Raw genomic sequence first — 58,300 nt, 5'->3', positions numbered from 1 at the left:
GGTTTCTTTGGTTTCCTGTTTAACGAAACACTTGGTATTGTTCCAGCTATATGACGACGATCTGTAAATAATCGAGTCAGAACAAGAACATACTGTGGTTGTCATCATAAGCATTGATATACGTAACTAGGATACGTAAACATCAGTTATGCAAAGTGTAAAGAGGGGAATTAGTCATAAACGTTGGAGCTAACAGCGTTTTTGTCGGTCTCTTTCAGAACAAGAGAGAATATGATCATAAGTACACTAAACGCCAAAAGAAACGTTACCCTCCTACATTTATGAATTACTTAAAAACTGTCAAAGACATGTTGGAAGGTATTAGTTTACAAGAAAGATTAACAACACAGCTTTATGCAAATCACGAAAAGTAATTCTCAAATGCATTCATATTTAGGTGAAGTGCATTTTCTTCAGGAGTTAAATTGTCCTTTTTTGTCCATGCCGAAACAAACCAATAACAGTGACTGAGATGTCCAAAAGAAAGGTTGAAATAAAATTCTGGTTTGAAACAAAGATAAACCAATTAAAGTCACCATTTTTCAACTATCAAAACAAGGGACAACTGTTGAAGAGTGCATAAAATTGTAAAATAATCATTCCTATGATTTCAGTCTTTTAAAACATTTTGTGTTGATTTGCATTAGTGAAAACAAGTAAAACGTGTCTTTGATGTTTTGAAAAAATGTTAAGGAAAATCTAAAATTATCTTTGTTAACATTTTTGCTTGCAAAGTAACATTTTTCCATTTTCTGTTTACACATAGCAATATCAATCGCCAAAACGCAGCAATATTCAAGCAACATTTGCATCCATTTCACATGTAGAATGATTCTATGGGATATAAAGAGAGCCTAGAATACGTGATATGATACACAAGTACGAGAAATATGCCACGATTAACAGCTGAAGAGAGAGAAATAGCCATTGGGATGGTGCAGATGGGGTCGACATACAATGCTGTTGCCAACGCCCTCGGATGCCACCGTATCACGGTTATAAGACTTATTCAGGGCTTCAGACAGACTGGGGTCCCTCTAGACAGACCAAAAAGTGGACGTCCACGCATCACAACGCCAGCTGAAGATAGGTACCTCCGGCATTAAGGAAAGAGGGAAACGTTTCTTTTGGCGTTTAGTGTATAGATATCACACCAGATTAAATCGCCGAAATGCCGTTCTATTCAACATTACTTGAATCATTCAGTAATAGTACGTTTTGGCCATCACCAGACGGGCACGTCATATCTCTTTAGAAACTGTATTTCTATCATGCTTGAGAAAGCCCTTTGAAGCGTGGTTTTGGGAACGTGTAATGAGAACATCCAGTATTATACCGGTAGTGTAGATGTGCACACTGCATGTAACAACGGGCTTTATGCCGACTGGAAGAATCAGAGTTCGTGTAGACCTTCCCAAAATATCATTTCAACACGTGCATCCGTCCTCAGAAGGTAAGTACCTCTGGTTCGTTGGAAAGCCCGTTCAAATGCCTTTCAAAATCTGATGGTCGAGCCATATGAGGCCGTACATATATTCCCGTTTGAAATGCTGTTTTTGCGCTGACGGAGATTAGAAAATCATCTGCTGTACCCGTGGTGTTACGATTTACGTCTGTAGCATGTCTGAAGGTCCGTTCTATGCGGCACGACCAACAACTGATGCCATATCTGATGGCTATACACGTCCGTATAGAGTCTCGTTTGAACTCAGAACTGTTCTGTGACAAAGATTCGAAAATGGGCTCTATCATTGATGTTCAATTTATGTCTGCTGACAGTTTAAAGTCAACATGGTGTGAGAGGACAAAGTTTAAAAGCGCTCGTTTTATACGACTTAGGTAAACAACGAGAGTTGAATTGAAGTTTGAACTATTTCTACTGTACTGTCGGAACGAGTACATTTCCCTGATGCTTACTCGATAGATTAAGGGAGAATTAGTCAAAAATGCACCTGTTAGCATTTGAGGTACAATACTTATTGGTGATATACTGACAAAAGGTATCGTTTAATAATGATAGGGAAGCAAGATTCTTCCAGCTTTGAATTCTTTTATGTTTCCCTTAACTCATAAGCATCAGAATCTCTGCAATCCTACACAGCAGTCGTATATCAGAATTATCAAACTGGACTCTCCAGGCCATCGACCATCGACCATCGACCGCTATCACACGGCAGGGGTATTGTTGTGCAGCATCAGGCTATAAATACCTGTAGTGAGTGTAACAATGCTATTGTCCCCGTTTGAAAGAATTGCATACATTTCAGACGATGTGTCGAGCATCCCTCGACAGCATATCTGAGAACACTCTCACACGCACTGATCAGGCAGCGTGTCTGACACACATTCTGTCACACATTAAGTCATCTGCTGTGACCCCCCGCGATTCCTGTCATGCAATTACATTATAATAATAAAGGAAACATCTTGTATTTTGAGGTTCTTGAGAGGCATATAGAAGTTGGTATTCAAGTATAATACAAAATATTATGGATGTCAACTTCTTCTTTATTCTTGTAGTTTGGATAGCAAACCCTAAACCTGTTTTCTTTTTCAAAATAAATTCAAATACAAACATATTCAGGCGAATGTAATCCCCCAAACCGGCTGATGGATTTTAACTGAGTGAATATTGATTTACACCGCACATGGACATATTAAGACTTCAGATGCCTTTGTGATACTTAATACTACCTTTGATTACACAATGCCATTTAGAAATGTAACATATGTTATATTTGGGATTACACTTTCTTAGTAAAGTACAAATTCTAGTACTTGTTTGAGTTAAGCCCCATCCGGGATTCGAACTCACACCCTACGAGTCAGGCACGTAATCGACAGCACACAAAGTCAGCCGCCTAACCCGCTCAGCTACCGCGACTTCCACAAAAATGGAAGTCGGACAACTGGTAGTCTAGACTGCGGGCTTTGTGTACCCCTCTGATAAGTGTTAATTGGCACGGCTCCCACGACCGAAAGATATGATTACACAATGCCATTTAGAAAGTAGTCAAATGTAACATATGTTAAATTTGGGATTACACTTTCTTAGTAAAGTACAAATTCTAGTACTTTTTTGAGTTGAACCCCATCCGGGATTCGAACCTAAACCCTACTACCTTTATCGTACATTGCATCACCACGATGACTTTCAGTTGAATTGTATCTTCGGCAACACTGTGTGATGAACGTATATTAAGATTAGTTATTTCTGTTTCTTGATTAACACACCGATACGTAGCCATTAGGTTAACCATGGTTAAAATCCTCCACCACAATGGCTCTCGGTTGAATAGCACCTTTAGCAATACTGTCTGATGTATTGATGAACGTATTTTAAGAACAATTCCATCTGTTTATCAATTAACAGACTGATACTTTGGCACGTATGTTAACCATGTCGAACTCCTCTCTATCAGCTGGAGCTGTTACCTCAGAAGACCTCAAGCAGTTAAAGAAAGAAATCTTCGATGGATATGATGTTCAAATCCGCCCTGTGTACAACCAAACAGAGGCAGTAAACGTAGATATGAGGTTTAGCCTTCAATACATCGCCTACCTGGTACGTACTTCTCCTTCAGAACGGAATTTACCATATATCTCGACCTTCTCGCATTTTGTGTAAAAACCGGTTATGAAGTACATGTACACAGATAAAAGATTCTGTTGGTGTCTGCATGTGCCTGTGTAAAGGTAAAAATATTTAATATTTAACTAAATGTTCAAATTCAGGATCTGAAGATTCAGAAACTAAAATGGAACGGCTTGCTGAGCATGGTAAGTTTAACATTTTGCTAAGTACCAACAACAGTTTTCTTGTCTTTTGTTAGCATATACATGTATATTGACGCTTCTTACCTTGAACATAATCAGTTCAAGGCAAATAAACACGTTATATATGTTCAACTTAGTGAGATACAAATTGTAGAATGATAAACATGTATATGATCTTCATTGACATGATGAATCTCTGATACGAAATTGCACAAGAGTGTTCAAGCTCAACAACAATATTTTAGACACAAATCAAATCAAAGCCATCGAGCGATGCTCTAAAGTCACAATATCCTAAACATTTCATTCTTGACCTCTCTTCTCGTATACGACACCGGTGTAACACAAAGATCTTGATTGAGAGAATCTCACAAAACACTCAGAGGTCGTTACAAAGTGCAAATCATGTGGAAATCGTTTTGGGAATCTAACTAACCTTGGATAGCTCAATACCTACTTTTAAGATTCATCAAATGATCATATTTTTCAACAACAAAACTTTAACAGATTCAATCATTTATCGAACTTTCAAATTTTCCGGGTTCAGAACATTGTCAATGTGGCCAATGGAAATAGACAAGAAGAGAAAATATTGACACTCAATGCAAAGATTTATATATAATCATAAAATAATTATTTACTTCAATACACTGTAAAATCAAGTTTCCTACTGAAACTCTCAAACGTCTATTCTGGTGGTTTATTAAAAATTAAATATGTTCAGTTAATATGTTGAATACATTCTTTCCATTATTTCGTGTTTGCTTTGCTTCTTTGTTTGTTTTAGCGTTGGTACGATAGAATCCTATCATGGAACGCCAGTAAGTATGGAGGCCTGGACTTCATCACTGTGCCACAGACGAAAATATGGCGTCCCGACTACGTCGTCGACAATGTGTATGTACAAAACTAATGCTCACTGAAATTCCCGCACTTCAGAGAAGAGTGAATACTGAAAAGCAAAGGCAACCAGTAAATAAATATCCCAATATTATCGTCGATCTGTAGATAATACAGTAATACCAGATAATAGTACCAGATATTGATAATAAGACCAACGCTCCCTGCAATCAGGGATGAAAACACAAGCCTAACCACCAGAAATCATATCATCATCAATACTTGATTCCCATACCTGGATATGATGTTGAATAGAGTGAGTGATGGAACAAAAAATTATTAAAGTATAGGATGATGTATTCAGTTATTTTGAGACAAGAAGAAGCAATACATGACACACAAACTTTCACCAATGGAGAAAGGACATACATGCATATCACAGATCGATTGTTGCCTTATGGAGTAGTCTCCAAACTTGGTGTCACTTTGACGTACAGTACTTGTGCTACATTATTCAAATATATTGCCCAGTTTCACAAGCGTATCCATCCAAATATTAAGTTTACTTTCCTTTTGACATAGTGTTTCTCAAAAACGAGCCTGGGAACACCGGATACTCTCGTTTTCATAGAAAGTAGTGGATTAGTCACTTGGGAACCGGGAATGGTTAGTGAAACAAGCTGCAAAATTGACATCAGGAAGTATCCCTTCGACACCCAGACCTGTTCGTTTGAATTTCTTCCCTGGATGACAACAAGCAGGTTCTTGAACACTACCAGTCGTCTCAATAAGATCGACATGTCACGTTTTGTGCCACATGGAGAGTTCACTACTGGAGAGTCTTCAGTCCATTGCGATCACATCAATGTTGAATTTGCTGAAGATGTATTGGTGACAATAACTTACACTCTTGTCCTCAACAGACGTCCGGCGTTCTATTGGATGGTCATGATATTTCCAGTGGCAATCTTTCCATTGCTCAGTCCAGTCAGCTTCCTTGTACCCGTAGAGAGTGGAGAGAAGATAACTCTGTCAATCACTGTGGTGTTGTCCTACTTGGTCTTCATTTGGGTCAATAAAAGTAAATTTGATGCGATGCCAAAGTTGTCAGATACAGTCTCCTTGATAGGTACGGTATCTGTACCCGGCGACTGTAACCTGGAGGCACCATGGGTCCGTGATTATGACCATGCAATGCATGAGAAAGTAACTAGGTCGTTTGTCTGCTACATCTCACCAGATTGCCTGAGAAGTGTTATCAAAAAGTCCAAATCTAATACAGCTCCAGGGCCTGATGGTATTCGAAACCGGTACTGGAAACTATTCCCCTGTGTCCAAACACCATTACTTCACTGCTTCAATACTCTCGTGGACACAGGTGATGTTCCTCCGTGGTTCTGCAAAGGTCGCACAATACTCCTCTCCAAGAAAGGAGACTTGACTGATCCCAAAAACTTCCACCCTATCACATGTTTAAATACACAATACAAATTATTTACAGGGTGTTTGACAAACCTCGTGTTATCATACTGCTCTGCTAATGATATAATTTATAGAGAGCAGAAAATGATTTTGGAAGAGGCTTAAACATATCACCGCAACCTCTCCATGTGCTGGATTGACTACAAAAAGGCATACGACTCTGTCCCTCACGAATGGATTCTGAAGTCTCTTCGTTGTATTGACCTCCCGGAGCGACTACTTGATTTACTCAAGTCTTTAATGAGTTGCTGGTCGACTCAACTTGAGATGTACTTGCAACGGCCGGTGCAGACTTCGGAATCTATTCCAATAAGAAGGGGAATTTTCAAGGGGGAGTCCTTCAGTCCTTTGCTTTTTTGTTTGTCTCTAAATCCTTTGAGCTTTCTGCTCAACAGAGAGGAGGGTTACCATCCCGGACCTCCTCAGCACAGATCCCCAACACCGCTTACTCATCCTCTTTACATGGATGACATCGAGCTCCTTGCCAAAGGAGATACCAATTTGAAAGAACATATTCTCCTTGTCGAGTCCTTTCCTAATGATATTGGACTCGACAAATGTAATACTCTTCATTTAAAACGTGGCAAGGTAGTTAATGGTGGATCGGTCAAGTTAAAGGGGGGGGGGGGGAGTTATTGAGCATCTTGTGGAAGATCAGGCCTACACCTATCTTGGAATACAAGTTCGAGACAAGCTCCAGAACGCCCAACTTCAAGACAAACTTTGGGCGGAGTATAAATCTCTTTAAAGAAAATCTGGAGCTCAGAGCTAAATGCTCGAAACAAGGTCAAAGCCACCAATACTTTTGCTGTGCCAGTCCTTTCCTATTCCTTTGGAGTAGTTCATTGAAGAAAACAAGACATCAAGAGTCTTGACCGTCTGACCAGAAGGATCATGTCTGATAACAGAGCCTAACACCCTCGTTCCTCTCTTAACCGTTTATACATGCCAATCAGTTCTGGAGGTCGGGGTTTGATTAATGTGGAGGCTCTTCATGATATAATTTTATTTTATACTTTTGCACATATTTATTTATCCGATGATCCTCTAGCGATGCATGTGAAGACTCATGATGAAAGCAAGGAATTCCACAGCTATTTTAAGCGTGCCAAGGTTGTTGGACAGAATCTGAAATTTAAGGTAGATTTTGTTGATGGCGATGTACTGCTGGACGGTACAGTGATGGGAGTAAACCAGGTGAAGTCCTTCACCAAGTCTGCCCAGAGTCGGTCTTTTGTGGAGAAGCTTTCTGAGAAGCCATTGCATCGTGTGTACATGCAGTGTGTTGAACAGAATAGCAATCCCACCGACTCCTTCGCCTGGATGAAGTCGGCTGGTCTTAAATGTGAAACTGAGGGCTTCCTTTTTGCTGCTCAGGACCAGTCACTTCCCACTCGCAATCGCCTAAATGTGATTCTTAAAGAAAATATCAATATGAAATATCGACTATGTAATGAATTTACAGAGACTGTCCAACATCTTGTCAGTGGATGCCCTTCTTTGGCACATCTTAACAGCATATCTTAAACGACATGATGGCATGGCTCGTTGCTTTTACTACCGTCTCCGCCATGCCTGTGGCTTTGACTCCGAGTTCCATCCATGGTACGAACCTGAACATGTCCAGGGCGTCATGGAAAATGATGCTTTCAAACTTCTGTGGAATAGGCCCATATACAGCCTCAGAAGAATTCCAGCCAACAAACCTGATCTTGTCCTTTTTGATAAAGCCAATGAATTTATTTATATCATTGAATTTTCTGTCCCTTTTGACACCAATGTGATTGGCAAGATTCAAGAAAAGCATGATAAATATGCGGACCTCGCCTTTGAAATGTCTCACTTGCATCCCAAGTACACTGTCGTCAAGCTCCCCATTGTTCTCGGTGCCCTTGGTTTGGTTCCTCCTGATCTCTTGGCGCAGATCAGGAGAGTGCCCGGGTTCTCCACCGGGAGCACAGCCCTTCTGACACTCTGGGTAATGCAGAAGGCTGCAGTGTTGGGGAGCCTTCATATTCTGTGGAAAGTTCTTGGTGGTTTCGACTAGGCAGTGTTTCCTGGGAGAAGTCCCATTCGCTGTCTGGGCTGCCTGTAGAGGGGGCGAGGGCCCTGAGCTGATGATGAGCCCTACCAGCCTGACTGTGCCAGGATCACCCGAACCCTCTCTGCTGCATACTATCTTTAATCTGTAAAACATAATAATAATAGATTTGTACATACAATTAAACGAACCATTACTCAGACTAACGTGCGCTGACTATGTCAGATTTCAGCTCTCAATTTAGTGGGCGTTATTTTAAAGAAATATAATTGATTGGAATATGTGTATGTATTATCAAAGTAATTGATGTTACATAATTATTAATTCACTCACACACTCACGGGGACTTCATATACATCATAAATACTTTCAGATCATAAAGTGAAGATGTTATTATGATTGGCATATAGAGACAATATGTTGTTCTCTCTATATTAAAACCACTGATACAAAACTGTCAATTTACGCATCTCTGCTAGCAGTTGTATGAGCATAAACGTTTTGTGAAAATTGGTTGATATCTTCCTTTTCTGAGAATTCATTTCAACTTTTACCAAATTACAGATTGCACTTGCATATTTGATGCCCACACAATTGAAAATATGCTGTTCCGGGTATTACCGCGTGAGATTATCAAACACAACAATGTAATCATGAGGTTCAAATTGTCCTTGGTGTGTTTGGGGATGGACGGATCCTCTCTGATCTCGAGTTAAAGATTGATTGTGCGTATGCAATGTGATTCAATATATAATCTACACATGTACGTTTATTTCAGTTATCTATACCTCCGTGCAGACATTGATAAGCATGCTGACAGTCGTTGCCAATGGAATTATCATATGCATACATAAGCTGCCCCCGGACTTTCAAGTCACAGTTCCAGTGTTCAAAACCTCGAGAAGACTCTACTCATCAAGAAAGACGAAGTACGATCCACAAAATGAGGAGAGTTGCAAAAGTAATTCTCCGAAGTTGGAGTTGTGTTCAATTACTGGCAGAACAAGGGCAGTACAATTAGCAGAAGAGTGCATAAAAGAAAAGTCCGAAAACAATTGGCTTAATAATGACAAATATATCCTGCTTGCTCGTCGACTTGACAAGATCTGCCTCGTGTGCTTTGCAGTTCTTGCAACACTGGTGTCGATCATTTTCGGCTTCCTTTTCGCATGCTAAGGTACAGGATAACGGTGCCTACTAGAACTTTGTTTGAAACATTGTTTTCTATTCCCATATTGAAGCTAACTGTGGTTTCCTTTGCATTAATTTAACAAGCTTGACAGTTATGTTCTGATTATTTATTTCATTTTCGTGAAGTGATGTTTGTTGTAGAATGTTTGACGCCGAAAATTTCATTGATGCTTTTCAACATTGCAAAAAGAAAACATATCTTGTATATATAGTTTTATATAGGCACATTCTGACCCAATTTCCCTTATGGTCTAGAAGGGGCGGTGGGGTAGCCTAGTGGTTAAAGCGTTCGCTCGTCACGCCGAAGACCCGGGTTCGATTCCCCACATGGGCAAAATGTGTGAAGCCCATTTCTGGTGTCCACTGCCGTGATATTGCTGGAATATTGCTAAAAGCGGCGTAAAATCAAACTCACTCACTCACTATGGTCTAGAAACAACATGACAGGAGAGCTGTTAAAAGTCAGGTTAAAGTAATGCAGGTTTTACACACCGTATTACGAAATGAAGCATTTACTAAATTTAGATCGGTTGAAAACTAAATCCCGGAGAACCTTGCAGGCTTTGCACAGCTTGTGAATGCATTTCTTAATAGATGTAATCTTCTCACTTACAAATGAGTTAAAACGTGTTTCTTATTTTATAAAAAATGGAAAACAATTGTATCATGATATCATAACAGGGGACGTCGTGTATGCCCCCAACCCACCCACCCACCCCTCTCTGCTCTGAGAGTTCGCGTTAACAGAGCTCTACGAAAATGATAACATGTTACGATGACTAAAGCATTTTTAATCCGGAATTTCTCAACATCCGTCAATACCGACGTTTCAACATATACAATGTTTTTATTTCACATAACGCAAGAATTATGTACAAACAGAAGACTAAAAACGTCCATACGTAAATACACCTTGTGTGCGGGGTGTGATTGGGTTTATGTTAGTGTTTCCGGTCTTGCGTTCAATACCACGATGAAACAATGAGTGTTTCAGATACATTTAGAGCCTCCTCTCTACACTAAACATTATTCCAGGTAAATCCCCGTCAGCACAACAGAATCATTGCCATGAAATGGGCGACACTTAAACATGACGAAGCAGAGATGTTTGTTTTGTTTGTAAACCCATTAGGCAAATGTCCAAACATATGGATACGAGTTTGTTGGATCATTTCTGTGTTTTCATTGCGTTGGCAGTTTACCTGTTAATCTAAATTGGGAAAATTTCATTTGGAACCTAAAGTTAAACATGTCAGTGTTAGATTTAGGCAGTTATTATAACAGTTGACGAATCAGAAAAAAAAAATTCTTCAAAGGCATTTAGAAGTTGGTGTAGTAATACAAGACAAATCTAATGGATAACATCTTCTTGATTTATTTTTCACGGCGTCTCTGGGCTAGTTCTTGCCCCTTCGTATACCCACCTGACGAAGGGGCAAAAACTAGCCAAGAAACGTTGTGAAAAATAAATCAAGAAGATGTTGTCCATAACATTTGTCTTGTAGAATCAGAAAAAAGACCATGTTCTAAGGGCATGGTAGAACAATGCGACCAATACAGACTTGTTCCCAGCAAAAATTGGTTTGTCTCGCCCAGACAGGGTGACCTCTACAGCATGTGTATGAGCAAGATTCGAAACTTGAAGAGATAGGAGGGATATGCGCGATTTAACTTGAATTTTATCAAAAGTGCATTTTGCCATTACCACATACGAACAATGAAGTCTACCAAGTTCTAATACTCTACCCATCAAAAGTTTAGACTCACTTAAAGCACTCACTATATGTTATGAACATATATATTGTTACATCGAAGATGAATTTCTCCACTAACTTGGGGGAACCAACTGCAAAATATATGCAGATGGATTGCGTGAGGACCATGCATCAAATTGCTGAAACGCATGTGCAAATATGGCACATGTGAACAGCTGCGTTTTGGTATAAAGTTTTGTTAAGAATTCGCCAATTTTCACTGAGTTTCATCATTTATTGAACCCATGACAATAATCTTTTCAACGTTACGAAGTGCTTTTACAATACATCAGTTGATGTGTAAACCGCACCTTCAAATAGTATGACCCGTGAAGATCCGGGGTAGAATAGGTCTTCAGCAACCCATGTGCTTGCCATAAAAGGCGACTATGCTTGTCGTAAGAGGCGACTAACGGGATTGGGTGGTCAGGCTCGCTGACTTGGTTGACACATGTCATCGGTTCCCAATTGCGCAGATCGATGCTCATGATGTTGATCACTGGATTGTCTGGTCCAGACTCGATTATTTACAGACCGCCGCCATATAGCTGGGATATTGCTGAGTGCGGCGTAAAACTAAACTCACTCACTCACTCACTCAAATAGTATGGGATATTTTGCAAAATCTAGTTTAGAACAGTTGACCGAAGTAAGTGGCTACATTTACACAAGTGAGTCTAAACTTTTGATGGGTAGTATATTTTAATCAACTGCAGAACTGGTGATTGTGGCAATCCTGTGGCCGCACCTATGGATTCTTAAGATTGGAAATGCTTTGCAGCTGTTTCTGGAATGGCAAGGCATCAGCGTGAGAATGAGAATGAGGATGAGTGAGTTGGGTTTGAGGCTGCTTTGAGTTTTGTTGTTTAAAATCGCTCTCAGCAATTTAATTTCCACCTGTTTGACGACGTTCTGTAAACAACAAATCGAGTCTGGATCAGCCAATCTAACTTACATCACGAGCATCGATGTATGCATTTGAATACAATGACACGCATCATACAAGTCACCAGACCACCAAGATCACCAGATTGTCGCCTCTTGTGACAAGCATGAAGGTTGCTGGAGATCACATTCTAACCCAAATTTTCACGAGTAAAGGAATTAGGTACATGTGACACATCAAATAATGCAATTTATAAGTTCAGTATGCAAAAACCCGTGAAGATCCGGGTTAGAATATTGATCTTCAGTAACCCATGCTTGTCGTAAGAGGCGACTAATGGGATCGGGTGTTCAGGCTCGCTGACTTGGTTGACACATGTCATCGGTTCCCAATTGCGCAGATCAATGTTCATGCTGTTGATCACTGGATTGTCTGGTCCTGACTCGATTATTTACAGACCGCCGCCATAAAGCTGGAATATTGCTGAGTGCGGCGTAAAACTAAACTCACTCACTTAGTATGCAAAATGAGGATAAAACCTATTAATCTCACTCATCAGTACTGTCAACTTAAGACTTGATTCTGAAACCTGGAAACTTGCAACGTGAAGTGCCACTGCAATAATTAAATGTGAGAGCTAGCTACTCGCTTTGTCATCTCCCTTTCCTCACAATACAAAACATACTTGAGAAAAAAAGAATTTAATACAAAGTGGATTCTCAAAACTCTAAATGTTATTTAAAATGTTGTAATCTCAAATAAGAACTAGTTTAGATTCTGCCAAAACATTTAATATTTCAGCCTTACTCACCACTCACTGTTATATTAACAAACTTTACAAAAATCCCTAATTCCTTGATCCATGGGGTATTGGTGAGATCAAGCGGTGTTTGTTTCTACAAGACCACTCTACCCTGACTTCCACACAGAGTACCAACAAATGGCAACGCACGAAATTTGTCTCCAAAACAAAGACAAAGTCAGGCAAGGCATATGAGGACAGTGGGAGAAATATAAATATAGAGACTAGGGAAGTCCCCTAATCCGTTTCATATTTAATCTTTGAATAAACACTTAGAGTGACAAAAAAAACACAATAGTGTATGTCAAGACAGATCATTTCTACTTTCCAATAGTCGCTTTTAGCAATATTCCGGCAACATCACGGCGGGGAACACCAGAAATGGGCTACACACATTTTGCCCATGTGGGGAATCGAACCCGGGTCTTAGATGTGACGAGCAAACGCCTTACCCACTAGGCTACCCCATCGCCCCTTAAACGATTGGATAACACTGTTCCGCAATATATAACACTATCAAATAGCATATTACGTATATTATGTGAGTGAGTGAATTTAGTTTTACGCCGCTTTTAGCAATATTCCAGCTATATCACGGCGGGGGGACACCAGAAATGGGCTTCACATATTGTACCCATGTGGGGAATCGAACCCGGTGTAACAGGCCAGAGTATACCCCTGTCCCAGACTATACCCGGGGTTAAACTGGGCTAGCCCAGACTATACCCCAGGTATAATCTGGGCTAGCCTAGTTTATACCCCGGGGTATATTCTGAACTAGGCCATAGTATACCCCCCTAGCCCAGATTATACCCCTACAAAAAAACAAGTGATTAAGGATACTACTATAATTTTATTGTACTTCTCACACAATTAAACACTGGTTACAACATTGAAATGGTCCAATACATTTTCCAGATACAAAGCATAATCAGTGTGAGTTTTCAAGCTGAAGATGGCAGGGTACATCAGCCATTGCATTGACTGACCAACTGCACTGTAAATATAAATGTCACATTTTAACAGACTGGCTGTTGACATAACTTCTGCATCTGTTGCCCACACTCCATCTCGTGAAATTCCCGAATTAGTGATGAACTCATTGACATTTTGGTTCATCATTAATGTCATTGTTCATATGCTGAACCACTCGATCTCGGATAGTGCTGTGACTGTCTTCGGATCCTGTCAGGCTGTAACTAATGCAGTGGAAGTAGTAGTTGCCATCGCCTTTGGTTCTGTATGTCCGTCAGGATGCTGTCAAGTCTGTTGATCTTCCGATCACTGAGATCAGTCTCCAGAGTCACTTGTTCATATTAATAAATAAATACCAGCCCCTACTCACACCATCACCAGCCCCTACTCACACCAGCCCCTTCTCACACCGGTTATCTCCCATTTGTTAGACAGCCAGTTGTTAGACAGTGGAGTAGGGTATTAATTAAGACAACATCCACCTCCTTAATGGTACAGCTCTAATTAGATTGATGAGTAGATGTGCCCGTAGTTAATCTGTTCATGTTGTACTACCCCGTTGCCGAAATACCTTAGTTGTGTGTGCGACGCTAAATAAAGCAAATAACTAACTACTAACCTTGATATATCAGCATGGCTGGGTTAAGCAAAGTCGAAAATATCATATTGCAGAGAGGCACTCAACAAATACTTAATAAATTTTGTATTATGCAGTAATGTAAATGGAATGCACCTACAAATTCCTTTAAATGACACCAAGACCATTGCCCGAGTCACACACTCATATTGAGTGAATTGTCAACATAATTTTTAGGGGTATAGTCTGGGCTGGAGGGGTATACTTTGGCCTGGTCCAGAATATACCCCCGGGGTATAAACTGGGCTAGCCTATAGTTTACCCCGGGGTATAATCTGGTGGGGGGTTATTCTGGGCTGCTACACCGAGGCTTCAGCGTGACGAACGAACGCTTTAACCACTACGCTACCCCACCGCCCCTTATTATGTGAATCTAAACACGTGCTTAAAACGAATGCTCAGTAAGATGCTTTGTGAAATTACCCATTTGTAAATATCACAGCGAATGAGTCGAAATATGTGAGGTTAGGGTTGGTGACTTTGTTCATGGCGTGTCAGCGAGCCCCAACTGCGTAGATTGATCATAATATTACTCACTGGATTGCTTCACTGTTGATTAACTACAGACCGCCGTCATAACACTGGAATTTGGAATGCAGCAATACATACGCGCACTAACGTATACACGCACGCGCGCACTTACACACACAGACCTAAACAAAATATTGTAATGATTAAAAAAACTTTAGTTTAGTTAGATCATAGCAACGTCACAACAAATGATAATAACAGGATGTTAATTATTTCTTTAGAATTAGAACTCAGAGCTCACATTTCTGGTGTACTTCATGTACATGTTTATTAACGACCCATATAAACAGTATGGGACTTAAATTTCATCCTTGACTAACTCCACTGTACATGATAAGAAATCACTCGTCCCAAGGTCTATCAATAACAGACATTCGTCAACAGAGTGGTGATTATACACAGTCAAGAAACACAATTAGAAGCATAGCGAGTATTGATTCCCACTGTTCCAGTATTTGGTTTCGACGATTTTGTTTCCGGTTTATTGATGCAGACTAAGGCAAATATAATGTGAGCTAATTTTATTCGATCTACATATTTTCCCATACGTATGACATAAGATGCTGTTGTGGGTATTAAGTCAAAGGGCACAGTGTATTCAGCATGTGGCTTTCACACTCACTTGAATAAGTTATTCCACAAGAACAAAGCACCGAGACACAAGCCTGTTGTCGCCATGGCTACAATGCATGGCTTTTTATTTCATTTTTCTCATAGAGGTTTTGGAATGCAGGAAATATTTTCAGAAAATACCCAGAGAAACAAATCGTTGCACCTCTATGAAAAGCCCTGCTCCTTGAGAATCCCAGATTGCCTCAAACAAATATGCAACAATAATTTTGCCGTAGATTGATGTTTCTATGTTCGGGGAGACAAGTTCTTTATGTATCAGGCAACAAAACAGAACTTTATGCAGATAGTGTGAGTTGAAGACTTTACTTTTGGGGCAAGACATACGCACTTACTGTTTAGCCTGCACTCATTATGATCCATTTATGTGATTTTGCTTTAAAGGAATCCCTTTCGTCGGATAATTGAGACTGGTTAATCTCTAGCGTTGTCATTCGCCGTTTTATATATTAAATGATCATTGTTTCATTGGGGTTTTTTTGTTTTGTTTATGGTTTGGTTTGTTTGTTTGTTTGTTTTGTTTGATTTGGTTGGTTGTTTTTTTGGGGGGTGGGTGTGTTTTTGTTTTTGGGGGGTTTTATTTTTGTTTTTGGGGTGTGTTGGTTTGGGAGGTTGGGGGTTATTTTTGTTTGTTTGTTTTGGGGGTCTTTTTGTTAAATGTCTAAATGAATACATAATGTCAAAGTGACAGCACACTCTGACAGGGTCTGAAAATGGACGCGGAGTGAGTCATATGATGCGCACTTAAAATCTATTCCCTTGCTCATATCATGTAGGACTCGACAGGTTGTTGAAAATCAACACAACACACTGAAAAGTAGAATATCTCAATTGTCAGTTTGAAAACACAATTTACGAGAAACAAATCTTCCATCGGTGATATGTATATTTCAAGCAGCTTTGTGTGTCTTATATTCGGCGAACCAACAGTCACATAAATGAATGAAGAAGTATAATACATTATGTAATTTATTTATATCGTCTAACACCCAATTTCTTGTTTTACACAAACCTTAACGAGGACGTAAAATTGTTAAAGTATTCTAACTATTTTTATCGAAACGTTATATTTCAGCATAGGTACTGAATCCTTTGGTAACGGACCTAAGCCTATGGAAGGAATGAGTGAGGTTAGTTTTACGCCGCTTTTCAGTCATATCCAGCAATATAAAGGCGGGGGATACCACAAATAGGCTTTGCACATTATGCCAATGTGGGGAATTGAACCCGGGTCTTCGGCGTGACGAGCGAACGCTTTAACCACTAGGCAACTCCATCTCCCCCACACACACACACACTCCTCTCTCCCCAAGAAAAAACAGGAAAGAGAGGTAGGGGTGGATTTTGACGTCAACGCCTTCATTCACAAACACGACGTCGGACGTATATTTTTAGTCCCTCAGTGGGCCATAATGTCGAGATAACGAGGCTTCAAGAAGTTCAAATTAAAATATTGTATAAGCTCATTTCTAACAATATGAAAACCCAATTTAACACATTTCTTATCACAACAAGCCTCATTATGTCAACACACTGTATATCAACCTCTTCAATTGTATAAACTTAAATACCCGTCATGTATATATTTCTCCTTGTGCATATGTTGTGTATCATTTACTTGATAACGGTGTTAAGATCTACACCGAAACGTCGCATCCACTGCAATAAGAAGTTGTCTATCCATAAAAAATGTTCCTCTTCAATTTAACACACACACGTACAATTTCAAAACATTCAATTTCAGAGCTAAATCTAAATCTTGAATCATGAATACTGTGTACTACACTACCATGTCATCGACTGGGTGAGTGGGTGGGGTTTAACATCATTTTGAATATTTTGTCAATTAAAGTATGACCAGAAATTATTGAGAATTTTAGGAATATGTTTAGTTGGATTTCTAGTATAAACAACCTTGACCAGCTATCAAGTGCTTGGTTTCATTCAAGAGAGACAACTCCGTTAGTCCTTTTTCATTAGTTTGTGAAGAGTTAACCCCCTTTGTTTACTTGCTAGCAGACGACATTTTCAGTGATCCTCAGTATGGATGATTTAAAGAAGAGGAAGTTGATTTTAGAGTATTATAACAAGGATATCAGATCAGCTAAAGTGATTTCAAGTAGAACAGGCACCCCTTTGTCCACTGTTTATCGTGTTTGGAAAAATATTGCAAATGGATATGGCATTGAGCACCAGGGAGGCGCAGGTAGGCCCAGAAATTTGACTGTCGGTGACAGGAGGCGGCTTGGTATTCTTGTTTCTAAAAACAAACGAAGGAGTTTAGAAAACTTAAGGCTGGATATTATTGATAGTGGAACTGTGGCTGTCTGTCAGGAGACAATTAGAACAGAGCAGCATGCAATGGGTTGGCAAAAAAGTCGAGGAATTCCATCACCGATCATGAAACCTGAACAAAAGGAGCGAAGGTTGAACTGGTGCTTACAGCATAGAAATTTTAACTGGGACAATATGATTTTTTCAGATGAAAGTTCTGTGTGGCTGTTTCCTAATACACTGAAAGTCTGAACCAAACAAACTGAAAAAAATTTGTATCAGCGCCCAAAGTACAGTCTGAAATTTAACGTGTGGAGTGGCATCTCAGTGTTAGGGGCAATGCCCCTCTGTGTATTTGAAGGGAATATGAACAGTGAGCAGTACACAGATATTCTCGAAGGACATTTACTTCCATCTGCTCACATGTTCTATGGAAATTGTTGGATTTTCCAGCAGGACAACGACCAAAAACATCGTTCAAAGCATTCACAGGCCTGGTATCGGACCCAAAATATGACATTATTAGATTGGCCAAGCTATAGCCCTGACCTAAATCCAATAGAAAATGTTTGGGGACTTATGAAGGAAAGTGTCAATAAGAAAAATCTGACAAATATTGCTGAAATGAAAGAAGAGGTGGTCCGATATTGGGACAGCATGGACCACGACTTTCCAACTTCTTTGATCAGTAGTATGCCCCGCCGCATTGAAGCCTGCATTGCTTCCCATGGTGACTTGACAAATATACTAACTGTTCACCTGTCTTTGAATCTGGAGTTATGTTCTGCTAATATTCATATTTAACAGGTGAGTAATGAGTGAAAATATCCAAAAAAAAATACAATCTTTAAATTCTCAATAATTTCTGGTTGTACTGTACCATTGAATTCAAGCAGAACAGTTCCCCGCGAATAGCTGCAAGCTCGCTGATGCGGCGTTCAGCAATATTCACTCAAGTGGCACCAGCAGGTTTCTACACGTGATATGGGATATCTCTTCAAAAGCCGTCTTTCTCCTTGGTAAGCACAATGAACATCGGGCAATTCTGGGGTTTGAACTCACGGTAATCGGATCCACGGTTAAAGGTCACATAAACCCTAGGGGGGCGGTGGGGTAGCCTAGTGGTTAAAGCGTTCGCTCGTCACGCCGAAGGCCCGGGTTCGATTCCCCACATGGGTACAACTTGTGAAGCCCATTTCTGGTGTCCCCCGCCGTGATATTGCTGGAATATTGCTAAAAACGGCGTAAAACCATACTCAGCTCAGCTAGGGGGTACAAATACATAAATCACTAACTGGCATCGTTATAAATGAAACCCCGTCATTAAAACTACTCATTTCGACCTTTAATTGACTTAAATCGACCTTTTTGACAACAGTGCACAATTCTAACCCGCGAACGAAATTTCAACCAATCAGAGCGGCGCGCCTCTGTGACGTCATATGAGGAATAGCTTTGAGGGCCGATGCAGAATTCATCTACATTTTAGGGGTTAAATTATCTTGTTTACAGGCTTGTATAAACCTGAAATCGTGACAATTGTTGTGGAAAATTAAAGCTATATGTTCTAACAATCTACTGTCATTTAATTTTGTCACCTGCTTTGCCTAGTTTCCGAGTTACAACTTATTTTCATAGACGATTCTGTCAAAATCGATTGGTGTCGTTAGGCCCTATTTGTATAATGACTGATCCAAATTGATCCCATTTCTGTGTTTTTTTTACCTCGATATTTAATCATGTCATGTCAAAATCTGTTTGTATTCTCAAAACAGTGTCGGCCCATAAGTTTTCACATGCAATACAGCAATTAATACTCCCTTGTTGTAACCCGTGTTAGGTGGTATAAACCTACACGTTATTTGTCATCATTCACTTGATGGTCAGTTAATGAATTTATAACAGGTATAATTAGTGGTAACACACTTAGATTACCCGACAAAGGTTCCCATTTGGCATTTCTTGTGTCTGGAGTAAATATTCAACATTATAAACATCGATCAAAGGATTAACCGATAACACGCTGATTGATTAATTACTTTTATCTTACACAGCGGAATTGTCAAAAGGTAGTGTTTATGTATGTAGATTTACTAATCTATACTGAATACAATCTGTCGTGTCGGTGTCTGCGTAAAAACAACGTCCTTCTTTCAAAGGATTAACCGGCAATACATTGATTGATTGCCCATTATTGGCTAACTAAATTACTGTTTTTAAAGAAAGGCGGACATTATGCAATTAGTTGCCAGGTGTGCTATCTTGGGTGACCAATGAGACTATACACCAATACCTGAAAAGATTTATCACTTTTTCGTATATTAAGCTGTTAAAAGACACATCATTTGGAACAGTTTTGTGGATATTGATGGATACATTCCTCGAACAAGGTAATGGCCTGATATTGTTATTATAACTTTAATCTGTTTTAATTTTAATATTTGCATTTTGTTTTTATTCATTTGTCGTAGCATTCAACAGAATCATTGTTTTCGCCGTGAAGTGTAATGAGACAGACAACATGCACTAGGGTGTGTGTGCGAATTATGATTCACATTGGCAAACTATAAAATGTCTAGATATTACAGTTCTGTTATAAATTCACTATAAGTATCAGCAGATCGTCTGCTTTTTATTTAGTTTCAAAATGCATACAAGTATGATAATAAACTAATTAGGATTATAAGACCAAATATAAAGACGCGCATTGACTAGTATCTACATACTGGTGAGTGGACATTAACCATGGGAATGTAGCAAGAAATTTATCGCGCAGTATTGTGACTTCGACCCCCACCTCACTTCCGTGGAAGAAATCGTTTGTTATAAGTTGTGTCATGCAAAATCCGTTTGGTTATGATTCCAATACATATTTAACTACGAGTAGAAAGTAGTCTTGATTTTCTAACTTGATGAAAACAAACTCTCATTAATTCTAACAGATTTTTTTATTTTTAAAAATGGCGGCGCCCTATCGGGAACATCCGCCAGTCTGAGGATAAATGGTATTTAGGTTTGTTTTCACCGAGTTACAAAATCAAAACTACTTTCTACTGGTAGTAAAATATGTATTTTATTGATGGCCAATAGGATTTTGCATGACATAGCGTATAACATAACAATTTCTCTCGTGGCAGCGAGGTGGGTGTCAATATAATACTACTTAAAATATTATTGTTACTTCGACCACAACCTCACTTCCGAGGAAGAAATCGTTATGTTACAAGTTGTGTCATAGAAAATCTTTATGGTCATCAATCATATGCATATTTTACTACAACTAGTAAGTAGTTTTGATTCTTTAACTTCCGTGGAGCGATCTGAACACAAGTAAGATATTGTTTCAGGCTTCCACAACGCTCGCTTCGCACTCACAAACATAACCCATTTTGCACGAACTGCCGGGTCCTGTGGAAATATGTGCATGGGGACACCATCGCCCGACCCCTAGGAGCAATTGACGACAAAGCAACGATTCGGTATGTCGTCGTTGATGTCGAGAAATCATCAAAATGATGAGCGTGCTACACATTTTCTATACAACTAACTGAAAATCGTTCCTCATATGACGTCAATGCAGTGCTCAGGCGACAGAGTTACGTAACCTGTCTGTGGTTTCGTTGGCGGGCGAGAGGGAAGCAGGCGACTTTTTGGCCACTTTTAATCGCTCGGTATTAATTAACCACAAGTTTTGAAAGAATAAATTTGGTGTTCCGCATAAGACTAACCACAAATCTTTCATATGTAATGGTTAAAAGAGTAACAAAAAACAAAGTTTATTGGTTCTTTAAGGGAGGCAACTCTGCAGACCGATTTATATCAGATTAATGTGGAAACAGTGGTGCCACCAAACAGAATATATGAGTATCAAAGTGTACGTTGAAATGAAATAAAGTTTAAATAATATAATGTCAAGAAGCAGTACTGACAAAATGTGTAACCTTACTCGAGGGGCGGTGGGGTGGCCTAATGGTTAAAGCGTCCTCTCGTCACGCTGAAGGCCCGGGTTTGATTCGCCATATGGGTACAATGTGTAAAGCCCATTTCTGGTGTCCCCTGTCGTGATATTGCTGTAATATTGCTAAAAGCGGCGTGAAACCACACTCACTCACTCAAGGCCAAGACGTTTCGCCTGGTATTACTGCTTGTGTTAAAATGGATACAAGTAATTTCCTGGTGAAATATATGTGGCTGAACTGGAAGACTGATTTTAGAATACAGATGAAAGCTCATATATAATTTTGTATTTGATCAAATCTAAAAATCACAAACACTCAAGTTTCTAACCGTTATGTAGTTTCCTTAAAATATATATCAGTTTGCCATTTTCCCAAGCTTGTCCGTTTCTAAGATATAGACTTTCATATGCGTGCGTTTCACTAAAAATCATGCTTTGTTGAAGGTACCATGTGTCAACGGTGACGCACAGAATACCGGGTTGTCAAAAGGCAAGAGAAGGCAGTAAAGAAGTCTCTCGTACAGACCCTGAAGCAAATATATCAAGAAAGCCCATGCAAGTCTAGAAAATGTGGCAAGTCTAGATTTCCGAAAGATACAGTGCTCGTATCCAAGTGATCTAAGGGAAATAACTCGTGTCTTACAGAAGTTTTTCACGGACATGACATCACAGCGGCCGCCATTTTGTAGCCGCCGACTGATAAAAGTCAGCTATGATAGTTTCCTTTTCTTCAATGGAAAAGCCGTTTATGTGGTCACCGGTAAGCTGTTATGATATGTAGAACTACACGGACAATTTTCATGAAAATATTTACATTCAATGGGAATTCCTTGTCTTGTTTAGTTGCGTATCATCTCTGAATTTGAGCTGTTTGAAATCGACTGTTTCGAATCTGCTAGCTCGACAAGGGAAAATAGACCATGAAACTACTTCCAATCGCATATACCACCACGCGCAATTTGCATGATAAATAACAGCTCATTAATACATTGTGTTCAGTTTTGGTTATGCCTAGTTTGGGTTGACTGTAGAAATATGAAGTATGGAACTGAAAGTGTGTACGATGGGCGGTTGAACTTGCCTAATTTTGTATGCAGCTTTGCATGAAAAGACTAACTTGAGTTTGTGGCCTGAATGTCTGAGCTGAGCAATGACAGCTTGTAAAAAACATGGAGAGCTGTATATGAAAGTCATTGATTTTACCTGCCTGACACAATGTTGAACAACTACATCAAATGTTAATATGCACTTATGAAAGTTTTAATTCAACACTTCTGTTATGACCAAAGAATAATCAAATCTATGCAAATTAAAGACTGAAGCAAGTAGGTTTTTTCCTTTATTAAAACATCAACTGGTGGAGAGTCAAAGCCAATTCAGAGCTGATGAAAATGTATAAAATGATACATGTATATCAATCCATAGTGGTGATGTTTGAGAACTCACAATATTTCTCTGATAAATTAATGTATCCTACAACTGAAAAACATGGGGGTTGCATGACAACACAAACTATTGAGGTATCATGGGACCCTCTATTATCGCGGTAGTTAATGTTGCCACCATCAGGATTATGAACGGCTACTGACATTTAGCATTTTATATATATTTTCAGTTGACTGATGTTTAATCTTCATTTCTGTCACAAGTACTGTGACACATGATCACAACTCGTTTAATACCATTGCGGCAATTTCGATTGTCTCGTTTGACCCGGAAATTGAAGCAACTCTCTATTATCGCGGTATTGCTATTTTCTTACTATGGCACGCGGTACAAGCAGATGACACTGTGAAACGTTTACTAAGACAAGTAACGAATCTAAATAGTTTGATCATTTAAAAATATTTAGGAATTTCACTCACATTAGTAATATCATCATGTTTTTAACCCAAACATCTGAAACTTCTATTCATTTGGATACAAGGTAACAATAACGTTACAAAATATTGTTTTTCCGGCTTAAAACGTACCATACAAGTTGCTGCCGTGTGCAGAGTGAAGTTGCATAAATACGTTACTTCCTGTTATATTTTTAGCACGGAAAATACGCAAATGACCTTATAGTTGTCGCAGGAGTAAGTTTTGATTCATGCTAGATGTAATGGCAGTAGGGGTCATGCTAGTTTCAAAATGTTCTAGAGCTCACTGAAAAGATGAATGCTTTAATATTTCTCCGATTACACATAACATTCAAATGAAATAGATGACTTTTTCAAGAGCGATGAATATAGTTTACGTAATTTGCATATGTAAACAGCCAATGCGGGGCGTGGTGTTTCTGCTTTCCCGATGTTTTCGCGTGCCGCGATAATAGAGAGTCCCAGTATAATATGTTTGGGGATTTCTTTTGTGCTGGGAGGATGTCAATCACAAGGAAAGAGAAATTAAGTACCCTAAACTCAAAATACAGAACAGAATACCACACAGAAGGTACTCGGTGCCTTAATGGCAGTACCCATATTCCTCAATCCAAAACCAAGAAAGATCCATTTTGTATTTCCTGTTCGATTGATTACTAATGATGCTCTGCATTGCGAAATATTCGTCACTCTGTATGTTCCTTTCTTTCTTGTACGACACACTGATATACATCTCATGCAACAGTATGACAGTTCCGATCAAGAAAACAGAATGAACTCATCCTAGGGTACGTTTCTGTATATACAACCCCTTCAATAGTAACAAAGAGACTAATACCCAAACCATGATAATATGTGTATGGAAACAAAAGCATGATACATCGAAACTCAACATTAAGTTATCCTTGCCATATGTGTTTCTGGATTCTTAAGAAACATTCATTATTATCTTGCTATTCACTTGAACAACTGCAAAACATCTCACTAACTTGTAGTTAATTATGACACCTTTATCTCACACAAAAACCATCACATGAGAATTTGAAGATAAAGCTACTCTGTTTTCAATTTTGCGGTCCTTTATCGTTGATTTATAACAGGAGATACTTCGCCCACAGGCAGAAATAATAAAGACGTATATGGGTTAAATGGCCTAGAGTGTGGGGGTGCTCGAGGGCTGCTGCATTAGTAGTAATGAAAATGCACCTGCAGCTACCGCTGCCCTATTAACTACCGCTACTAGGAAACCCTTGCCATGGCGCAACCGCTGCCAGGCACCGAATGTAAAAGAATATTGAGCCAGGGCAACTACCGTTGCCAAGCCAACTGTTTGCTGTAAAGCAAACCCTAGTCATCAGCTGTAAAGCAGAGTGGATATACCTGATCCTTGCTGTAAAGCAGAAGACCCTAACAGTGCAAAATATAGACGTGTTGCCAAATATAACAGCAGCCCACGAGCACCCCGTTACCCTAGACTGTTGTATTCCAGGAGGATGAATATACATACTTACCAAGAATGGCGGCACTGATATGTACAGCTGGAGAGAAAAACAAAGAGAAAGTGAAATGTTGAAGAGAAGCGGGTGAAGGATGACAGCGTCGAACGAACGATATGATGGCGGCGATACCGGCGGAAAGCTAATGGCATATGACGTCATATGACGTACGCAAAACTGATGACGAAGCATGTCTGCGTACGCAGAAGAGTAAGCGGAGGTAGATGATATAATTAAAGCTTCGCATCCCTGCCATAAGGGCATTTAGATTTAGTACTAAATGCTATTAAGATCGCTAAATATAATATAAAAACTGAACGTATAATAAACACGAAACAACGTTCTGTTTTTAAATTACATTTAGCGGTCTTAAATCCAAAATAACGGACTGCAAAATTGAAAACAGAGGAGCTTTATCTTCTTTCTAGCACGACTGATAAGCGGTTTAAATCCGGACTCTTTGGAGTGAAGGGTCCTTTTTCCTGGAAATCGCTTGGAATCGTCCAGTTGATGGGGGATGGCGGGGTAGCCTAGTGGTTAAAGCGTTCGCTCGTCACGCCAAAGACCTGGGTTCGATTCCCCACATGGGTACAATGTGTGAAGCCCTTTTCTGGTGTGATATTGCTGGAATATTGCTAAAAGCGGCGTAAAACTGAACTCACTCACTCCAGTTGAGGGACAGGTTGTGTAATGAACAAAATAAGACATTTTCAACAACATAAATGCTTTTTTTCAGGAACCAATATGCTTGTATTTGTAACAACTAGCATATATAGATAAAAATAATACAGTTTATACTGTAAGTACAATTATTTGATTTTTCTCAAGACAATTATTGATCTCCCCTACTGTATGACAATCAACTCAACCAATTTCAAGCTGTGAAGTTTAGTGGCCCCTAACTTTATTCACGGAAATAATTGTTGATAACCACCCTACTATTCTCAATTTGGAAAAGACCTGACATGCCAGCTTTTATTATGTGGGAAACATGGACAGTGGAAGGACTGGGCATTGCGTCTGGGACGGAAGCGGTCAGGTTAGAACATGTGGGCCAGCGTGTTTTGTTGGCGTCATGCCTGATAGATCCAGCCCCAGTTTGAAGTATGGAATACTGCCAATTTTACACTGCTGAATAATTTTCCAGCTTTGAGGTTTCTTCACTGGGATTAGGGTCAAGAAATACTTCTTCAAACCATTCACTTTTTACTTCAAAAAACATCAAAGATGCTGCAGAGGTAGAAACAAAAGGGTCAACGAGTTCATTGTATTCGTAAGCATTGAATCGATCACTTTAATTAGCGGTCCTTAAACTGCCATTTAAGTACGGTTTTGATGAGCTCTCAGCCAATCAGAATCGAGTATCACAATGTCGTGCTAGAATGTTTATTTGACGCCAACACCCCTCGTTATAGCATGAGCAAACACTGTCATTTGAAAATGTGTAACATCCTAAAACCATGGATAATTAAATGATTTATTATAGACTGATGCGGGACTAAACATGCGCAGGGGAAATTAAACTGGGGAAGTAAACGGCATGTCATAACAATTTACAAATAATATCCAGTCCTGTCGATCTTCGGGTAGTCTTGCCACCTATATATTTTGAGACATTTAATACGATGGTTGATTTAAGCTTTTCTGTGGGTATCATACTCTTTTACATATCTCAACATAAACGTTATGAAAGACACGTAAGATGATAATCAGTAGATGAGACATATTCAACACACAAGAAAAAAGCATAAAATATCATTGAGATGACCCCTTGTGCCTGTAGGCAGCACATGCATTTAATGCCAGGTGAGTCGATGGTCCATCATCATAACTGGCTGAGCGACCTAATTGCCATCTGTAGTGTGATCCCCTTTTTTTCAGCAGCTATTCATAATTTTTCTTAATTTTACCCAATTTTATGAGTAAGCATGCTTTTCTGGATATCCTATTACTCATCCCACTGAATGCCCAGTTAGGCTGATGTGGGTTATTTCGACATATGCTATTTACAATTGTGAGAATTTTAGGGATACAGAGTAACAGCCTAGAAACAGTTTTTTTTCTATTTCCGGCAGTACTCAGGAATTGGGATAGAAAACTTTGACAATGGGCCATTTTCAGGATTATTAGCCATTTTCTGAATTTAGAATGGGCCTCTGCCCTTGTATCAATAGTAAACTTCAAAATTTTATTGGGCCATTTTTTATTCTAATGTGGAACATGGCCCATGGCCTGTGCCTTTCCCAATCCCTGGTACTTTAGCACCTCTTGGCCCTTTTTGTAGCTCTGCAGGCCCTTGTTGCGTAATGTTCATTAGGACTGCATGTTATACAAATTGCAATCATTTTTTGTGGACTGCATTACCCACAGTTGATGTGAATCTTTGAAATTGATTGAAAAAACAGCTAAAACACTGAAGTGATATTTCCCTTGTATCATCTCTTATGTAACCATGGCTACAAAATGGTATGACTGACGATGCTGTATAATTTTCACATTACTATGTAGATCTACATGTACAATCAGTGTCAGCTCATAATGTATCACAATACAGATACTTACCAGGGCTCGATTTAGTGCTTTGTTACTTGCACTGGTGCAACCCAATCTTACAAAGTGCGACCTAGTAATATTAGTCTAACTTGCACCAAGTCAATTTTTGAGTGGGTAAACTTCAGAATAAAACATTTAGCATATTTCTTTCATTACATATTGCAATAAAAGCAGTGCAACTGGAATTTGGCTGGTGCAACTAGGCTTTTATCTTTGGTTGCACCTGGTGCAAGTAGGTTAGCATCTCTTAAATCGAGCCCTGCTTACCCATGAAGATCTTATTCACTTGCTCGGGCGGTGGGGTATCCTAGTGGTTAAGCTAGTCTAGTGGTTAAAGTGTTGGCTCGACATGCCATAGACCCGGGTTCGAATCCCCTACAATGTGTGAAGCCCATTTCTGGTGTCCCCGCCGTTATGTTGCTGGAATATTGCTAAAAGCGGCGTAAAACCAAACTCACTCAGTCAGTCAGTCATTCACTTGCTCATTCAGTCACTTCCATCTATGCACACACTCACTCACTCACTCACTCACACTCACTCACTTTTCCAGGATGAGTAATGCCAATGGACACCTTCATCTGTGGTACCTGCCAGGGTGCCTTCAATGAGATCGAGCTGTTTATGCGCCACAAGGGGGAAGGGTGTGAACCACAACAACCAGAAGTCATACAGGTGCATGTCAATGGATCAGGGGAGATAACTGAATACACAGGTGAGGGGTCAACCCATTTTACTTATATAGTTGTATATTTGAATTTTCCTTTTACCTTTGATATCTTAGTATCTAATGAAGTTATTAAGACTTAGACCTGTAATTTTGAACCCTACAATCCTTGTTTAGATACAGCAGGAGATGGGACGACTACCCTCAACCTGTTCAGTGACACCATCGACCAGGGCATTAGTGTGGAAACAGGGGAACACATTGATGAGACAGGCACGCCCACTCTGATTATCCTGGATGAGGGTCAGTCTCTAGTCACCCAAGCTGTCACGGATAAGGCTACATGCACCCCCACCACAGAAGCAGGTAAGTTAGAAACTGACTGGTAACACTGATTTGTGTTACCAGCATTAGAAATTGATTATGCTCCAATTTTGTCACTAATGCGCAAAAATATTTTGGTGCAGAGGTACATGTTCCTTATGGAAATTGTCTTGTCCTACATATAATGTCACTAGTTAATCTAGCATTTTACGAGTCTTAAGGAATGTTTTGTATATTTCGTACTCTGGTTATAATGATTTAGTGTTAAGAAATCCTTACTTTCAAGAAGGGTGTCCTTAAAGCTTAGATGAAACCAAAAATATAAACATCATTAAAATAGAATTATCATTTATTCATGACATATGATATACATTGCTGATTATGAAAAAACAAATAAACAAAATTATAAGCGTACAATCGCAAATTATAAGTGCAATATTTTGTACCTGGGTTTACTACCCTCGAAACGAAGCACCCAGGATACCGAACCCAGTCAGAGCGGGTGGGCATGCACTTAAGGGTAACGAAGACTTTGATTGGCCGGTTCCTTTAGCCGATATGCTCAGGGATCTTTGTGTGTGTTTAGAGATGAAGGGTTTTGTAAATACAGAACCTGTCTCTCTGTGTAATTACATAATGTAACAGACAGAACTCAAGAACCTGAGCCATAAATCAATGCATTTTGTTTATGGTGTATAGCCTGATAGGTGTTAAGTTTAAATTGCATGTGGTCAGTGATTGAAGTTGTGTACTGCATATTGTCATTAGCAGACAGGCAGGCAGACACATAGGTGTTCGTAAAACATACATTGAGTTTTGTCAGTGACAGAGGCACATCTATGTCACAGTTAGAAATTCTGACAATGCTATAATGACGTTGATGTTAAGTATCGAACTGAGAAAGTGACTCTGTAAGAAGAACGTGTGGTGAAATAGTCAGATGAAACTATATAAACAGTTAAATCGGTAATCTGCTGTCATTACATATAAAAAGCTCGCGCATGTGAAATATCAACAAAACATTAGAAAAATAGTTCACACCCAAACCTACTCCCAGTACTCGCCACCAGCGAAGGTTTTCTGTCTTGAAACGTCGAACGCCTCACAGGTTGACACAGCTGAGTAGATCTAGATCCTTAACAAGGTTCTTTTTTGTAACGAGTAAATTATTTACTATTTGTTGTTTGTGTATACAACCAAAAATTAGACAACTCCTGGTCACGACCTTATAATCCAGACATCCCGCTCAAGCTGCGCAAACCTATTAAATGCGCATGCGTTATGAGCACAGTGCAGCACAGCTGTTGAAACCACTTTTCACCCCAGCTGGGGTGAATTTTGTGTATCATTTTCAGAGGATTTTTTTCATAGCGTTATTTTTCAAGTTGAATTTACATTTATGATAATTTGTTACTGTAAGTCCATACCGAAGGTATCAGAATCTGAAAGTTGTGTTTGGCGTTGCACGTAAGCTTTAACAGATATTTGAATAAGAATTAAATCATTTACAAATATTAGTATACAAAGGTTAGTAATTCATTTTTGTACTTTGCTAACTGTTTAAAGTTCATCATGCTTCTGTTACAGCAGGTATTGTGACAGCGCAGTACACCACTGACTGTACATGTCGTCAACCAGTCACTCAGACGGATGTCAAAGGTACAACCAACATTTCACATCAGTCACCCTTCAGGGGGCGTAGCTACCATTATAAAAAAAAAAGCCCGGGCTTACACATGATTTTTGCCATGAAAGTTAGACAAGCTGTCAATACTATCCAAATATAAAGCTTTTCAACCTATCAGGCTTACACAAAAAACATGGCTTGCTACGCATCTGCCTTTTAATGATCGGAGCCTGTTTGGTCAACCGATCTGGAATTATTTATCAAACTAGGAAAACCTTTTGAAATAGTCATAAAATTTGTCAGACGTATGGGTGAGGATTTTGACACTAGCTTGACTTCATTGAATGCCAGAATGTCAGAGAGCATTTAACCAGTGCAAATGGTTATGATAGTGTTGCAAGAAATGCAACATTGAAAAAATGACTGACACACATAAGAAAGCCCAAAATAATTTGATGGAAAAGATGTTACGTGTAATATGGGACGGTCATTGCTTTCAGTATAGCTTGGGGGCGCGAGTCTTGGTGAAGGTACTTCTGGGAGATATCGGTGGTAGTAGCAAATAATAGGCCTAGGGCCTTTCATATAATAAACTTTTGATTGATTTGAAATAACACCTCCGACCTACCCCAACTCTGTAATAAATGACCTGTGACTGTCCCTAAGTAGTTCAGAAACCCATTCATCATAGTTTTCCTATTACAATATCTAGTTCATCCTGTGTATTTTAGCCACATTGAAGTTCTATTGGTTATTGCTGTGTTGCGTATTACAAATACTTGTTGTCTTCCAGTTAAAAGAAAAGGTCGACCAAAGAAGGGAGAGGAGAAGAACAAGGTTATTGATGCTGTGAGCAAAGAAGTAGGGAAACCACCTCTCCCCGAGAAATGTGAGTTGTCATAGTTTGCATCATCATATCTCAGTGATTCTTTTCTTGGTTTGTGAACACATACCGTAACCAGTGCACTTGTGTTTTACTTAAGTTGTAAATGTGTGAGATCTTCATCACTTCAGGCTTTTGTCGCAAATGAACATGACATGCTATGGGATACTGTTCAAAGATGCATGTACGAGAACAAGAACAACAATCATTACAGTTTCCATTTGATTTATTCTTGGATAGTTATGTGGGAAGAGATTCTGTCCCATTTTATTGGGTTAAACAAGGAATTTTCTTCTTGTTTATTCCATTATTTGGAAAGAATAGGTGACACCCAATAACAGACTACTGCTTTTTTTATTGGCTGATAATAGAATCTGTGTTGCATTATTGACTGAATGATGTCACATGTGTATATTGTTATCTACATTTTATTGTGTGTTAAGGCATCTGTTGAGGCAAGTTATTATTGCTGACTTTTTAAGGTATTTACTTCCCACTTTCTTAGTATGCACATCAATTTTCCTATTTAACCTCCTTAAAAACGAGACTGCCTCCGTGGTGTAGTGGTTAGAGCGTCTGCCCGGAGAGCGGAAAGTCGCGGGTTTGATGCCCGACCGCATCATACCAAAAGAAGTTAAAATATGGTACTTGTTGGTCCCTGCCTGGCGTTCGGCATTATTGGGTACAACAAGGACTGGTCGGCTTGGAGTCAGTATAATGTGTCTGAGTGGGGTATTCTTGCTTCACTGCGGCATGGTATCTCAGTAGGCTAGCACTATAAAACCAGCTTAAGTCTGGGCTAGTACAAGCAGCCGCACATACACATACACTCACACGCACGTCGTCATATGAGCGAAATATTCTCAAGCACGACGTTAAACCCAATTTCACCTCACCTCACCTTAAATACGAAAACTATTAAAGTCAGTTCTGAAAGATGTTCAGATGTTGTAATATTATAGTTGAGTTTCAGACCGTCGATAAACCTTCAGTTTGTGTTTCAGCCAAAGATGGCAAGTTTCACTGTGAGCGCTGCAAGAGGGCTTTCACCAAGGAGCGTTTCTTCAACACCCACAAGTGTCTGGCGTCATCTGACTATGTTATCATCACCAGTAAAGATGTCAAGCTAGATTCAGGTACTGTCCTGGATCTTACATGTCCAAAGATCATATTGGTCTTCTAAGTCTTTCCTCCCAAAATTCTGTTGTATACAACTCTGTGGTGTATTCTGACTGAGTTGTGTGTCTGCAGGTGACGAATCTGATGAGCTGGAGGATGTAGGAGCAGAGGAAGTGGAGGATACAGAGGAGTACTCGGCTCCCAGTGACCTCATCATTGCAGGTGTGTAGACACAGTAGAGACATAGTTTGAAGAATGGTAGTCTGGAACACAAACTATCCAGTGATTTATCTATGATTCTAATCTACTGGCAAACAAGGATAAGTTGAGCACCGACCTGACAATTGACCTGTATTAGCATGTATGAGTGCTGCCCACTGGCGCTTGCCATTGTGAGCGAAGAGGCCCCAGGTTGTCCGCGATCAAGTGTAGTGTAACTTGCTACACCGACCATGTGAGCAAGGCGTGTCCAGCTACGCTCGGAATCAATTTCATCGTCATGCACTGCATGTGCACTAGCCTACATCTGCTCTACCTTTCACAAACCAAATGGGTTTGCTCATTGCCGTGCACTGCCTAATTCTTGTAAACGGGTTCTCTGCGCCGGTCCAACTTATCCTTGTGTGCAAGTAAGATTTAAAATTTCAAAATTGTGACTATTTTGTTTGGTATTGTTCTGTTTCTTGTGAATCAGGCATATTTATCCCTGTCATATTGCATTTTGTGGCATGAATAGTTTTGTGGTGACTGTACGAACCTGGAATACAGATTGGGAAAACTAGGTTTAACAGCGAGTAAGACTGTTCATTGTAATTATTGGAGCAAGGACCCATGAAGAACTAGGTTAGAATTTGGTCTTCAGGAACCCATGCTTGTCATAAGGGGTGATGACATCGGGGTGGTCAGGCTCGCTGACTTGACATGTCATCGTATCCCAATTACATATGTAGATTCTTATGATGTTAATCTCCGAATTGTTCTGGTCCAAGCTTGATTATTTACAGACCACCCTCATGTGTAAACAACAAACAAACAAGTGGTAGAAATTAACTGGATGTCTACCAGCTTCACTACTGATAACAATTTACATGGTTGAGTACTCAAGATTTCAGTATTTGTTAGCGGCATACATGTGTAAATCAAATCGAAACTTTTCTATATATACATCTTCCTGAAGAATGTATGAATGTAAATTGTATTGATATCTTCTATTGTCATAATGACCCCACTTATAGTTTATTCATTTTGCTGTTTCAAACATTTTCAAAGTGTTGTCTATGGTCCTAGATGAGCAACGGGCCAAGAAGTTTGACAATGTTCTAGTCAGTGCCGACCCAGACGGCGATGCATACAACTACAGCACGGAGAAACCCACGGACGAGATAGACGATATCCCAGTTTTTCGCACCCTTGAGGAGAAAGTAGCGTTCGAGACAAACCTAAACGTGGACCTCAGCAGTGTGGATCAGATGTTCAAGATTCACATGATTGAACAAGACCTGAATGAGAATGCAAGTTCAGTGCGGAACATGTCGACATCGCTGTCGCTGTACAGCTGTAACATCTGTGACAAGGTGTTCAAGACGTTGTCTCACATGAGACTTCACTGTCTCATCCACACAGAACTCAAACCCTTCAAATGCTTCAAGTGCTCATATGCTTCAAACTCAAAAGGTGTGTGCAGACATAATAGGAGTCGTATTAGTACTCTCCTTCCTATGATATGATAGGTCTTCAGCAAACCATCCTTGTTGTAAGAGGCGACTAATAGGCAATTGTATATATCGATGCTCATGCTGTTGATCACTGGATTGTCTGGTCCAGACACGAATGTTTACAGACCATGGCAAATATCCCAACTGTTTTTGTTCAATATATTAAAATGAAGAAATTTGATATTATCAAAAGGATATGAGAAAGTCACGAGTCTCATGTGTTTTCCTTCTTCATAATATAGCATTAGTTATTTTTTGTGGTTTAATGGAAGTGAAAGGTTTGTGAGCAAATTACTGATTACATTGCAAGTACCGGTGTGCCTTTTCATTTCCTTCGTTTCAGCTATATTTTGGTAATATGCACATATTAGCAATTATTTGCGAATAGACAACCATATATGGGTTTTAGAAATATTCCTGAATAATGTAAAAGTTACCATTAGCCAGAAAACCAATGTCCTGAGGCTCTTGAGAAGCTTTGACTTGTACAATGATTAAAGCCTTTTTTTGGAATATTGATAATGGCAGCTTTGGTACAGCTCACTCACTCACTGATTCCTTAATGCAGGTAATCTTTACACACACATGCGGAAGCACACGGGTCAGTTCTATAACTGCAGTAAGTGTTCGTTCCGGACAGTCAACAAGAGTCACCTGCTGGAACATGAAGCCACACACAGCAATGTGCGGAAGCAGTGTCAGATGTGCAAGAAGGACTACAACACACTCAAGTCACTCATCAACCATGTCAGGAAGTACCACAAGTAAGTCGTATGACACAAATACCTCACGTTTGACAGTGGGGTCATGGATGATAGGCATCGCAATTCACTGTGAAGTGGTATATCCCACAGGTATGCCAGAAGTATATGCTCCTGGCTTCGAATCCTGTTCAGCCCAAGTTATGATTTCGGTTTGTCAGCTCCATACTTGTGGGTTTCAAGGTCACCTCGACACTTTGACCACTTTTCAAACTCTTGTTAACGCGATATCTAATGAACTGTTGCACCTGCACCCAATGTCTTCATATTTGGTGACAGCCTACATTGGGGGATTATGCAGAAACAAGTTGCAGGGATTTACCTCGAGTCCTGTATTTGTGGGTCCCTGGGACTCATTCATAATTTTCAGTCATCCTGGACTACAAAATGGGGGTCCCAGACACTTAAATATTATTATTAATACTGTTATTGTATTGTGTATCATGATCATCACATTGTTACAGTAATTAAACTGCAAATGATACCACAACCCAGCTATTTGCAAACTCAGTGATAACTTAATGTTATTTGATTGGAATTTTTACAAAAAGTATTTGGACTTTTTTTGTGTCCCTGTGGATGCGTTAATATATTTCGTTGCGTCCACTGTCAATTTTTATGCGTATAGGATGCAGGAATTCGCGTCCTGTAAATCCCTGAGTTGATTTGGGTGATCTTGACCTTATCTTCAAGGTCACCACGACACTTTGACCACCTTTCAAACCCTTGTTAATCTCATGCACTGTTGTACCCAATGTCTCCAAATTAGTTGACAACCTATATTGGGGGATTACGCAGACACCAGTTGATTTGGGTGACCTTGACCTTATCTTCAAGGTCACCACGACACTTTGACCACTTTTCAAACTTATGTAAACGCGATATCTCATAAAACATTGCACCCAATGTCTTCAATTATGTCGACAGCCTACATTAGGTGATTATGCAGACACCATTCATTTCAGGCATCTTATATGTGACCCAAAAATAAAAAGTAGTAAATATGTTCAATACTTCATTCTTCTTTGGCTTCTTGTTTAGCGGCGGGGGACATTGCCATATTAGTGGCAAACACTTGTTTTGGGATATTTTCAACCTAAGAAGGTAATTTACCATGGTTATTCAGTATTGACATTTTCTTGCATACTATTCTGGCTGTACAATGAAGTACACTGGCAATAGTCCATTCCCTACATAGCGGATTTACTGAGTGTGTGCACAATGTTTACAACGTTCTTAGGAAACTGTTAAACTCCATTGTTACAACGGCAGCGAAGTGGTTTTATGGAAATACATTTTCTTGCAGGTTTTCAGCCAAAGGGAGGGAGTATCTGCAGACATTCCTCCAAGGGAGACAAGCCAGGGGTGCAACAGTCATCCACCAGTGCCATGTGTGTAACAGAAAGTTCAAGAAGAAGATCGACAGAGATCGCCATCTTTTTATTCATGACATCAAGGACATCCCAAACATACAGCATTGCCAGTTGTGTGATTACACTGCCAGCAGACGGACATACCTGGAGAAGCATTACCTCAAGCATCGAGTCATCTACTGTTGTTCGTTGAGTGACGAGAAGTTCCTCAGTACTGTCCGCCTCATTGACCACTTGACCAGTGTCCATTTGAAGGACGATCCCAACCAGTGGGAGAACTTGTTCGAGCAGAGCATTAATAATAGTTTGTATTTGCCTGAGCCTGATGAATCATTTGATGCAACTGAAAAAGAATTTATTAATCTTCCTGAGGAATTGTCCAGCACAAGTTTGAAGAAAGCATGTGTTGAAACTCTAGAAAATGAATCCGAGCAGAAAGAGGGGGGATAAGACGTCAAACCCTGAAACAGTTCTTAATACAGAAGGGTCTCTGATCTGTGAGAACAACCAGCTTGGTAAGGATGAAATTATGGATACTGTGAACAAGGAGTGTGTCCAGTCGGAGCAAGTGCTGGACTCCGACCCGGTGAAGGACAGTGTTAAGGGAGATGGTCATCAGTTGGATACTGCTGCAAATGAGGACCCAGAACCCATGGATACTGGACTACCTATTCCAGGTCTGGGTGAGGATGTAGAGATGGATGGGCAGAAGAAGGAAGGTAGGGTCAGGCAAGGCCAGTAGTGCTTGTCTCGTAATTTGTAAGGCGGTGGTGAGGTAGCCTAATGGTTAAAGCATCTGGTCGTCTCACTGAAGAGATGCCTGCCATAGACCAGAGTTTTATTCCCCACATAGGTACATAGCCCATTTCTGCTGTCCCCGGTCGTGATATTGCTGGAACATTGCTAAAAGTAGCTTATATCAATACTAACTCACTTGTAACTTGTAAAAAACCTACCACAGGATGAAATATATTTCCGTGTCCATTCTATGCATTTATTAACTGTTTGGACATTTCTGCTTTGTATAAAAGCTTGATATTTTAACATAATATGTAGTGCAGTAAAAAATTAGACTAAACAGTGTTTTCTTAATTCAGTAATGAAACAGTAATGAAATATGTATGGGGATTAAAATGCTTGATCTGGTAAGTGGTAACCCTAAATATATTCATCATAAAAAGTTGAGGTTGTATTTGAACCTGCTATCATTGAGTATTTGTTTTAGATTTAATGAAAATTACGAGTTCATTTATAGTAATGTGCTCATCATTGATGTGCATTGCTTAATACGTTTGACCTCATTAGGACATGTGTGATCCTCATTTAGTTTCATGCATAATTGGGTTGGCAGAGAATACTACCAACCGGATTTCACACAAGAGGATTGGTGGTTGTCCCAAACTGCTCTAGTCAATAGTAAGCACAGGGCTTGACATTCACCCAAATTCCCAAACAAGACCACAGGACCAGTAACTTTTAAAAATCACTGGTCCTTACAGATTGTTACTGGTGCTTCTAAGGGACTCTTAATGTCAAATTCATATTTGCACTTGCTTTGTAGAATTCTTGAAATCTTGAAAATGACACAGAACTAAAACTCCCTCCTCATAAGACTTTATTCAATCCGAATCAGAATTTTCAGAAAACAGTTTTGAATATTTTACTGATTTCAAAAATTTAAAACCCTAGTCAAAAGCTCAAAACCTGTACAATTATATCGACAGCCTTAAATATCTACTAGACCGTCGAGGTATCACTTATCAAAGTGGGTACTGGTCCTGTCAACATTTTACTGGACCCGGGCCAGTGGGATAGCATGAAATTGAATGTCAAGCCCAGAAGCATGGAAACAGGTTATTTCTGTAGGAATTGCCTTGACAAGATGTTCATCTCTTTTTTCAGCTGACAAAGCCACTGAAACAGAAACTAAGGAAAGTAACGAGTCTTTGACAGGAGGGTTAACAGCAGAGAATGAACTGGACAAAAATAAACAAAGTGACAACCTTGAAGAAGTGAACGAAACTGTCAAGAATGCTGGAAAGTCTGGGGATGAACAAGACGAGGCCATGGATGTGCAAGAAGAATCTGAAACTATAGATGAGACAGATGAGACTATGGACGAAAATGACACGAGTGAGTTGAACGAGCCCCAGGACGACAAGGACAAAACCATAGTGAGCATCGTGAAGAGACTCGGCTACAGAGAAATGTCTATGGAGATATTCCACAAGATGAGGGAAACATTCGGCTGTGAGGAATGTGAATACTGTGGCAGATTGTTCTACAATAAAGCAGATTATGAACCACATCTACGCACACATACAGGTTAGATTTATGGATTATGCTCACTTAAGTCTTTTTATTTATGAATGTAGAATACAGAGGCCCAGATAAACTGCGTATCCGGGTAAAATACTCATAGAAAATTTCCAATTACACATCGAAAAAATAATTGTTGCGTACCATTTACGCATTTAAAATGTTAGATACGCAAAAAGTTTAAAACAAATGCGTACAGAGTATATTTATAAAAATCGTTTGCGTAATGAAAAAGACATCGATTGCTATCAAGTTGTACTGTTAGTATAGGACAAGTGTTGTACTGTCAGTATAGGATGAGTGATTTTTTATGAAATCATTTCCATTATATATAAGTTGGTTTTGATTAGGTATGACATGAGGCAGAACATACCTGCTTAGTAAACTTACTCAATGACGTAATACTTAGGTGAGTGAAATGACTGAAATAAGCACATATTTGAAAGCAGTGGGTAACAGAAAATGAAATACCCACTCAACATTCATAATACCCACTCCAAAGAAATACAGTGGGTACAGTACCCACTTGACCTAATTCTTATCTGGAGCTCTGAGAATATGACTTTAGCCACTATATAGATTATCTACACTTGCTCAGAGGCCAGTATTCAGCCCACGACTGGTGCAAGTGTCAGTAAAAAATCTCCACATATGAATAAATGAAATAACACAATTCATGCCAATGTAGGTATGAAACTGATATTATTACCCACGTGGTCAACGTATGGGTAGTTGCATACTAATCTCGTACGTCACACGAGTGTCGTATCGCGTTGACCTGTGTCGTAACGACTTGACCTGAGATTATAACGATTTGATTGGATAACCGATGACCTCTCAATTAGGTCACATTCTGACGTAACTATTTTTTCATTCTTAACAAACACGTGAATTCATTCATTCTACAACTTAAATGCATTGTGGGAATGTAAACATTGCGAACGTTGTCGTGTCGCTGTTTAATTGTGAGTCGAACTGAGACATTATATCCGCTCGAAAAACATAAACGTAATGTTTCCACCAGTGATGTTAAATAACGAAGCAACTGCAAACCAAGAAACGGGTGCTACGGAGTAGTTTACTGTAGAAGGCTGTACGAGGCGATGACAACTGACATGCATCGTGGATCGCCGGTTACTGAAGGCAGTGACGCCATTACAGTGTGACGCCATGCAAATATTGTACTACAGTACAAAACTCTTCCAAGAACCTCTTTATGAAACCGGTTTCGGGTTTGAAACCAAAAATAACAAAAATACGCTATTTTGTCAATTTAATACATGTAAGACGGGTAATAAAGCCTGTAATAATATTCGGTTCATTACATACGAATTATAATGAAACTGTGGATCTTCCTATGATATCTCGACCTCGCCGCCGGTCAGATACCATAGGAAGGACACTCGTTTCGTACAATTCGTATGTAATGAGACCTCGTGTAGTATTCTCTATTTATGTTTTGCTACAAGGGGAAGAGATATTTTTCTTATTGATCTGGGACCAATACCATGATAAAGAGAGAAATGTTTTGAAGCTTAGTTTTTCAATATTTCATTGAATCTTAAAATATTAAAAAGTTTTGAATTCAATAAAATAAGAATTAACTGGAACAAAATAACGACTTTGAACAACTTGATTTGTAAGGCCACACAGTCTGGGTATTGTCATTTCCCAATCTCTGGATTGTTTTGACAAGACTCGTGTGTTTTTCAAAATGACCACACCTTTTGTTCAGCAGCTGATGCAGCTGAAATTTAAACTGTTTGCTACAAATCCAGGTGAGCTACAATGCAGATGCAAGATTCCATGACAACCAATTTGTTTTCCAGGTGACAAACCTTTCAACTGTGAACACTGTAACTACCGGGCCATTTCCAAGGACAGCTTGAAGCGGCATATAGAGAAGGAGCATCTAAAGATGACTTTTCCATGCAAGGAGTGTGACTACGCCGCTCCGTCCCGCACGCAGCTCTGGAACCATCAGCTGAAACATCTTGGGGTCACAGGGGTCGAGTGCAATGTCTGTCAGCAAAAGTTTGATACGTACGTCTTCAGATTGATTGTTGAATTGTATAATTCTTGGCGGTTTTCAGTCTTTACAGAATAGTTAGAAACCTGAGATATTTTAAGTGTTTAGATTGGGATTTGATCATATAAAGTGTTTTCTTACAATCCCTATAATGATATTCTTTGTATATTGTTAAAGCAGAGAGGGGCGGTGGGGTAGCCTAATGGTTAAAGCGTTGGCTCGTCACGCCGAAGACCCGGGTTCGAATTCCCACATGGGTACAATGTGTGAAGCCCATTTCTGGTGTCCCCCACCGTGATGTTGCTGGAATATTGCTAAAAGCGGCATAAAACCAAACTCAGTCAGTGTCAAAACAGAGGAGGAAAAACCCTCACTTATTTAAGATTACAAAAACTGACTGGTTTATACAGCTAAAGGTTTCTCAATGGCAGTTTAGACAAGGCTTTATAATATTTTTGTGAAGCATAATTTCATGATTTGCTGTAATTATTGATAAACTTGACTCACTCCTGTGAACAGAATCAAGAAGCTGCGGAACCACATGATCCTAGATCATCCGGAGACAGACCGGAACTATCTGGATGCCCTGTCGGGGGTCAAACACAGGATGCAAGGCAAGATGGGTATGTCCGTGTCATTATTCAACCGTTTCCCTTAAGATGAGTGTCCGACTGTGTTGATTGTGTGTTAGTAATCCGGTAAGGCTGGTTGTTGCTCATGCTATCAACCACCGGCTCACTTGCTTGCGCGCTTCGCGCTCACTCACTCACTCATTCAGGGTGGTGGGGTAGCCTAGTGGTTGACCATCACTAAGACCCAGGTTCAATTCCCTATATGGGTACAATGTGTGGAGCCCATTTCTAGTGACACCGACCCCCCCCCCCCCCCCTCCAACATATTGCTGGAAATTGCTAAAAAGCGGCGTAAAACCTCGTTCACTCACTCACTCACTCACATGTTGTTGGGTAAAGAATTGAATGTGTTTGGTTTTGCTTCAATTCAATTATGTCATGTACATGATATGTGACTAAGGGGTGAAAAGATTTCATGTGGTGTGTAGACAAATAACTGTTTTGTCAATGGACATATTTTTTTTCATAGAGATCGTCCTTGGGGTACATATATGCATTTTCTGCGGCTGAAAATGTCATGTGACAGATGTATCAATGTTTTAATAAAAATATTGTACAATAAATAAAAATTGCGTTTACGAGTTGTGCATGGGCTTCTCCCCCCGGGCCCAGAAGAGACGGGCGGCTCACTTCCTTTTTTATAAGGAATTGTGTGAGGCGGGAGGGGACCTGACCCAGGAGGTTCCCCTGTCCAAGGCCAAAAAGGCTAAGCAAACTAAATCTAAGTCTTCACATAGGTCACACTCTTCTTCTCCGTCCAGTGGTTTTGATATGTCACTTATCACTCAATTGTTTCAGCAGCATATGGACTCTGTGAAGTCCCTCGTTCACGAGTCGTTTGGAGGTCTCCAGCAGGAGTTCCTCGCCCACTCTGATCGGGGGACCGAGAGTCCGGGGGTGGGATCGCCAGGATCGGCTCGATCCTTTGGCCTGGAGGCGTTTGTCGATCCTTTGCCTTGGGCTTCGGGTCTGGATGCCTCGGCTGCCCCGGAGAGGGGGAGGGTTCGCTCCCAGTCCCTCTCTCGGTGTTGGCGCAGGGTCCGTTAAGGATTCCTGGGGTTCCGGTCCCTGCGCCACCCCGCCCCATGAGAGCGGAGGAGCCGGTTCTGTCCGGCCTTCCTCCCGTGTCTTGGAGCTGAGAGTTCCTTTGGGTCTTCCCTTCCCACGGCGTCTGTGGCTCGGCCTCCCACAGGGTCGGGGTTCAGCTACTCTTCATGTGGAGATCCGAATTCTGACTCGGGCTCGGGTGCCGAGTCTATGGAGGTTGGGGAGGTCGAGGAGTGGGAGGGTACTTTCCGTTTTTCGTCGGCTCATCAGGAGGTTAGGCAACATATTGCCGAGTATATTCCCCAAGCCGCGGTGCCAACATGTTGCTCGGACTCGACTGAGTTCCGCGTGCCGGGTGAGGCGTTTGCCCCTAGGCAACCCTCTTAGACACAGCTCCGTATCTTGCCTTCCCTGTTACAGGACGTGATGGATCCCCTCCTGATTGGTTCTCTCGCCTCCGGTTCAATCTACCCGAAATTGTTAAGAGATATCAGCTGGGGGATGCTTCTCTGTTCTTTGTGCCGGTGGTTGACGAGTAAGTGTTTACTTCGGTCGCCCTCGGGGGAGGCTCGGCTTCCTCAGGTGCAGCCCCGGCTGCCAAGCAAGGGCGGTTACTACCACCATTTGCCCTAGCGGGCGCCCCCCTACAGCACGCATACCACTTCTAGACAGGAAGTGTACCAGAATGCCATGCATCAGGTGCGGGTCGTGGTCGTACCTTTCCTCGTTACGAAGGTCGGCTCTGGAGGCGGAAGGGAGCACTGGTGACGATTCCCCGAATGTTGTTCTGCTCCGCCAACTATCCGAAGTACAGGCCCTCCTGATGCGAGACTCTTTACGGTCTGCCGCGTCTACGGTGATGTGCGCAGTCATGGGGATATGCAAGCTGTGGCTGTCTACATCCCGTTATTCGGCAGCAACACAGCAGACCTTGCTGGCCCTTCTGTTTCGGTTTGGAGCGACGTTGTTTCCGCGGGGGCACAGCAGATCATTCAGGAGGCTGCTGCAGCAGCTACCTCCTTCAAGGACTCTAAGGCCTTGTTGGAGCAACTGCGGGCTTCTCGCTCCCGCACTCCCGTAGCGGGTTCTTCCTCTGGGGTGCAGCCTACCCCCCAAGTCTGCCGGCTGGCTTCGGCCGCTGGGTAGAGGTAGGAGGACCGTCCCGCCAAAGGTAAGGACAAGGAGCAGGCCTCTTCGTCTGGCTCCCAGCAGCCTTTTCGCGGTCGCGGCGGGTCTGCCCAGACCTCCCGTTAAACCTGCAGGCTGTCAGGTTCCGTCCCATTCTCAACCTCAAGGGGTTTAATCGCATGTTAGAGGTTCCATCCTTCAAGATGGAGACACTTCGCTCGGTGATCTCCTCTGTTCAGCCCGGCGATTGGCTTACGTCGATTGACCTAAAGGATGTGTATCTACATGTGCCAATTCATCCATCGTTCAAGCAGTACCTCCGGTTTTCTTTCGACGGGACGTGTTACCAATTCACAGAGTGTTCACCAAGCTCATGTGAGTGCCGGCTACCCTCGCAAGGTCGCAAGGAAGGCGTTATTACCCTTACCTAGACGACTGGTTGTTCAGCGCTCTAACTTAGCCAGCGAGCCTAGATTCTACCCACACGGTGATAGACATTCTAGTTTGACTGGGGTGGATCATAAACCTCAAGAAATCCGACCTGGTACCCACCCAGGACTTGTTTTTTCTTGGGGCACGGTTCACATTCAACAGGGTCTTGTCTCTTTGTCGCCCGACCGGGTCACCAGAGTACGGGAGATGGTGTCTTCGTTCCTCTCCCAGCCCCAGGCACCAGCGCAGACTTGGCTCCGTCTACTGGGTCATATGGCGGCAGCTATCTCTGTCGTGTGGCGGGCGCGGTTGAGGATGTGCCCTGTACAGCAAGCTCTGGCGAGTCTGTGGGCTCACTCGGAGGATCTGGAGAAGTGTCTGACAGTCCCCAGGTGGTTGTCTCCTCACCTTCAGTGGTGGACCAATGTCGGGAATTTCTCTAAGGGGGTCCTTTTGGAAATCCAGACGCCAGTTCTTACAGTTCAAACCGATGCGTCCCTCACGGGCTGTGTGTGCGTGCGTCTGTCGGTGTTTGGACTCTGGTCCGAAGCCGAAGCCCGCCTTCACATCAATGTCTTAGAACTGAGAGCTGTGCGGTTGGTTTTCGAGCACTTCAGGAAGCATGTTCAGGGCCAGGTGCTTCGTCTTCAGTTGGACAACCGCACAGCCATGACGTACATCCTGAGGCAAGGCGGCACGGTGTCCCTAGCGCTCCTTCGGGAGACGTGGGAATTTCTCCTCTGGTGCGACCAGTGCAACTATCAGATGATTCATGTTTATCGCCCAGGGCTGGAGAATGTGCGAGCAGACTCTCTCTCGCCGGATCCTGGCCCAACACGAGTGGATGCTCAACCGGCAGATATTCCCAGTTGTACGGAGCGTTCCAGGTGGATCTGTTTGCGTCCAGCGGGACGAATCAGATACCCGTGTTCATCTCTCGAATACCGGACCAGAGGGCGTTGGCTTCCGACGCCTTCCTGCTAGTTTGGACGGGCAAGGTGCTGTGGGCGTTTCCACCTCTACCACTCATTTCCCGGGTCCTCTCCCAGCTGTCCACCCAACCAGCTTGACTACTTGTGCTACTGGCACCGCTATTGCTGTCACAGAGCTGGTTTCTGGTAATTCTCAGGTTTCTGGCTCAGCCTCCTGTTCTATTACCTTTGCGACCTGACATTCTCATTCAGAACGGCGCGCCATACCCCAGTCCAAGGATTCAGTGGGTGGCTTGGCCTCTGTCGGGTCTAGCCTCGAAGCACGCGGAATTCCTGCAGCAGTTGCAGACACAATTCTGGCTTCGAGGTGGGATTCGACAAACGTTCAATATGAGGATAGGTGGTCCCGCTATGCGCGCTGGTGTTCAGATAGGGGGGATTGCAGATCCCTTTTCTGTGGATTTAGTCCGAGTATTGGAGTTTCTGCAAGCTCGTTTGGAAGAAGGCTTGGCGGCTTCGACCATTCATGGCTACTCCACCGCTATTTCCACTTTCCACACCCCTGTTGATGGTGCTGTTCTGGGGCAGCACCCTCTTATGCAGCGCTTCTTAGCTGGCATGGATTGGGTTCGACCTGCTGTGAGGCGAACCAGCCCACCTTGGGATTTGTCAATCGTGCTAGATTGGCTGTCCGGTCCTACGTTTTCGCGTCTATTGGCTATTTCCATTCAGCTGTTAACATGGAAGGCTGTATTTCTGGTGGCGGTAACATCTGGGCGAAGGGTTGGCGACTTACATGCTATGTCAGCAGACCCGGCGCTGACTGTGTTCCATCCAGATCGTGTCAGTATTCTCCTCCCGGATACTTACCGTCTGAAGATCATTCACGCTTTCCATGTGACAGCTCCTATCGAACTTCCTACTCTTACCCAGCCTTCCACATCGAAGACCTCTGCAACGAGCACTCACTCGTTGGATGTCCATAAGACTCTCAAGGTCTATATCAAACGAACACAAGGGCGGGAAGGCTGGCATGCCGGCTAGCAAAAAGACCCTATCACGCTGGCTTGTATCGGTCATTTGTGCTACTTATCAGGCTAAGGGCAAGCCTCCCCCTGAGGGGTTGAAGGCTCACTCGGTCAGGGCAGTGGCCACTTCAAAGGCTTTAGCATCGGCACTGCCCCTTGAAGAGATATGCTCTGCCGCTATTTGGAGCAGGCCTAGCACTTTTATCAGGCACTATCAGCTCGATACACATTCTCGTGATCGTGCGCGTTTTCGCCGTTCTGTTTCCTCCAGTGGACAGTGTCCTTCCACCCTGACCGAGTGAATCTTGGTTATCTGGACAGTTGACGCTGCTTTCAGTTGTGTAAAATTGATACATCCGCTGTTATCATATCTAACTACTTTCGATTTCTCTCATGAGATTATAGTCGGTTGTGAGTTGGTTTTCCCCCTTACGGTGCACTTTAATAGATTCATGATGTGGGCGGGTTTTTTTTCTTTCGCACTGCTTTGCTTCTGTGAGGTCAGGTCTCAGTACTTTCCTCCCTGTCGGTTACCCTCCCATCATGCCTCTCGCGGAAGCTTCGGGACACGTGACAGGTGAGTGTTGTGGCGTCTGTTACTTTCTTCTAACGATCGCTATTTATGTATACTTTGACAGAATTTCCTCCTCCCTAGCCTCCGGTCTTTGGGAGTCTGAGTTAATGCATATATGTACCCCAAGGACGATCTCTATGAAAAAGAATTAGCTATACCTGTAGAGGTTTCCAATTCTTTGAAGAGAATCGTCCTTGGGGTAGGGCCACCCACCTCCCCGCAATTCCGTTCACTGATTTATTCAGCAAAAGGACTGATGATACGGGCCTAGGTGCTTACCTGGTTGGCTGCGCATGCGTAGCAGGGAGGTAACTCCACGTGGTGGGGGCCGTATAATGAATAAAACATTTTTTATTTATTGTACAATATTTTTATTAAAACATTGATACAACTGTCAAATGACATTTTCAGCCGCAGAAAATGCATATATGTACCCCAAGGACGATTCTCTTTAAAGAGTTGGAAACCTCTACAGGTTTAGGTAAGTTTTAATCAGAGGTGAAAGACAAGTTTGAAAATGTACCATTTTAATCCCCTTAGAAAGACAAGGGTAAAAATTTAGTGTTTTGATCCACTTAGAAAAAGAGTCAAAATGTATTGCTACAGACCTACCATTAAGTTATGTTTATGTTTTGTGTTACCAGGCCGCAGGTCCTACAAGTGTCCGTACTGTGACCGAGTGTTCATCCGCGCCAACTCTGAGCTACAGAAGCACATCTGGGTCCATGAAGGCATCAAGCCCTACAAGTGCCCCATCTGCCCCCATGCATGTCGCAGCAAGACCAACCTGCAGGCGCACATGCTGCGCCACTCCAGCGAGAAGCCCTTCCAGTGTGGCGACTGCGGCAAGGCCTACAAGTCCAAGACGGCACTACGCTGGCATGTGCGCTCGCACAAGGAGGGCAAGTTCAAATGTGACAAGTAAGTGAATGGTTTGTCTGTACGAGAATCAGACAGCTCCATAGACATGCATCCCTTTCTGTGGACTTTCTCCCACCTCAAACTGATACTGTATGGTGGCAGTCATTCTCTTCCCACAGAGGTTACTTGTCATATCTTCCTACGAACCTCTGTTCTAATACGGCCCTTTCGTGGTGCGAGTGTTGAGGATTCGTGATTGGTTGCAATCAGATTTAGTTGTGCAATCAGCGACGTTGTTTCAAGAGTGATCATTCGCAAGGTCTCGGTAATATCCGTATGCTTCGGGAAAACTAGAACCTCTTCCCCTGCGCGATGCGCAAACGTTTCTTCTAGACAGAACTCAGTCATGTAATAGCGCTTCAATGGCGTCTCCCTCGCCCTTGTTGACAACGGATAAGCTAGCCATTAAATGTCTTGTGTGTCACATCAACACAAGTAGAGGAGGGATATTTGTGGCCCCATATTTGCTTGTATTAGTCAGGTTGGATCTAAGTCGATGTTAAACGTGTTCTGATTGGATAGACAGAAGGGAGATAATTCGTGTTGCGATTTTTTAGCCGCTTGGGGATTTTACGAGAACTGGGAAATATGGCCGTATTAGAACAGAGGTTCGTAGGAAGATATGACAAGTAACCTCTGTGGGAAGAGAATGGGTGGCAGTGTGTGGTCCTGTGCATAGAGCTCAGGTCCCGAGTCAGTTGAAGTTAAGCAAGTCAAGCGCAGAGAGTCCTTTGATGGGTGACCATGTTTGGCAGCTTGACTCCTGAGAGTTTCTAGGACTTCAGTCCTGCCCCACAACAAAGTAGTAGTATTAAGGTATGATTTGCACTGTTTTTTTCTGTGTGTAACAGAGGTTGATAGTGTCCAGTGTGTGAAGCCTGAGCTGTGATGTGACTAGATTTTTGCTATCTCAGATATTTGACAGTAATTAACACTTGTCATTGTATCCCATCGGTGTGATCGTTCACATTATCAATCACTGGATTGTCCTGTCCAGACACCATTATCAACAGTTTGCGATCATACAGCTGGAATATTGCTGTGTGCAACGTTAAACAACAAAAATACTTACGCTCAAACACAAATTCATGCACACACTCACACACACACACTCACACCAAAACACACTTTGATGTGATGATGAATTTTTATTTTCGCAAGATGTCCGTACGAGGCAACACAAAGCAGCCACTTGAAGCGTCACATGGAGACACATGACATAGTGAAGAAGTTTGTGTGCCAGCACTGCAACTACTCCGCCAACACCCCAGGCTACATGAAGATACACTACACACGCAACCACAAGGGTATGACCTTCATCGAGAAGGCAACTGCCGAGAGTGACAAGCCCCCCTCCTGGTGAGGCCAGGGTCTACAAGTGTCTCAGCTGTGATTACCTATTCGGTAATATGTCAGACCTGAAGCGCCACCTACGAGTCCGACATCATGTACAGGTTCAAGATATCTCGTGTATGGATCAGATGCACGTGTCAGAAGTACAGGTAAGATATGGATACAAAAAAGTCTGTTGGGATGCTACTGGTAATTGCTTTCAACCTGTTGGGAGTCGACTTGAAAGGCAGCTTAGTGGGTCAGATGGTAATGTTCTGGTTAATAATGCATCATCCTATAAACATGTATAGTGACTCGTACCATTTATCGCTTGATTATCTGGTCCAGACTTATGTATAGGCCATCATCTCATAGCTGAAATAATGCTAATTGTGGCATTAAATAGCAAGACGTTGATCCAGCACTGTTTAGTCAGAGCAACTTGTTCTACTGGAGAAGTTTTTCAAAAGAATCTTGAACATGAGTTTTCTTTACTCAATAGGTATGGGACCGCCTCCGTGGTGTAGTGTTTAGAGCGTCCGCCTGGAGAGCGGAAGGTCGCGGGTTCAATCCCCAACCGCGTCATACCAAAAGACGTTAAAATATGGTACTTGTTGGTCCCTGCCTGGCGCTCGGCATTAATGGGTACAACAAGGACTGGTCGGCTCGGAGTCAGTATAATGTGTCTGAGTGGGGTATTCATGCTTCACTGCGGCATGGTATCTCAGTGGGCTAGCACTATAAAACCAGCTTAAGTCTGGGCTAGTACAAGCAGCCGCACATACACACGCATGCACGTCGTCATATGAGCGAAATATTCTCAAGCACGACGTAAAACCCAATTTCACCTCACCTCAATAGGTATGGACTTATCAGGCACCTGTTTGGCAGTAACTGATTAGTGCTGACTGTTCTCGGAAGTCAGGCTGTTGATACTCAACACTCAAATATACATGCACTTTCAATTGGCCTTATGTAGTCCTAAATATATAGCAGTACTTTAAGGATTGCATACTCTGAAAGTTAAAACTATGTTGAGCACTGCAGGTGACTAATGATGTTTTATTACCTGTTACTGATTTATTAGAGCAGTAACTCACACTTCCACATGCTGCTGCCAACTAGCACTCTCTCCAGTCTCTACTGTTTCCACTCCAGGTGCTGCAGTGCGGGGAGGAGGCCTTCGCTACAGAGCAGGAGGCTGGGACAGAGGTGACCTCCACCATCACCACCGTCCAGGACAACGTTCACATACAGCCTGCAGGTAGATGGGGAGTCTGGGTTAGAATTGATGCCCAGCAAACGTTGCTGCTCGTTTGGGCTGTTTTGATTGATCTGACTTTGTGACCACACAATTATACCTGTTTTTGAAGTCATACTTCCTTTCTTAATATCTGATGATGGATCTGTCAGCTCACTCCTAATGGTGTTTTTCTGTGCCCAGGACATATTGTTTGTGTCTATATTGTTGATGGTTTGCTGTTTCAGTGGCTGGTCAGTCTGAATTGGACGAGAAAACTGCATCAGCAGTCAATCTCCTGCAGCAGATCATAGACATGTCTCAACAGGTGAGCTACCCTTTCAGTGTACCGTCTCCATGGTCTGATTGATAGGGCATCTGCCCTGAGTGAGGTAGAGTGGTGGGGTAGCCTCGTGGTTAAAGTGTTTGCTCGTCACGCCGAAGGCCTGTGTTGGATTCCCCACATGGGTACAATGTGTGAAGCCCATTTCTGGTGTCCCCCGAAGTGATATTGCTGGAATATTGCTAAAAGTGGTGTAAAGCCATACTCACTCATTCTCTCTAGTAAGCACTAAACTCACTCACTCACTAAGAGAGGAAAGTCGTTAGTTTAATGCCTAGCCACATCATTCAAAAATACCTTTGAAAAAAGTTACCTGTTGTTTCCCTGCCTGGCATTCCTCATTAAGGTGTCTCTCAGTGGCTAGCACTGTCACAGTGGTCCAAACTAGCACAGCCGTCTCTGCACACAAATTCATGCAGGTCACGAGATAAATGATATAATCGTGAAAGAGAAGTTAAACCCCATTTCAGCTGAAGGGGTCGTTGTCGGCACAGGTACTACAGATATGTACCCCAGGTACGTTTCTGTATACAGACGTACCCTAAACAAAGACAAACTACAAAAACGTACCCGGTACGCTACACGACGGACGAGTCCTTATTCCGCAACCCAAAACCGAAACCGTATATGTAGTTGTTCCCGTTCAGCTGATTGCAAGTGGTGTACGTTGTGCACCGTGACATATTCGTTACTGTGTATGCTCTTATATAACGATATCAAATGCATCTAATACAACAGTATGACCGTTCCAATGAAGAAAACTCCACAATGCAGAATGGAATCGTCCAAGGGTACGTTTCTGTATTCTGATTTTGGCTAGGGTACATTTCTGTATACAGAAACGTACCTGGGGTACACATCTGTAGTACCCATGCCGACAACGACCCCTTCAGCCCAATTTCACATCAATCAGGTGATGTTAGAATTAAATGACAACACTGGCAGGATTGGGCACAACCACTGATATTATAGGCTGAAGCCAGTCAAAATGCTGAAGGACTTGTGTTTTGATTAACACCATGCTACCACTGGTTGGCTACAACAGTTTCTACTGAGTACTACACCTTGACATGACAGACAGGAGATAAGCACTGATTACACATATATTCAAGCAATAAGCAAAGACAATAATTCGAAATATAATTCGAGCGATCTGTGGTCAAACTTTATCAATGGACAGTGAGTTGACTGTTGAGGATAGAAACTGCATTCAATCTAATGTCACTCTATTTCTTACAGTGTCAGAGGTGGGGTCAGAGTTGTCTCCCCTGAAAAATATTTGTCCAACAACTATTCTTAGTTCACAGAATAAGCTTTGGACGTCTACTGAAGTAATATTTGTTACAATATTGATACGACATACAGTTATATGTGACCCTAGACATGTCCTGTCTTTTTTCCAGGGAGCATTCGGCCAGCAGCAGCAGATCACTGTCCAGGCGGAGGATGGTCAGATGGTGGCTGTCAACCCTGAGACCATCATCGTCCAGCAGGATGGGGAGGAGGTGTTACTGACCGACGCCAATGCCGGAGTGGAGGGAGGACAGTATGTCATACAGTATGTTAGTCCTGACATGCATTTGGACAACATACCCCTGGAGATACAGACACTTGAGGAGCAGACGTCTTAGTCTATTAATATGTATGACCAAAACTATCATTGTCCAGCAGGATGGACGAATTGTTGCCAAACGATGACAATGCAGGAGTAGAGGAATTACCATTTCTTATTCAGTATGTTAGTCCTACATTTATTGGACAACATACCCCTGGAGATACAGACACTTGAGGAGCAGACGTCTTAGTGTGGCTGCAAAGATAGAAGGACTGTAGTTGTCCAGGAGGATGGGTGACAGTGCTGCTGACCAATGCCAGTGGAAAGGGACAGTATGTTATTCAGTATGTTAGTCCTGATCTGCATCTTGAGATACAGATACTTGAGGAGCAGACGCCTTAGTCTTACTGATATGAATGGCTAAGATTATCATTGTCCAGCAGGATGGGTGTAAGTGTTGCTGACTGCCGCCATTGCTAGGGTGGAGGGGGACAGTATGGTATATATTAGGGTTGGGACGGGTCGGGTACAGCTGGAATCGAGTCCTATTTCTGGGAATCGAGTACCTGGAAAGGGAGAGAACTGTAATTTATCTGCGCATGAGCAGTGAGTAGTCAAGTTACAGTAACAGCGGAAACGAAAGTTCTGTGTTTTCATGAGGAATGTAAATAATGGTGTTACTCTTTATATTGGTTAAACAGACGTAAATTAAATAGCTTTAGATCATTTTTAATGTCTTATTGCCAGCCTTTGAAGTTTTCTATAATAATCTCTGTTAAATCGTGATTGAATATTCAGAAAGTTGACAGAAGCGTTGTATTCCTTACATTTCTGGGTACTCGATTCTGATTCGGGTAAACACATGCGGGTATTCGATACCATTGTTTCCTACCCGGCCCGGCCCTAGTATATATATCTTGAGGAGCAGACATAGTGTGGCTGATAATGGTAGCCAAGATATTGTCCAGCAGGATGGGTGGAAGTGCTGCTGACTAACACCAATGCTGGGGTGGAGGGGAAAGTATGGTGTATATACATTAGACCTGCCATGTATCATGGCAACAGACAATGGGAGATACAGACATCTTGCTGTAGCTGATTTGGGGAGGTTCCTGGTTAACTTATTGATAGAAGAGATGTCCTGAAACGTCTTCAGTCACATCAACATGTCTGCAGGTATCGCCAAAACAGGCACTATTGTGTATTTCCTTTATTACCAAACCATGTGGATTTGTAGCCAAAACATTTCCTGATACCAAATCATCTGACACATCATTTTCATTGTGATTCTTGTTCACATTGTGTCAGAATGTGAGAGTGTTAGTACTGACATCACTGCCTTGTCAACATCGTCATCAGTCTGGTGAACCAGTGTAAGGTGAGCCAACCTCCCAAGTGTTGCAGAATATGAGAATCAACACTTAACATCCACAACACGTTATATCCAAATCAAAGGGATCTACTGACACCTGCTCAGATCCCTATGTTGGCCCACATCGGAAGCACTTTTTAGAAAAAAATCCCAAATTGGAATTAATAGTGTGACAAGTCATTTTATTATGCATTTGACTTGTATTTCTCCAATACAGGACCAATAAACAAGATGATGATTTGTTTTACATTATTGCATTGAATGAAATATCAAATTACCCCTGAATTCAAGAAACTACATTTTAAGAAAGTTTATCTCCCCAAGTATGTCTGCAAGGGCACTTAGCTTGGAAATCCACTCGTGAAGGTCCGGGTTAGAATTGGTCTTCAGCAACCCATGCTTGTAAGAGGCGACTAACGGGATCGGGTGGTCAGGCACACTGACTGGGTTGACACATGTCATTGTATCTCTATTGCGTAGATCAGTGTTCATGCTGTTGATCCCTGGATTGTCTGGTCCAGACTTGATTATTTACAGACCGCCGCCATATAGCTGGAATATTGCTGAGTGCGGCGTAAAACTAAACTCACTCACTAGTTTGGAATTCTAGAAAACCCCTTATCACTCCAAAGATACTTGTGTGATAAGATATTATTCAAAGTCAGTGTCAAGTCTATACAAGGGAGACTATCCGAAGCATAATATTTAAGTGTATGTTAGAACATGAAGTACACACCTGTGTGGAAAGGACTTGGTTTCCTGAACATATTGACTGGAGAATGAGAAAAGTTGCTTTTTTGAAATACTTATCAAAGGATCATAAACGAAGTGCTGTAGCTGAAAGATGCTAACATGAGGCTGAAGCAACATACAGATGTAGCAAGTTCTTCAGCAGCCATCACAGGTGTCTATCCAAATGAGATCATGAAATACAGATATTTCCAATTCATGGGAGTTAGGGATATATGATAACATAGCAGAATGGTGCTTATCTTTTTTCCAGGTGTATATATAATGCATCATGCCTCTGTGTGATATTTTGCAATGGAGAACTGGATTTGCCGTCATCGGTGCCCAGGTCAAGGTTAAATGACCTACAGGTGCAATTTTCAGAGTTCAAACTGATCAGATTAGTGTTCACACTTTTGTTTTATATTAATCCCATTATTTATTACAATTGTATACAATTTAATACTTTTGTACAATGTTCCAACTCAATGTACACTGGGAGCCATTACAAAACACAATCTTTGCACTACGCTCATTACATGAGGTATGATATCATCTCACAAAGATAGCGATGAGGAATAGGTCTCTGGTCTCTGGCAGTACCCCTCTACTTGGAACCAGTGTTATATTCATACTGCCAAATTCGAAGAAATGGTGCTCATTATTTCAGACACCTTATATGTTAACTGCATCTCGGGACAGTGACTTCTTGATGAAGGTATTACATGCACTTTTTTCAAATCCCAATTCCACCTCTGGAACATGTAAATTCTTTAACCCTAACAGTTTATTGACAGTGCCCCGACAAATGAAAGGGATTAATGAAATGATTTTGAATTTTCTGGAAAGGTATTGGAAAAGTAATGAATGTGACTATTGTAAATCAATATAATTGTCAATGGTATTTATGCATGAAATTGTACATAAAACTTGGACACCTTTGCATTTTGTCATCCATGTTTACATGGAAATAACCCATTGAATAAAGTGCATGTTGATCATGCTGAGTAAACAACGCTATCATTGTTTTGTTATACCAGGTCTGCACAGTATTAACATTATACTGGAATATGATTATATTATTTATCATATATATTTATTGCAACATTGTTTACAGTCTGTTTGATTTCATTTGAGATCGATGAATTGCTCACTAACATAAAATATAATAATTGCAACAAATGATTATTTTTTAGTCACTTTTCGTAATTTTTGTACATGGGGGAACCACTTGCTGGTAGAATAGCCAGGTAATCAACAAGCATGTGTAGTTAAATTTCCATTTCACACATTCAAATGTGCACACCTGGCTGTTCTACCAGCAAGTGGTCCGACCCAATCCCCCCCGCCTCGTAAAACAATTTTTTTATTTGGTTGTCCAACTTTTTTATTCGGATGTCCAAAATTATGAGACAAATCATTGGTTGGTCTGTCGATTTCTTGTGACTGTAAAATTTGGTTTTGTTGCAGTTATTAGATTTTGTGTTAGTGAGATATTCATTAGTCTCAAATGAAATCAAACCGACTGTGTTCCTGAATATTCAGTAAAGGATAACTTTCACCATTATTTGTATTGTTTAACCAAATGTTTCCTGTCGAAGCTGACTAACTGAATGATGGAAATGTTGCAGTGATTCGGCCAATGACAAATGCTTGATTTGTTTATTTGTCAAATCTCTCACATTTTCACTTGACAAGGGTATTATTTCCTGTTTGTCCACTTGAGGCATTACTAAGTAGTTCCTGCCTGTACATATACGCAAACTGGCAGTTTTCTCATGCGGGTTCTGTACACACATATAGAAAAATATTTTGACTTTTCATGCCTCTGTATTTTTGAAGGTCAGAGGTGTCTTTACATGAAGCTGCACAGGAACTAGGAACTCATTTCTGATCACCTCTGGATTTCGATTCAGAAATTTTCAGGAACATGTGAACTAAAATATACTAAGACAATGCAAAGCAGTATCAACAGTGTTTATTTTTAAAATGGTTTGAATATGTACACACAACTTAATAAGGCACAACAGAATTATAATCATGATAATAAGAACGAAATGAGTCTTCTATTGTAAAACAGCTATAAAGAAGAGGATATTGCAATAGCAATTGATACTTCAAGGATTATCCCTGAACCATTTACAAACTTGAAAAAAATTCAATAAAATTCAACCAGATGCAAACAATACTGGTATGTCTTGCATTCAGACATATTTTCAGGGTTGTTCATGTCCTAGGTTTAGCTGCTGCCAATACCACTGGTTGTATGTTCAGACGGATCAGCTTGCTATCACTGGTAGTACGACTTGCATCCCAATAAATATATTCAGGGTTGTCAGTGTCCTATGGAAATCTGCTGTCAACACTGTTGGTACATCTTATGTTCCGACTGATGTACGGGACCGTTCATAATTTATGGCAAGTGGGGAAGATGATGATTTTTATGAAGATGATGATTTATATGCTGAAGCATATACAATGTGAATGACCCTCCTAAAATTTATGCCTCCCCTCACCTTTCTCATAATTTTTAAGCATAAAATTTTAAGTACAAAATTGCTGACACCCCCCAACCCCCAGTACATGTGTACAAAATTGATGCCCTTCCTCCACAGAACAAAATAGGTGACGCACGCACGCACGCATACACACACGCACGCACACTTAGCCATAAATTATGAACGGTCCCTAGTCTGGGTGGTCCATTAGGTGGCTGTCTGCTAACTGCCAACACTGTTGATACGTCTCATGTTAAGACTGATTTATGCAGGGTTGTCCTTTGTCAGTAAAGCTTGTCGCACTGCCATGACAGACATTAAATCTAAATTCACACACCTGAAGTTAATGCCCGAACACACATCTGACACATTGTATTTTCTTCATTGTTAACATCAAAATGTGTGTTTCAGTATAATTCATTGAATATTCCCACTCTAATAGAAGTGTTGCACCAATGATAAGACACCCCTCCCCTAATATAAATACATAAGAGACCAGTTCAAAAGTCTAAAGTCGGATATTAAACTTAATTCCTTGAATTTTGAGAAATATTCCCATCCACCATAAACCACAAAAATTAATACTGAAAATGTGTAATTCCTTAGTTTACTGGCCCCCAGATATGCATCCTGAGATCAGTGGGCAGTAACCATGCAATTTCGTGGTTTTCCCTGCTTTTTCATAATGTTTATCATCTGGGATGTATTTACTACGTTGAAATTCATTTAAAGGGTTTTATAGATCCAATCTGCCTATGTTACTAACTGCACAAGAAGATCTCACCAGGATGAGCAAACCCAAAATCATGAAAAGATCTGTTTTATGACAACTCAGCACAGCATATGAATAAAAATGACATCAGTGAAATATGATCAGAGGTCTTTTCTTCGTTTAATACCTTCATGAAACAACGGTAAATCAGTTAAAATGATTTTGTTTCAAGATAGGAAACTTGCAGAGCCATGAACGCACTGACACCAAGACTTGAGATTTTCATGCAACATCAATCTATGGTGCTGGGGCTCCTTTCACGAAGCAACCTTTACTAAGGTTAACCTTAACTCCCATTCTTTAACATTGCACTAAGGTTACCTTAGTGACTTACGATCACCTTAGTGCTCTGTGAAAGGAGGCCATGGCCCCTAAGACAAATGCTTTTAGTCAACATATACTTTCCAGCCACATCATGAACTGAGCACACCATGTAACTTAAGATGTTTTACATTGTTCTGGAAAGTTTAACTGTAGAAAATAATTAAACCTTCCATTTCTATCCCGCCGTGATGTTGCTGGAATATTGCTAAAAGCAGCGTAAAACCAAACTCACTCAGTCAGTCCATTTGTATCACAAGTCTCAGCCCCAATCACCAGAGGCATCTTTTCAAGAACCCTTTTGCCTTGTATTACTTTGGAAGTATGAGCTGTATATGGTATTTGTTTATTGCACAAAGTACATATAACATAGGAACATACTCCATGTTCTTATGTCCTTGGCTAAATATGAATTTAATGGTCTTGGTTAAATATGAAAGTACGGTTTATGATATTAAGTGATGACTGCAGCTGTATCTATAATAACTGATGCTGAATTAATGGCCAAGTTGATTTAGGTTTACAATTATTAATGTCACAAATGCACATTCACAGGAAGCACACACATGATGGATAATACTAACTTCAGGCTGTAATCAATGAAGTAGATCATACAAAGCACCTCAGTAAATTTCATCAGTGCTTTTCATCACAAATTGCTTTATTAAATCAAATTGATTCATAAAATTATGAAGGACCTTGAAGGCCAAGTCTCCTTGGGCATGGCAATTCATGTGCAGAGTTTCCTCTCGATAGCATCACAGAAAACAATGATCATGGTTTCAAAGCCTGGATGTCCCCTGTCATATTTTTAAGTTTGCTAGTTCCATACATATGCTTGTGAGTTTCATCCAAGTGGTAAGTGTTAAAGATCTGCATCACTTAGGACCACCCTCAACATCAAGTGGGGCGGTGGAATAGCCTAGTGGGTAAAGTGTTCG

At 41.1% G+C, this 58,300-nt stretch overlaps 2 protein-coding genes across 2 annotated transcripts; both read left to right on the top strand.

Annotated features, from left to right (window-relative positions):
- The first annotated feature begins 3,400 nt into the window (after window positions 1-3,400).
- Window positions 3,401-4,690, top strand: LOC124252763 (acetylcholine receptor subunit beta-like 1). The gene is made up of 2 exons (XM_046686414.1): window positions 3,401-3,565; window positions 4,565-4,690. Exons 1-2 carry the CDS (start codon window positions 3,401-3,403, stop codon window positions 4,688-4,690), a joined length of 291 nt encoding a protein of 96 aa, XP_046542370.1.
- Window positions 4,691-22,451: 17,761 nt separating this feature from the next.
- LOC124252764 (zinc finger protein ZFAT-like) lies at window positions 22,452-53,286 on the top strand. Its single transcript, XM_046686415.1, is given in 20 exon segments — window positions 22,452-22,538; window positions 28,240-28,401; window positions 28,531-28,719; window positions 30,265-30,336; window positions 31,098-31,193; window positions 32,192-32,323; window positions 32,439-32,528; window positions 33,594-33,980; window positions 34,590-34,785; window positions 36,089-36,608; window positions 36,610-36,874; window positions 38,058-38,480; window positions 40,304-40,517; window positions 41,023-41,126; window positions 46,921-47,197; window positions 48,359-48,553; window positions 48,555-48,699; window positions 49,688-49,793; window positions 50,018-50,097; window positions 51,516-53,286. Coding segments are annotated over 19 exon segments (3,873 nt in total). The 5' UTR covers window positions 22,452-22,538; window positions 28,240-28,247; the 3' UTR covers window positions 51,744-53,286.
- The last annotated feature ends 5,014 nt before the right edge of the window (window positions 53,287-58,300 follow it).

This window comes from Haliotis rubra, unplaced genomic scaffold, assembly GCF_003918875.1.
Source record: "Haliotis rubra isolate DU_JTF1 unplaced genomic scaffold, ASM391887v1 Scf523, whole genome shotgun sequence".
Classification (NCBI taxonomy): domain Eukaryota; kingdom Metazoa; phylum Mollusca; class Gastropoda; order Lepetellida; family Haliotidae; genus Haliotis; species Haliotis rubra.
The sequence above is the reverse complement of the archived record's forward strand: the minus strand, read 5'-3'. Positions and strand labels throughout refer to the sequence as shown.

Coding starts and splice junctions, on each gene's coding strand:
- LOC124252763 (XM_046686414.1), top strand. CDS start 3,401: ATGTCGAACTCCTCTCTATCAGCTGGAGCTGTTACCTCAGAAGACCTC. Junction 3,566..4,564: donor TTCAATACATCGCCTACCTG/GTACGTACTTCT, acceptor TGTTTGTTTTAG/CGTTGGTACGATAGAATCCT.